This window comes from Nicotiana tabacum, chromosome 17 (genome assembly GCF_000715075.1).
Source record: "Nicotiana tabacum cultivar K326 chromosome 17, ASM71507v2, whole genome shotgun sequence".
NCBI lineage: Eukaryota > Viridiplantae > Streptophyta > Magnoliopsida > Solanales > Solanaceae > Nicotiana > Nicotiana tabacum.
Genome location: NC_134096.1, coordinates 47,233,508 through 47,305,596, shown reverse-complemented (window position 1 = coordinate 47,305,596; position 72,089 = coordinate 47,233,508). Strand labels below are relative to the sequence as shown.

Sequence of the window (72,089 nt, the reverse complement as noted above, 5' to 3'; positions counted from 1 at the left end):
ACAAAGATGAGGCCTTAGCTGGTAAAAGCAAGGATATGATTGTTGAAAGTGATGGTGTTCTTCGAATGGGTGACAGGCTATGTGTCACAGACGTAGATGGGTTGAGGCATGCTATTCTTAAAGAAGCGCACAACTCTAGATACACTATACATCTTGGATCCACAAAAATGTATCGTGACCTAAAGCAATTCTATTGGTGGAAAGGTATGAAGAAAGATGTTGCTAACTTTGTTTCTAGTTGTTTGACTTGTCAACAGGTCAAGGCTGAGCATCAGCGACCCACGAGACTGTTACAATAAATTGAGATTCAGAGTGGAAATGGGAAATAATTACTATGGATTTTGTCACCGGTTTACCACGAACCCTTAGAGGTTATGACTCGGTATGGGTGATTGTAGATCGATTGACAAAATCAGCATACGTTTTGCCAGCGAAGACTACATATAGTAGAGTAAGATAAGCACATATATTTATGAACGAAACTATCCGACTTCATGAAATCCCAATATCCATCATCTCTAATAAAGGATCACAATTTACCTCACACTTTTGGAAATCTCTTTAAGAAGCATTGGGTACACGAGTAGATCTTAGTACTGTATTTTATCCACAGACAGATGAGCAGTCTGAACATACTATACAGATCTTGGAGGATATGTTGAGAGCTTGCATTCTTGAGTTTAGAGGTAGTTGGGACGCTTATCTACCTTTAACTGAATTTGCTTACAACAATAGCTTCCAGTCCAGTATTCAAATGGCACCGTACGAAGCATTGTATGGTAGAAGATGCCGTTCTCCTATCGGATAGTTTAAAGCTGGTGAGACTAACTTATTGGGACCCGACCTAGTACAAAAGGCTATGGACAAGGTCCAGTTGATTAGACAAAGATTGCTTACAGCTCAAAGTAGACAAAAGTCTTATGCTGATAAGAGAAGAAGAGATTTAGTGTTCACAATTAGGGACAAAGTGTTCCTGCGAGTCTCCCCTATGAAAGGTGTGATGCGGTTTAGGAAAAGAAGCAAGTTGAGCCCCAGGTTTATAGGACCGTATGAGATACCAGACCGAGTGGGAGCTGTGGCTTATCATTTGGCACCCACTTCTGAGTTGTCCTTTATTCATCCAGTGTTTCATGTCTCAATGCAAAGGAAATATATATCAGACTCATCTCAGGTGCTAGAAGAACCTGTTATACCGCTTGATGAGAAGTTGTCTTACGAGGAGGAATCGATGGCTATTGTTGATAGGCAAGTAAGAAAGCTACGGTCAAAAGAAATTGAGTTCGTAAAGGTCTTATGGCGCAATCATACAGTTGAAGAAGCTACTTGGGAAATAGAAGATGCTATGCGAGTGAAGTACCCCCATTTGTTTCAGTCTACAGGAACGTACTTGAGTTAAATTCAGGGATCGAATTTCATAAAGTGGGGAGGATTTAATACCCCCAATATTTTAAATGAGGACAAATGTTATATTTAGTAAATAATTTAAGTTTAAAGGAAAAAAGAAAGAAAGAAAAGAACTAACTAATAAAACAAAAAGGGTGGGGGGGGGGGGAAGGTTAGGAATTTAAGACAAAAGGGCCGAAGCACATAACAAAAACATTTGCCCTAACTTTTTTAAAAGGGTTAGGGGAAGGGGACGAAGCAGAAGCTTCAGAAATGGAAAAATACAAAAGCAGAGAAGGAAAGAAAGAGAAATGAAGAAAAGAGAGGAAGAAGAAGAAGGTTTTGGACAAAGGCTTTAAGAAGAACTAGGGGTTGAAGTTGAAAGTATAAAGTTCTCCTTCGGTTCAAGAGGTTAAACTTCTTCTTATTAGTTGAATTATTTCACTACAACTACACGATTTCATGTAGTAAAAAAGAATTCAGCATCAGTTTTTTTTGTTAATAAATAAATAAATAATTACTATGGATAGTAAGGCTATAAAGATTTGGTTTACGTACTGATAGGTCTAATTTTGGAGAAATAAAGTATACTGAATAGTTTGAAATTTATAGATTTTGGACTAGTTCTATGAGTAAATATAAATCCACAAATTAAGACTCAAACATGAACCTCGATGATTGGGTATTCTAAATTAGCTATGAATTAGCCTAAACAAGGAAATTGACATGAGATCGATATTATGTAATTATAGATTGATTGGAGGAATTTGTACGAATTACTCGAGGTAAAGCATTTGGTATTTCGGCACGAGTACTGTGAGTAGTAATCTTACCGCAATTTGTGTGTTCATAACTTGCATGATTTACACATGATTTTTAATATGAATATGTTACCGATTATTTTGAGTTGCATGTGGGACAAGTCTTTTACTCGATATGATACCGAAATAGTTATTTGAAATGATTACATTTGTTTTAAATATTTACGTTGTCACTAGATCTGTTTTACCGTTTCTTGAATTTACTATTATCGAAATGAAATTATATGATTTGATAAGAACTGAAATGCCCTATATTGTTTTAAAATACTTTCTATGAGTATATACGGATTATAGAGACGAGTATAAATGGGAGTAGCCATTGAAGGATCCCATAGCTAACAGCGGATTCGTTAGACCTGGTGCACCTTGTAATTACAGATTACTGTTACAATCCTCTCTAGTGGGAAGGTAGAACTAGCATACCGTTACTGATTTCCCTCGAGTAGGGACTACCGTTATATTTGACTTCTTGCGAAGAAGTCACAGTTATACCGATTACATGATTCGTTCATTGAAACCTCCCGAATGTGAATATTGTTATTTTACAGTGGTTACCGAGCTTATTAGTGAATTGTTAATTGTATTATACTACAAGAAAAACATGATGAGACTGAAAATTATTTATTGTTTCTGAAATATGTTATTTTCTGTTTGATATACTAGCATGTTTTCTGACTTGTCCCCAATAAAAAACGGTTATGGTTAAGTGTTATTACTCACTGAGTTAGCGACTCATTCTCCGCAATTTTTTTTTTTACAGAGACAGCAATTGACGCCGGTGAGGATTTCGTTAATTAGAGCGCACATGTTGATAGTTCTTGGTGAGCCTCACACTTGTTCGCGTGGGCGGAGATTTTATTTATTGTTATGGTCTTTTCTTTGAACTCTTAGAGTTGCTCCATAGTCATTCTTTTAGCGTCATGAGTATCCTTTCGTTATTATAGACTTTTGATGAGTATTGCACTTTCTTATCGAAATTAGAGATAAATTAGTATTTCTGGTTGTTAGTGGGTTGATTAGTAATGGTGGAGACTTATTTTGGTTAATTAATAAGTTGTCGATTGTTTGGTTTGATATTAGGATGGTTGGTTGTTGATTGTGAGACAGAGAAATTTTTGAATAGTCCAAAAACAGGGGAAACTCTGTCCGATTTTCTGTAAAATACCGATGAGGACTACTTGGGAGCATTTGCCTCTAAGCGCATGTCACTATCCTAAATTGGGTCGTGACAAAGTTATATAATATGTTATTCAATTAATAGTCGTAGATTATCCAATATTTTATGAAACCATAAGTAATTATGTAAAACTCCCGCTTGAAGATTCCTTCTTGTAATAGAGAAATCTACTCCAAGACCAAGACAGTTTTTCAAATTACAGAAATCATGCATTTTCTCCAACTTATATTGGTACTTTGCATTTTCGTCTAACTTAATTATTTTGATTCCGTCAAAGTGTCGTTAAATAATGGCCTGGTCACCCCTTTGTTACCACAATATTCTATATTCGCAGATCTTATTTACAAGAGCGAAGGAGAAGTCGTACACCACCTCTTTTTCCTTTTATTAGTCTGATAATTGTTTCCAACTTATGAAATGGCCATCAAATAGTTATTTTAAAAATAAAAAAAATTTATTGTCCCACAATAGTGGGAGTTAATATCCACTGATTTAAAATTTAACTTTACTGTCATGTTAAAGCATTTTAAAATGGTGCAAAGTATTCGCTTCCAAGAACCTGCTTTTCCCTAAGTTCAGAAAAGATTCTTGAAGTGACCTCACAAGCATTTTTGTTTTAAATTCGTCCTAAGAAACAATGAATCTAAGCTCATTTAGTTTAAACTACATATATACGAAATATTAATTATTCTCCAAATTAATTAACTTAAGTGCATCCCGTAAATAGATGGTTTTTCCACTTCCCATATCATTTGACGTTATTTTAAGATTTATTTTGCATACGGATGAAGATCGAATCCATCATCACCAGCCTATGATTTGGTTTAAAAAGGAAAACAATGTTAATGCTACAGAGTGTATGAGAATAACGCGAATTAAATATCGACTTGAAACAGAAACTATGTGTGAATACCCAAAAGATCATCTTATATTTTAGAATTCAAATCTGCACTCTTAAACCTTAAAAATCTCATTTTTACTCTTTTCGATTTGCGTGCGCAGTCCGGGCAGGTTTCCGGAAAGCTTTTATGTTGAAAACTAATGAAAATAAGAATTTTTGCCTTAAAAGTTAATTTTAGTTGTCTTCGGTCAATATTTTTGGTAAACGGGTCCGGATCCGTGCTTTGACGGTCCCGGTAGGTCCGAATTGAATTATGGGACCTAGGCGTATGCCCGGAATCGAATTTGGAGGTCCCTAGCTAGAGTTATGAATTTTTTATGAAAATTAAAAGTTTGGAAATTATTTATTTTTAAGAATTGATTGATATTTGGCATTGTTAGTATCGGGTCTGTATTTTAGTTCCGGAGCCCGGTACAGGTTCATTATGATATTTAAGGCATGTCTGTGAAATTTGGTGAGAAATGGAGTTGATTTGACGTGATTCGGACGTCAAGTTGAGAAATTAGAAGTTTTAAAGTGTTCTTGAGAATTTCATTTGATTTGGTGCTAAATTTAGAGTTCTAGGCGTTATTTTGGCGATTTGATTGCGCGAGCAAGTTCGTATAATATTTTTAGACTTGTGTGCATGTTTGGTTTGGAGCCCCAAGGGCTCGGGTGAGTTTCGGATAGGCCACGAGATGTTTTGGACTTTAGAAATCTGGTTTTTCTACAGAATCTGTGTTCTAGCATGTCCTTCTTCGCGTTGGCGAAGGTATTCTCGCGAACGCGAAGAGTAAACTGGGAAGCTGAGGATTTCTTCTTCGCGAACGCGAAGGCTTGGTCGCAAATGCGAAGCAATGGGGGCGTTACCCTTCGCGAATGCGACAAGCCCATCGCGAACGTGTAGCGTTAGGCACTGGGGAGGGGTAGTCAGCCTTTTCTTCATCGCGAACGCGAGCAATGTCTCGCGAACGCGAAGACCAGGGAAGGGTAGCCTACGCGCACGCGAGCGCTGCCTAGCGAACGCAAAGGCTTAGCAGGCCATACACTTCGCGAATGCGATAGTGCTCTCGCGAACGCGATGAACACTGTCGCCCAGCACTTAACAGAACCCAAAACAGGCTTTTTGTCAAAAAACTTATTTTTCTCAAAAACCAAACGATGAGGGCGATTTTTCAAGAGTCATTCCTTCCCCAAATTGTTGGTAAGTGATTCTAAACCATCTTCTTTCAATTACCCATTACATTTCTTGAATTTTCAACCTAAAATCTAGAGTTTTCATGGTAGAAAATAGGAATTTCGGGAATTTGGGGATTTAGACCTCAATTTGAGATCGGATTCCAAAACTAATTGCATATTCGGGATCGTGGGGCGAATGGGTAAAAGGATTTTGGTCCGAACCTCGGGTTTTGACCAAACGAGCCCAAGGTCGATTTTTTGACTTTTTGGAGGAAAATTTGGGAAATTTAATTTATGCAATATAATTGATTCCTTTAGCAATATTTGATATTATTGAGTCATTTTTGAATAGATACGAGTGATTTGGAGGTGAATTCCAAAAGAAAAGTTGTGATTGAGAATTAAGTGGCATTCAGAGCGAGGTAAGTGTTGTGTCTAACCCTGACTTGAGGAGATTAGAAACCTCAGATTATTTGCTAAGTGAAATTCATGTGAGCGGCATATATGTGAGGTGACGAGTACCTATGCGCCGCCAATTTACTTGTTTTTTCATGTTTCTCTGTTTTTTCTGATATTGTCTCATTCATATGCCAAATTGCTACGTGTTATACTATTGTTGTCTAAATTGACGTTCTTATTATGTTTACGGATTTTTCTGGTGATAACTGAGTTTTTATTTCAAAGTTGAGATTAATATTATGGAATCAAATGTTGAAGTAAGGTTTGTACTTGTTATTCTATCCCCCTGTGTTATTTATGCATTGCATTATGGTAAGGGGGAGTGTTAATGCACGAAGGGTGATGTCGTGCCATATTGTGAGTGTTAATGCACGAAGGGTGATGCCGTTCCATATTATGAGTGTTAATGCACGAAGGGTGATGTCGTGCCATATTGTGAGTGTTAATGCACGAAGGATGATGCCGTGCCGTTTCTATTAATTTTATGGTGAGATTGAGAGTAAAAGCATGAAGGGTGATGCTGTGTATTTTTCCTTACTGTATTCACTATTCCTGTTGATTCATTGTATATTGACTGCTCTGTGGTCATTCTGTTGTAGTTCTTTATCTTGTATTTCCCTCAGTATATTTCCCCTCCCGACATTTCCTGTTTAGTTCTTCATTCCTGTTATTTGCGTATAGACTGTTAAATTGTACAGGTTGATTTGTAGGTGTCTTGCCTTAGCCTCGTCACTACTTTGTCGAGGTTAGGCTCGACGCTTACCAGTACATGGGGTCAGTTGTACTAATGCTGCACTTTGCACTTCCTCTGCAGATTTTGATACCGACTCAGGTTGATCAAGATTTGCTATTGGTCCGCTGTCCGGAGACTCAAGGTAGATCTTTCGGTGTTCACAGACCTTGAAGTCCCGTCTATCTTTTTATGTCCTACTGTTTTCTTTCATTCAGACTGTTATGTTTCTTTCAGACTATACTTGTAGTAAAATTCTAGAATGCTCGTGAATTGTGACTCCAGATACGGGTGGTAGTAATTAGTACAGTTTTATGATATTCCGGAGGGGTTCATTGCTACCCCAGTACTTCAAGATGCTTTGGTCCGTTTGGTGGGCCTTATGGAGAGTGTAGCCCAGACTGGCACATTTCCCATGGCATCAGCAGTCTCTCAGGCTGGAGGAGGAGCCCAGACTCCTACCACTCCCGCTCCGGAGCAGATAGCTCCCCAGTATCAGGCTCCAGCAGCTCAGCCAATCAGGTTAGTTCAGCTGGTTATTGCGGCACAGGTCGGAGATGGGCCAACTATGTCTTTTGAGGCTTTATGGAGATTGGACAGGTTTACCAAGCTTTTTCCTGTTCACTTTAGTGGTGCTCCTTCAGAGGACCCCCAGAAGTATCTTGACAGTTGTCACGAGGTTCTACGAAACATGGGTATAGTGGAGACCAATGGGGTCGATTTTGCTGCATTTCATATGACTGGTTCCGCCAAGAAATGGTGGAGAGATTACTTGTTGACCAGACCAGCTGGGTCGCCTGCTCTTACTTAGGACCAGTTCTCTCAGCTCTTCATAGAGAAGTTTCTGCCTATCACATTGAGAGTGGAGCGTCACCGTCTGTTTGAGCGTCTCCAGCAGGGCAGTATGACTGTTACTCAGTATGAGACCCGTTTTGTGGATTTGGCCCGTCATGCCATTCTTCTGCTTCCTACCAATAGAGAGAGGGTGAGGAGGTTTATTGATGGACTTGCTCAGCCTATCAGATTGCAGATGGCTAAGGAGACTGGGAGTAAGATTTCTTTTCAGGTGGCTGCTAATGTTGCCACATGAGTTGAGATGGTTCTTACTCAGGGAGGTCAGGGGTCTGACAAGAGGCCTCGTCATTCCGGTGAGTTCAGCGGTGCCTCATCTAGAGATAGGAGTACTTTTGGTAGAGGCCATCCTCCCAGGCCGTTTCATTCAGCGCTTCAGGCATCCCACGGTGCCTCAGGTGGTCGTGGCCCTCAGATGCATTATTCCGACCAGCTAGCCTACAGTGCACCACCAGTTCCTATTAGTGCACCTCCACTCCATAGTTATATGGGTGGTCATTCAGGTAGACAGGGTCAGTTTCAGGGTTAGCAGTCACAGCAGCCGAGGTTATGTTATACTTGTGGTGATTCGAGGCACATTGCTAGATTTTGCCCTCAGGCAACGGGAAGCTCACAGCATTAGAGTTCTCGTACCATGGTCCCGATACCAGTTGCTGCACCACCTGCTCCGCCAGCTAGAGGTAGGGGTTCAGGCAGCTAGAGGTAGAGGCCAGACTGTTAGAGGTGGAGGTCAGGCTGTTAGAGGTGGAGACCAGATAGTTAGAGGCCATCCCAGGGATGTAGTTCAGGTTGGTGGGGCCCAGCCCCGGTGTTATGCTTTCCCAGCCAGGCCTGAGGCTGAGTCATCTGATGCTGTTATCACAGGTACTGTTTCAGTTTGCAGTAGAGATGCTTCAGTTCTATTTAATTCGGGATCTACTTACTCCTATGTGTCATCCTATTTTGCTTCCTATTTGGTTGTGCCCCGTGATTCTTTGAGTGCTCCTGTGTATGTGTTCACACCAGTGGGAGATGCTATTATTGTATATCGTGTTTATCATTCGTGTGTGGTCACCATTGGGAGTCTTGAGACTCGTGTAGATCTTCTACTTCTCGGCATGGTTGACTTTGATGTCATACTGGGTAAGGATTGGTTGTAACCTTATCATGCTATATTAGATTGTCGCGCCAAGACGGTGACCTTAGCCTTGCAGGGGTTGTCTCGATTAGAGTGGAGAGGGAATCTTGGCCATTCTGCCAGTAGAGTTATCTCTTATGTGCAGGCTCGGCATATGGTCGAGAAGGTGTGTCTAGCTTATTTGGCTTATGTCCGCGATTCTAGTGCGGAGGTTCCTTCCATAGATTCGGTGTTGGTTGTTCGAGAGTTTCCAGAGGTGTTTCCTGCAAACCTGCCGGGGATGCCACCCGATAGTGATATTGATTTCTGCATTGATTTGGCTCCGGGCACTCAGTCCATTTTCATTCTGCCATACCGTATGGCCTCGCCAGAGTTGAAAGAATGGAAGGAGTAGTTGCAAGATTTGCTTGATAAGGGCTTCATTAGACCTAGTGTCTCACCTGTGTTGTTTGTGAAGAAGAAATATGGATCGATGAGGATGTGTATAGACTATCGGCAGTTGAACAAAGTCATCGTCAAGAACAAGTATCCATTGCCGAGGATTGATGATTTATTTTATCAGCTTCAGGGTGCCAAGGTGTTTTCAAAGATTGATTTGAGATCTAGCTACCATCCGTTGAGGATTAGGGCATCCGATGTTCCTAAGATAGCTTTTCGGAATCGGTATGGGCATTATGAGTTTTTAGTGATGTCATTTGGGCAGACAGATGCCCCAGCAGCATTTATGGATTTGATGAATCGGGTGTTCAAACCTTACTTGGATTCCTTTGTGGTTGTGTTTATTGATGACATCTTGATCTACTCCCATAATCGAGAGGAGCATGAGTAGCACCTTCGGATCGTTCTTCAGACTCTGAGAGACAGCCAATTATATGCTAAGTTCTCAAAATGCAAATTTTGGTTGAGTTCAGCTGCTTTCTTGGGTCACGTTGTATCAACAGAGGGTATTCACGTAGATCCTAAGAAGATTGAGGCAGTCTAAAACTGGCCTAGATCCATATCAGCTATAGAGATCCGTAGTTTCCTGGGTTTGGCAGGCTATTACCATCAATTTATGGAGGGGTTTTCATTCATAGCAGCCCCGTTGACCAGATTGACCCAGAAGGGTTCACCGTTTAGGTGGTCAGACGAGTGTGAAGCGAGCTTTCAGAAGCTTAAGACAGCTTTGACTACGACACCAGTATTGGTGTTACCCACAGGTTCAGGATCTTACACAGTATATTATGACGCATCTCATATTGATCTGGGTGCGGTATTGATGTAGGGTGGCAAGGTTATTGCATATGTTTCACGGCAACCGAAGGTTCACGAGAAGAATTACCATGTTCATGATCTAGAGCTGGCAGCCATTGTTCACGCGCTGAAGATTTGGAGGCACTATCTTTACGGCGTGCCATGTGAGGTATTCACTGATCATCAGAGCTTGCAGTATTTGTTCAAGTAGAAGGAACACAATTTGAGGCAGGGGGGGTGGATGGAGCTATTGAAAGACTATGATATCACCATATTGTATCATCCCGGGAAGGCCAATGTGGTGGCCGATTCTTTGAGTAGAAAGTTAGTCAGTATGGGTAGCCTTGCATATATTCCAGTTGGTGAGAGACCGATTGCATTGGATGTTCAGGCCTTGGCTAACCAGTTCGTGAGGTTAGATCTTTCTGAGCCCAGCCGTGTTTTAGCTTGTACAGTTGCTCGATCTTCTTTATTTGAGCACACAAAAGATCGGCAGGATGACAATCCTCATTTACTTGTCCTTAAAGACACAGTATGGCACGGTGGTGCCAAGTAGGTTACTGTTGGAGATGACGGAGTTTTGAGGATGCAGGGTCGTATTTGTGTGCCTAATGTGGATGGACTTCGTAAGTTGATCCTTGAGGAGTCCCACAGTTCCCGGTATTCTATTCATTCGGGTGCCGCCAAGATGTATCAGGACTTGAGGAAGCATTATTGGTAGAGGCGAATGAAGAAGTACATAATTGCCTAAGTAGCTCGATGCCTAAATTTCCAGCAGGTAAAGTGTGAGCATCAGAGACCTGGTGGTTTACTTCAGAGGTTAGATATTCCTGAGTGGAAGTGGGAGCGTATCACTATGGACTTTGTTGTTGGACTCCCACAAACTCAGAGGAAGTTCGATGCAGCTTGGGTCATTATGGACGGGCTGACTAAGTCAGCGCATTTCATTCCTGTGGCAGTCACCTATTCCTCGGAGCGGTTGGCAGAGATTTATATTCGTGAGATCATTCGTCTTCACGGTGTGCCCATGTCTATCATTTCTGATCGAGGTACGCAGTTTACCTCGCACTTTTGGAGGGCAGTTCAACGTGAGTTGGGTACGCGGGTTAAGTTAAGCACAACATTTCATCCTCAGATGGACGGGCAGTCCGAGCATACTATTCAGATCTTGGAGGATATGCTTCGCGCCTGTGTTATTGACTTTGGAGGTTCTTGGAATCAGTTTTTGCCGTTAGCGGAGTTTGCCTACAATAACAGCTACCAGTCGAGCATTCAGATGTCTCCCTATGAGGCATTATATGGTAGGCGGTGTAGATCGCCAGTTGGGTGGTTCGAGCCGGGGGAGGCTCGGTTATTGGGTACAGATTTAGTTCAGGAGGCCTTGGACAAGGTCAAGATTATACATGATCGACTTCATACAGCTCAGTCCAGGCAAAAGAGTTATGTTGACCGTAAAGTTCGTGATATTGCATTCATGGTTAGAGAAAGAATATTGCTTCGGGTAACGCCCATGAAGGGTGTTATGAGATTTGGGAAGAAGGGAAATTTGAGCCCTAGGTATATTGGGCCATTTGAGATCCTCGAGAGAGTGGGGGAGGTAGCTTATCAACTTGCATTGCCTCCAGGGTTATCCTCAGTTCATCCGGTATTCCATGTGTCTATGCTCCTGAAATATCATGGTGACCCGTCCCACGTGTTAGATTTTAGCTCTATCCGGTTGGACAAGGATTTGACTTATGAGGAGGAGCCGGTGACCATTCTAGACCGACAGATTCGTCAGTTGAGGTCAAAGAGTTACCCTTCAGTTCGAGTGTAGTGGAGAGGTCAGACTATTGAGGTAGCTACGTGGGAGTCCGAGTCCGATATGCGGAGTAGATATCCCTACCTTTTCACCAGCCCAGGTATTTTTCTATGTCCGTTCGAAGACGAACGGTTGCTTTAGAGGTGAAAAATGTGAGGTATTTTTCTATGTCTGTTCGAAGAGGAACGGTTGCTTTAGAGGTGAAAAATGTGATGACCCAAAAGGTCATCTTATGTTTTAGAACTCGAATCTGTGCTCTTAAGCCTTAAAAATCTTATTTTTACCCTCCTCGATTTGCGTGCATAGTCCGGGCAGGTTTTGGAAAAGCTTTTATGTTGAAAACTAATGAAAATAAAAAAAATTGCCTTAAAAGTTGATTTTAGTTGACTTCGGTCAACATGTTTGGTAAACGGCCCCGGATCCGTGCTTTGACGGTCCCGGTAGGTCCGTATCGAATTAGTATCAGGTCCATATTTTTTCTTTCGGAGCCCGGTACAGGTTCATCATGATATTTAAGATATGTTTGTGAAATTTGGTGAGAAATGGAGTTGATTTGACGTGATTCGGATGTCAAGTTGAGAAATTAGAAGTTTTATAGTGTTCTTGAGAATTTCATTTGATTTGGTGCTAAATTTAGAGTTCTAGGTGTTATTTTGGCAATTTGATATAGCGAGCAAGTTCCTATGATGTTTTTAGACTTGTGTGTAGGGTTGGTTTAGAGCCCCGAGGGCTCGGGTGAGTTTCGGATAGGCCACGAGATGTTTTGGACTTTGAAAATATGGTTTTTCTTCAGAATCTGTGTTATGGCATGTCCTTCTTCGCGTTCGCGAAGGTACTCTCGCTTAAGCTAAGAGTAAACTAGGCAGCTGAGTATTTATTCTTCGAGAATGCAAAGGCTTGATCGCGTATGCGAAGCGATGGGGGCGTTACCCTTCGCGAACGCGTAGCGTTAGGCACTGGGGAGGGGGAGTCAGCCTTTTCTTCATCGTGAACGCGAGCAATGTCTCGCGAACGCGAAGATCAGGGAAGGGTAGCCTACGCGAACACGAGCGCTGCCTCATGAACACGAAGGCTTAGCAGGCCATACACTTCGCGAACGCGACAGTGCTCTCGCGAACGCGATGAACACTATCGCCCAGCGCTTAACAAAACCCAAAACGGGATTTTTGCCAAAAAACTCATTTTTTTCAAAACCCAAACGGTGAGGGACGATTTTTCAAGAGTCATTCCTTCCCCAAATTGTTGGTAAGTGATTCTAAATGATCTTCTTTCAATTACCCATTACATTTCTTGAATTTGCAACCTAAAATCTAGAGTTTTCATGGTAGAATTAGGGGTTAGGGTAGAAAATAGAGATTTCGGGGATTTGGGCATTTAGACCTCAATTTGAGGTCGGATTACAAAACTAATTACATATTCGGGCTCGGGGGTGAATGGGTAAAAGGATTTTGGTCCGAACCTCGGGTTTTGACCAAGCAGGCCCGGGGTCGATTTTTTGACTTTTTGGAGACAAATTTGGGAAATTTATTTATGCAATATAATTGATTCTTTTAGCAATATTTGATATTATTGAGTCATTTTTGAGTAGATACGAGTGGTTTGGAGGTGAATTCCAAAGAAAAAGGTGTGATTGAGAATTAAGTGGCATTCGGAGCGAGGTAAGTGGTGTGTCTAACCCTGACTTGAGGAGATTAGGAACCTCAGATTATTTGCTAAGTGAAATTCATGTGAGCGGCATATATGTGAGGTGACGAGTACCTATGCGCCGCCAATTTACCTATTTTTCCATGTTTCTCTATTTTTCTGATATTGTCTCATTCCTATGCCAAATTGCTACGTGTTATACTAGTGTTGTCCAAATTGTCGTTCTTATTATGTTTACGGATTTTTCTAGTGATAACTGAGTTTTTATTTCAAAGTTGAGATTGATATTATCGAATCAAATGTTAAAGTAAGGTTTATACTTGTTATTCTATCTCCCTGTGTTATTTATGCATTGCATTATGGTAAGGGAGAGTGTTAATGCACGAAGGGTGATGCCGTGCCATATTGTGAGAGTTAATGCACGAAGGGTGATACCGTGCCATATTGTGAGTGTTAATACACGAAGGGTGATGTCGTGCCATTTTGTGAGTGTTAATGCACGAAAGGTGATGTCGTGCCATATTGTGAGTGTTAATGCATGAAGGGTGATGTCGTGCCATATTTTGAGTATTAATGCACGAAGGATGATGTCGTGTCGTTTCTATTAATTTTATGGTGAGATTGAGAGTAAAAGCATGAAGGGTGATGCCGTGTATGTTTCCTTACTGTATTCACTATTCTTGTTGATTCATGGTATAATGACTGCTCCGGTGATTATTCTGTTGTAGTTCTTTATCTTGTATTTCCCTCAGTATGTTTCCCCTCCCGACATTTCATGTTTAGTTCTTCATTCCTGTTATTTGCGTATACACTGTTAAATTGTACATGTTGATTTGTAGGTGCCTTGTTGTAGCCTCGTCACTACTTCGTCGAGGTTAGGCTCTACACTTACCAATACATGGGGTCGGTTGTACTGATACTGCACTCTGCACTTCCTATGCAGATTTTGATACCGGCTCAGGTTGATCGAGATTTTCTATTGGTCCGTTGTCCGAAGACTCAAGGTAGATCTGTCGGCGTTCACAGACCTTGAAGTCCGCGTCTATCTTTTTATGTCCTACTGTTTTCTTTCATTCAGACTGTTATATTTCTTTCAGACTATTACTTGTAGTAAAATTCTAGAATGCTCGTTAATTGTGACTCTAGATCCGGGTGGTAGTAATTAATACAGTTTTATGATATTTCGCACTTATTATATTTTATCTTAGTTAATTATTGTTAATTACTGAATGGAAATAAGGAATTGGTTAATGATTCTCTAACGTTGGCTTACCTAGCAAGTAAAATGTTTAGCGCCATCACGGTCCCGTCGGTGGAAAATTTTGGGTCGTGACATTATGATATTTAATTATCCTCATATGCCTAGTATTTTTTGCGCTCTTGATAAGTAATTGAGAAAAATATCCACTAGAACAACCAAATAGTAGTTAGTTTATCAAAAAAGTTTAGGAAACTCTCTCGTATCCATGATAGGAAAAAGTGCATAAATGTCTTCACTTTTTGCGTGATTAAATTGTAATGACCCGACTGGTCGTTTTGAGCTATAGCACGTCATTCAGCGATTTGAGACCCTGATTAGCTTCACGGCAGATATTATGACTTGTGCGTATGGTCGAAATTAAATTTTGGGAAGTTCGAAGTTAGTTTGGGAAGAAAATTCTAAATTCGAAAGTTTTAAGCTGGAAAAATTGACTAAAGTGTGATTGTGAGTAAACGACCTCGGAATCAGGATTTAAAGGTTCCAACATGTTCGTATGATGATTTTGGACTTGGGCATATGTCCGGATCGGGTTTTGGATGGCCTGGGAGCATTTCAGCGCCTATTGTGGAAGGTTGGCATTTTAAAAGAATTTCGTAAATTTGGGTTGAAGTTTATTTCAATGTTATTGATGTCCGTTTGGGATTTCGAGTCTGGGAATAGCTCTGTATGGTGATTCTGGTATTGGGGGCGCATCCGAAAGTGGATTTGGAGGTCCATAGGTCATTTTGGGGTCATTTGGTGGAAGTTAGAAATTTGAAGGTTTTTGAGAAGTTTGACCGGGAGTGGACTTTTTGATATCAGGGTCGGATTCCGATTTCAGAAATTGGAATATGTCTGTAATGTTGAATGTGACATCTGTGCAAAATGTGAGGTCAATCGGACGTTATATGATAGGTTTCGGCATAGAATGTAGAAGTTTGAAGTTCTAAAGTTCATTAAACCTGAATTGGGGTGCGATTCATGATTTCGATGTTGTTTGATGTGATTTGAGGCCTCTAGTATGTCAGTGTTATGTTATAGGACTGGTTTGTGTGATTGGACGGAGTCTCGGGAGGCCTCGGGTGTGTTTCGGGGTAGTTTCGGACCAAATTGCACTTGTTTTGGATTGTTGTTGCTGGTGTCTGTTTTTCTTCTTCTCGAACGCGAAGGAAGTCCCGCGTTCGCGAAGAGGAATTTATGGGTCTGCTGGGTTTGGCCTTCGCGAACGCGAGCCAGTGGACGCGAACACGAGGCAAGAGCTGGGCTTCGCGAACGCGTTCAAAGGGTTACGATCGCGAAGAGAGATTTCTGGATGGGAGCCGGTCTTGGAGCAATTTTGGAGCTCCATCATCATCATCATCTATGTCAAGGTAAGTGATTCCCACCTATTGCAAGTTAAATGTTTGGATTATATATGGATTAAGACATGAAAATTTGTAGAAATTTGGGATTTTGAAGAAAAACCTAGAAATTGGTAATCTTGGAATTTGAACACGAATTTGAGCATGAAATTGAGAATAAATTATATATTTGAGTTCGTCGTGCTATGGGTAAGGTTTATCTTCAAAAATTTTTGAAATTCGGGCAAATGGGCCTGAGGGTGATTTTATCGACTTTTCAAGCGGAATTAGGAATTGTTATAAATTGGATTATAATAAGTATTATATTGTTTATTTATGGATTTGCGCATTTATTGACTAGTTTTGGAGTGTTGGGAATCAGTTTGAGTTATAGGAAGGGCTTGAGAGCCGGTGATGGAACTTCGGAGCGAGGTAAGTCTCTTTTCTAACCCTGTAAGAGGGAATTTACCCCATATGTGGAGTTAATTAATATGTGTTATTATTTATGGGGGATACGTACGCACGAAGTGATGAGAGTCTGTACGTAGCTACTATCCCTGATTATGTTCTTGTAGTTTTAGGTTTACATTATATTTTTTAATTGTATCAAATAGAACTAAGTCAAGGATTTTAAGGATTTAAAAGCTTCAAGTATAATTGTCTTTATTTTGAAAAGAATCAAGAAAGAGTTATGATTTATTGATAATTTATATTTGACCGCGTCGCATGTATGATTCGCGAGCGGGGTATTTCTTCTACTACTCTCATGTGAGCGGGTCGTTCGCCTCGGCAGGTTAATAGATGAATCTATGATTTGCGTCGTTCGACCCTCGGCAGTGCACAGTTTACATTTATATTGGATCGGGCTGAACGTCCTCGGTGGTATTCGTGTGTGATAATAGAACTGGAAGTTCCTTTTATAATTGGTATAAACCATTATTTGAAAGACTATTTGTTTTAAATGAAGGAAATGGTTTGGGTTCTTAAATATGGTGATGAATTGTTCAGTTATTTCTTGTTCTGAGTTTTATTGTTATGCATATCATGCTTAATTAGAATTTCATATTATCATATTGTTGGCCCTTAGTAAGTGTCGAAGTCGACCCCTCGTCACTACTTCTTCGGGGTTAGGCGGGATACTTACTGGGTACGCGTTGATTTACGTACTCATGCTACACTTGGTGCACTTTTTTGTGCAGGTGCATATATGTCTAGTGGCCTCGTGGGCGCAGGGGTGTGATTATTGCGGGGACTTAGGTGAGCTGCATTCCACGTTACAAGTCCGCAGCCAGCAGAGTCTCCTTCAGAGTATTTATATTTTTCTGTCCAACTTGTATTCCGGACAGATGTTGTATTTTATTTTATATTCCTAGTTGATGCCCATGCACTTCTGACACCGGATTTTGGGTGATTATGGGTTGCACTGTATTTGAATTTTTTAAGATATTATTATTTATTTTGTAAACTTCATCTTATACTATTTAATTGAAGGAAATATGATTTCAGAAATATTAAAAATGATAACCAAATTAATTATTTAATTTTGTTTTGCCTGACCGCAGTGTCCGGCGCCATCATGGCCTTTAATGGATTTTGGGTCGTGACAACATGGTATCAGAGCACTAGGTTCACTTAGGTCTCACGAGTCATGAGCGAGTCTAAAAGAGTCTTGCATATTTGTGCGGATACGTATGTACTTATCTTCGAGAGGCTACAGGACTACTAGGAGCATTTCCCTTCTTGACTCCTCATCGTGCGATTCGATTCCTTTGAGGCTTATGCCTTCATTCCCTTCCTATTCAGTCTTATGCGACGTGAAAAGCTTGTTATAAATTAGGAATTGAGGAATTTTAATAGTACTACAGATGTGGTGCAGGATGATTCTCCCTGCGTATTTTATTGGGCTATTGTCGTCGCCTCGCGAAAGGCCATTCTGCCGTTGCAGCTCCGTGTCAGCATTACCTAAGGTTTCGAGATTTGGAATTGATTGTTATGATGATTCGTGCGTTGCTATCACACCGTGTTTGTGTAATAGAAGGATGTGTGTCTATGCGTCGAAGCCGTGAATGACTTGGAAGGGGGTTTACTCAGTGCATGATTCAGAGATCCAGTATTTTATTTCTGGAGAATGAAAGGCAATCGGACTATGAATGTTCAGGTTTGAGTTGACGGAGTAACGAGACTTGGTATTTCTAGCATGGCGGAAATTTTCATCTGTGATGTGGTGTTGTCGCCCTGGATTGAATGTGTTAAGTTCGCCGATGTTATGGTCTTCATCAATTTGCCTTCAGGGCAGAGCTGTGTGAGATGGTGCCGAATAAGCGACTGTCAGAGATCACGGTGTGCAGTGGTTTAGGATCGAATCGGTGTTTTTAATGTTGATGGCTCAAGAAAGATGATCATCGAAAAGGTTTAAAGTTGGTAGCGATCGATTGGTTCAAGTGCTATAGAGATAGATTTTGATTTAAGGCAACAACTGGGCAGCGAAGGATGAGGAAAGACATGTGGGAGGTGTCTTGTTGCGGTTAAGTTTCTAGAAGGCCAAGTGTGAGAAGTAGAAGTCGAGTAGTTGCCTAAAGGAGAGGGTTTGACCAAAGTGGCAGAGTGGCAGAGTATCAAATGGGTTCTGTGGTAGGATAGCTACACGCCTTGGGAAAAGTTTGGAGTGATTTGGGATTCATGGTGGACAGTGACTAGGTCTACGGGCTCAATTTGGAATATTGGCTGCTATATTGAGGAAGATTGGGTGTGACAGGGGGGGTAGCTTAATAGGAAAAAGGATACAACATGACTTTGGATTGGAATGTATTGTCGTACGTTTAGTTGATGCCAATAGGGAGTGAACGGGCTCGTACAGCTGGTGAATGAGCACGGGCTCAGGATGGTTTATTGGTTTCATGGTAATTGTACTCGGTGCAGCATTGTTGGAAGATGTCGGCATGGAATTTCCATCGGTGAGTTATTTCAGGTGAGCAGGTTAACTGTTGCGTGGTGTTGATGAAGCCTCTACGAAGAATTCTACTGGCTATCCGGTGAGCGGTTGAATATGAAAACATGGCTAGTGATTCAGAGTATTCATGAAATTTTTAACAGGAAGATTTTGAGGCAGATTGGCGGGTTGATTGTGCAAGATCATGTCAATGGGTGATAAGGAGTCTTGGTGGATTCCAGAATTATGCAATGGTAGCTTCAAGCTAGGTGGGAGACCTACGATAGGATTGCATGGTTGTCTACTTGTGAGATTTTTGGTTATCGACATATTGGTGGGTTATTACGACTAAGGAAAGAGAACATTAGCAGTAATTTGAGCAAAGGATTGCGGAATATGTGCTATAGTTGGCCTTGTTGACTCATGTTCAGGCTTTGAGAAGATTCAGGATTTATGCTTCGTATAGAGGTGATTTACAAGGAAAGTGATTCACCCGGGTGCTTCTTTGAGAGGGCGTTCATGTGCTAGTGGAGCCTTGGAGTTTGATTATATTCGGGACCAAGTCAGAGTGGGTGACTCTCAACAATGGTCCTAGTAGGTTCAAAATTTAGGGTACAGTGCCTAAGGATTTCTAGTCTGTGGTATGGTTAAGTACCGAGTTTTGGCAGCGGATTATGGAAAAGGGGACCTGGAATGTTCTATGTTATCGTCAGTTTGCGGTGTGGCATTTGAGAAATGGGAGAAAATAACTTCGGGTTAATAGAGGGGTTTTCGGAATGGGTGTACCAGTTGAATACGCGAATATGCGCACGAGGAGAGTACGAGATGGTTCGTGGGTTTTGTGGACAATGTGGTCTCGTGAAATGGGGTCACTCAGGATGAGTGCGGATTGAGTTTGTTATATTGATAAGGTGTTATTGTTATTTCTAAGGAATATCCAAAGTAAATTAGAAGAAGTCGGATTCGGTTAGCAATGGTTGAATTGGCATGATGATGGCAATAATCAGTTCCTTCAGCGTGTTAAGTATACTGTGATTTGTGGCGGTACGTGCGAGGTTTGACGGCCGCCGTATTTGATCTTATTTGGAGGCATGCGATTATTATGGCATGTTATGTGTAGATGGAGCCCGGGAGAATAACGATGGTTTAAGCCACCACTCGAGGTTTGTATTTTCTGCGGTTTTGGGAATTCAGTCACATGGGGCAATGGTTCTCCTGAAATGAGCTAAGTGAGAAGTTTCTATATGATGAAGTGTGTACCCTATTGGTGGTTCGGGAGTTATGATGAAATTCTAGTACTCTCATGTATTGGCATGTTAGGTGCAGCGAGCGGCATGAGAAATTGGAAGCTGAGGATCAAGGTTGCGGTTCGGTGTTGACAAGAATGTCACGAGCTCGGATGATCAGGGAAGAATTCAGATGTGTAGAGTAAGTTGGTATTGTCCTTAGCGTCACCTGAGATCGGTGTCCTGTGTAAGAGGGCTTGTGTACTGATTTGCAGCTTCTTGATTTGCTTTACAGCATTAGTGTGACCGGTGGTATGGATGTGCAGACTTGTTACCTGGTGTGGAGGGTCGTGGGAGTGTATCCCACGAAAGATTGTATAAGTGTGATATGTGGTCACTTGATTGATTGAAGATTCAAAACCAAGTGTGGAGATTTTTTGTACTATCGCTAATGTGAGAATTTATGCCTGAAGGGCGCTCGGTTCGTTTGGTTGTGGACTGTGGAAGTGCGTTCTGGATTTGACGGTTGTTCTTGTGTGTCAGGGGTTATTGTGGATCCTTGAAAGGTTATTAGCCCAGTGCGGTACGACTAGAATCGACTTGAGGTCTGTGGATGGATCTAAATGTGAATGTGGGCTCTATATCAGGCCGGATGTGTTCATTTTAGCATAGCGCTATTTTTGGAGGGGTCTTCGGGCCTTGGATATTTATTTCTGTTATCGGCCTTATCGTGTAGTCCCTATTGTGCCATGTGGGTTGTGAGGCGGTGTGATTATTCGCACTCGTATTGAGATTCCGTATAGTTGTGGTGTTATATGAGCAGGATGGCTCTCGAGATGCAGGTCATTTATCTCACCTTAGTCGTGCTTGAGGTTTGTAACTTATAACGCTACTCGTCTCCCCAGGATCTGTATTATGCACTTGGCGTGCTTATGGTTGATATTCGGGCATTTCGTAAGTATGAACGTTACGGCTCGAGGGATATTTTCCTTAGATTATTATGTGTGGATCGGGTGGCACGTCGCCATAGATATGTTATTTGGATCGGGTGGCACGCCGCCACAGGTATCATGGTTGGATCAGGTTGCACGCCGCAATGGTAGCATGTGTGGATCGGGTTGAACGCCGCAATAGTGTGATGTTGAGCACAGTTCCCTATATCTATTCTTTTGTGCTTTGTCCCACATTTTCTGAGGAAGATTCATGTCACCTTTTCGGTTGTTAAATTAGTTACGTGGGTTGAGAAATTCTTTCCAGAGTTTGTTTCCTTATGTATCACATTCGAGTTTGTAGCTTGTGGGCCACTATGGCATAATATGATATTTTTGGCAGTGTCTGAGATGGCTTATTACTGGAGCATCTTGTACTGGGTGAGACGAGATTATTGGACCTGGGATCAATGCGATTAGATTTATATAAAGCATATTAAAGAGTAAATATTGCTATTCAGTCCAGAATGAGGTAATGGTTCTTGTCGGGAGAAGAGACCCCATACATTGTAATTCGGCAGGTGGCTATGAGTTCCACACAGCTTCTCTCTCATGGCATTTCAAGAATTGGAAAAAGACTTATATGAGTCATGAGGTGTGTTATAAGCATCAGATTCGTGAGATTTCGGCTATTGTTGTCAGAGGATGTTATTATGGTCATGTGAATGATGCGGTTCATGGTATGAATTCAGTGAGAGTATACTCACGTATTGGTACATCGTGTATTGAGTGATACGGTGTTCGGATGATGAGAGCAGGCCTGGCAGAAAATTCTGGATGTTGGAATTTGTCTCTAAGGCTAATTTAACTAAACAAAAGGGTAATCTTCATATTTGCTAGAGCAAATGTACTCAACTGAGTGGTGGTAGCACGGGTAGGTGCACGAGGTTTTAAACAGTGATTTCATACTACTCCAGAGTAGTTCTTAGCACGTTCGCGGACGAACGTATGTTTAAGTGATAGAGAATATAACGACCCGACCGGTCATTTTGAGCTCTAGTGAGTCATTCAGCAGTTTGAGACCCTGACCAGCTTCACGGCAGGTATTATAACTTGTGTGTATGGTCGTAATTGAATTTCGGGAAGTTCGTAGTTAATTTGGGAAGAAAATTCTAAATTCGGAAGCTTTAAGCTGGAAGAATTGACTAATGTGTTATTGTGAGTAAAAGACCTCGGAATCGGGATTTGAAGGTTCCAACATGTTTGTATGATGATTTTGGACTTGGGCGTATGTCCGGATCGGGTTTTGGATGGCCCGGGAGCGTTTCAGTGCCTATTGTGAAAGGTTGGCATTTTGAAAGAATTTCATAAATTTGGGTTGAAGTGTATTTCAATATTATCGATGTCCGTTTGGGATTTCGAGTCTCGGAATAGCTCTGTATGGTGATTTTGGTAATGGGAGCGCGTCCAAAAGTGGATTAGGAGGTCTATAGGTCATTTTGGGGTCATTTGGCGGAAGTTAGAAATTTGAAGGGTTTTGAGAAGTTTGACCGGGAGTGGAATTTTTGATATCGGGGTCGGATTCGAATTTCAGAAGTTGGAATATGTCTGTAATGTCGAATGTGACTTGTGTGCAAAATTTGAGGTCAATCGGACGTGATTTGGGACGTTTCGGCATCGAATGTAGAAGTTTGAAGTTCTAAAGTTCATTAAGCCTGAATTGGGGTGCAATTCATGATTTCGATGTAGTTTGATGTTATTTGAGGCCTCGAGCAGGTCCGTGTTATGTTATGGGACTGGTTTGTATAATTGGACGGGGTCCCGGGGGGGCGCGTTCGAAATTGGAGCTATTTTGAACTATTGTTGCTGGTGTCTGGTTTCCTTCTTCGCGAACGCGAAGAAAGTCCCGTGTTCGCGAAGAGGAATTTATGGGGTTGTTGGGTTTGGCCTTCGCGAACGTGAGCCAGTGGACGCGAACGCGAGGCAAGAGTTGGGCAAGCCTTTGCGAATGCGGCCAAGGCGACGCGAACGCAAGGAGGAAAGGAAGTAGTTGGGCCTAAGGCCATTTGGCCTATGCGAACGCGTAGAGAGGTACACGAACGCATAGAGAGGTACGCGAACGCGAAGGGGCGGGTCAGCTGGCCTTCGCGAATGCGAAGAGAGATTTCTAGGCAGTGAGTTGTTTAAAATGAGATTTTGGCCATTTTCACTTCATGTCCTCCATGGGAGCCGGTCTTGGAGCAATTTTGAATCTCCGTCATCATCATCTATGTCAAGGTAAGTGATTCCCACCTATTGCAAGTGAAATATTTGGATTATATATGGATTTAGACATGAAAATTTGTAGAAATTTGGGATTTTGAAGAAAACACTAGAATTTGGTATTCTTAGAATTTGATCACGAATTTGGGCATGAAATTGAGAATAAATTATATATTTGAGTTCGTCATGCTATATGTAAGGTTTATCTTTGAAAATTTTTGAAATCCAGGCATGTGGGCGTGAGGGTGATTTTATCGACTTTTCAAGCGGAATTAGGAATTGTTATAAATTGGATTATAATAAGTATTATATTGTTTATTTATGGATTTGCACGTTTATTGAATAGTTTTGGAGCGTTGGGCATCGGTTTGAGTTATTGGAAGGGCTTGAGAGCCGGTGATGGAACTTCGGAGCGAGGTAAGTCTCTTTCCTTGTAAGAGGGAATTTACCCTATAGGTGGAGTTAATTAATATGTGTTGTAATTTGTGGGGGCTACGTACGCATGAAGTGACGAGAGTCCGTACATAGTTACTATATCTGTTTATGTCCGGGTAGTTTTAGGTTTACACCATGCTTTGTTTCCGGAGCCCGGTACAGGTTCATTATGATATTTAAAACATGTCTGTGAAATTTGGTGAGAAAAGAAATTGATTTGACGTGATTCGGACGTCCAGTTGAGAAAATAGAAATTTTAAAGTGTTCTTGAGAATTTTATTTGATTTGGTACTAAATTCGTAGTTCTAGGTATTATTTTGGCGATTTCATCGCGTGAGCGAGTTCGTATGATGTTTCTAGACCTGTGCGCATGTTTGGTTTGGAACCCCGAAGGCTCGGGTGAATTCGGATAGGCTACGGAGTGAGATTTAGCTTGGAAAACACTGCTGGGCATCTGATATTATTGCAGGCCTCTGATCTCGCATTTGCGAGATCAGGCATCGCAATTGCGACCTCTGAGAGGTTTGCATTTGCTAGCTTCTCATCGCAAATGCGAAGAGAAGCTGGACCAATAGTTTTTGCATTTGCGAGTTTTTGTTCGCTTTTGCAAAGGGAGTCGGGGGCGAAGGCAGCGGGATTGTGAAGGGCATAGAAATTGCGATGCTCAGGTCGCAATTGCGATGCCTGCAGCTGAGTAAAAGAGGCTTATACGGGATTTTTCATTCATTCTTCATATTTTCAAAACCCTAAACCTTAAGAGGCGATTTTCCAAAAATCATAGGTAAGGGATTCCTAACTCTTTTTTTTTCAATCTTTTACATCTTATAACAAGATTTCAACCTAGAATCTAGAATTTTTATGGTGAAATTAGGATATTTGGGTAGAACTTAGGAATTTTGAAATTTGAGGATTTAGACCCCAATTTGACGTCGGATTCCAAAACTAATTACATGTTCGGGCTCGGGGGTGAATGGATAAAAGAATTTTGGTTCGAACCTCGGGTTTTGACCAAGCGGGCTCGGGGTCAATTATTTGACTTCTTGGAGAAAAATTTGGGAAAATTTAATTGATGTAATATAATTGATTTCTTAAGCAATATTTGATATTATTGAGTCATTTTTTAATAGATAAGAGTGGTTTGGAGGTGAATTCCAAAGAAAAAGCTATGATTGAGAATTAAGCGACCTTCAGAGCGAGGTAAGTGTTATGTCTAACCCTAACTTGAGGAAATTAGGAACCTTAGATTACTTGCTAAGTGAAATTCATGTGAGCGGCGTATATGTGAGGTGACGAGTATTTATGCGCCGCCAATTTACCTGTTTTCCATGTTTCTCAGTTTTTCTTATATTGTCTCATTCCTATGCCTAATTGCGATGTGTTATACTAGTGTTGTTCAATTTATCGTTCTTATCATATTTACGGATTTTCTGGTGATAATTGAGTTTTTATTTCAAAGTTGAGATTGATGTTATGGAACCAAATGTTGAAGTAAGGTTTGTACTTGTCATTCTATCTCTCTGTTGTTATTTATGCATTGCATTATGGTAAGGGAGAGTGTTAATGCACGAAGGGTGATGTCGTTCCATATTGTGAGTGTTAATGCACGAAGAGTGATGTCGTGTCATATTGTGAGTGTTAATACACGAAGGGTGATGTCGTGCCATATTGTGAGTGTTAATTCACGAAGGGTGATGTCGTGCCATATTGTGAGTGTTAATGCACGAAGGGTGATGTCGTGCCATGATATGAGAGTTAATTACACGAAGGGTGATGCCGTGCTGTTTCTATTTATTTTATGGTGAGATTGAGAGTAAAAGCACGAAGGGTGATGTCGTGCATTTTTCTTACTGTATTCACTATTCCTGTTGATTCATGGTATAGTGACTGCTCCGGTGATCATTCTGTTGTAGTTCTTTATCTTGTATTCCCCTCAGTATGTTCCCCTCCCGACATTTCTTGTTTAGTTCTTCATTTCTGTTATTTGTATATACACTGTTAAAATGTACAGGTTGATTTGTAGGTGCATTGCCTTAGCCTCGTCACTATTTCGTCGAGGTTAGGCTTGACACTTACCAGTACATGGGGTCGGTTGTACTGATGCTGCACTTTGCACTTTCAGTGCAGATTTTGATACCGGCTCAGGTTGATCGAGATTTTTGCTATTGTTCCACTGTCCGGAGACTCAAGGTAGATCTGTCGGCGTTCACAGACCTTGAAGTCCCCGTCTATCTTTTCTTTTCTACTGTTTCTTTCATTCAGACAGTTGTATTTCTTCATACTATTACTTGTAGTAAATTCTAGAATGCTCGTGAATTGTGACTCTAGATCCGGGTGGTAGTAATTAATACAGTTTTATGATATTCTGCACTTATTATATTTCATCTTAGTTAATCATTGTTAATTACTAAATGAAAATAAGGAATTGGTTTAATGATTTTCTAATGTTGGTTTTCCTAGCAAGTAAAATATTAGGCGCCATCACGGTCCCGTCGGTGGTAAATTTCGGGTCGTGACACCGTTATTTGAATATATTTATTAATTGTATCAAATGGAACTAAGTCAAGGATTTAAAAGCTTCAAGTTGAATTGTCTTTATTTTGAAAAGAATCAAGAAAGAGTTATGATTTATTGATAATTTATATTTGACCGCGTCGCATGTATGATACGCGAGCGGGGTATTTCTTCTACTACTCTCATGGGAGTGGGTCGTTCGCCTCGGCAGGTTAATAAATGCATCTATGGTTCACGCCGTTCGACCCTCGGCAGTGCACAATTTACATTTATGTTGTATCGGGCCGAACGTCCTCGGTGGTATTCGTGTGTGATAATAGAACTGGAAGTTCCTTTTATAATTGATATAAACCATTATTTGAAAGACTATTTGTTTTAAATGAAGGAAATGATTTGGGTTCTTAAATATGGTGATGAATTGTTCAGTTATTTCTTGTTTTGAGTTTTATTGTTATACATATCATGCTTAATTAGAATTTCATATTATCATATTGTTGGCCCTTAGTAAGTGTCAAAGTCGACCCCTCGTCACTACTTCTTCAGGGTTAGGCGGGATACTTACTAGGTATGCATTGATTTACGTACTCATGCTACACTTGTTGCACGTTTTTGTGCAGGTGCATATATGTCCAGTGGCCTCGTGGGCGCAGAGACGCGATTATTTGGACTTAGGTGAGCTACATTCCACATTTCGAGTCTGCAGTCAGGAGAGTCTCCTTCAGAGTATTTATATTTTCCTGTCCAATTTGTATTCTGGACAGATGTTGTATTTTATTTTATATTTCTAGTTGATGCTCATGCACTTGTGACACGGGGTTTGGGGCGATTATGGATTGCACTGTATTGGAATTTTTCAAGATATTATTATTTATTTTGTAAACTTCATCTTATACTATTTAATTGAAGGAAATATGATTTCAAAAATATTAAAAATAAAAACCAAATTAAATATTTATTTTTGACTTGTTTGACCGCGGTATCCGGCGTTATCACGATCTTTAATGAATTTTGGGCCGTAACATAAATTATCTTAACTACTGAGTATACCTTCTCTGTTGAAAAAGGATCCATTAATTTGCTTTCACGGAGAAATTTTAATTTTATGAGTCACATAACCAAAATTGTATATGTGAGGCTCTTGGCAAGTGGACTCACAGGTCCTACTTACTTACTTTAAAACATAAAAATGAAGACAACTAGTAAGATTTTTTAATATCTTATTCAAACTATCTTAAAATCCACGTTTTTCCCATTCAAAGTGCTTAAATAAAGAACAAAACTAGTCAGTCATATATTTAACTTACTTTCTATCGATTTAGTTGATTGTTTATATTTTATTACCACTTTTACTTTTATTTTATTAGTTATTTTGGTCATTAGTTTGAGAATGTTAACTAGAAAAAATGTTGACTTTTAAGTTGCCTATTTTGATTTCAAGTTTATAAATAAGCAAGTGAAACCTATGAGACCAGTTGTCAGGTAACAGGAGAACCTCACATAAATAGTATTGGCTATATGACTAATAAATTAAGTTTCTTTATAGAATACCCTGAGTTGTGGATGTCTATTAATACTTTTATAGCTTTCTGAAACAAGCAGATTGCAAGTACTTATGTAGACAGCTTGCAAGTTGCTTATATAGGTAGCTTGCAAGCAGCTTCATAAACGCTTACAGCAATTTTCTAAAAAGTCTCGTAATAACTTTATGTCTTCTAAAAATGGGGAGCCAAAATAATTTATATTGTATATATCAATTTTCAAGAGAAATAAAATCTCTCTCCGCTAGAGTCTTTGGCTATATCTCTTCTTTCGCATTTATATTACTTTATAACAAATTTCTTATTTTGTGGGTTCCTGGCCTTGCTGCTTTTATAGACTGCTTTATTTATTTACTGGCCACAAATATTAACTAATTGAAGTTTGACAGCTCCAAAACCATAATATACTTACCGAGGATGTTTATATTTACGGCAAAATTAAGATAATATAACATGACACACACGAGAAGGAGATCAAAGGCGAGTTTTGTAAGTTCAGATCAACTCATTATGTTCGACTTGAATTATGTATATAATATAAGTGTATTGGGTAAAATTAATTAGTAACAGGTTGATGAATGACGAGATGACACGTGGAACTAGAGACATATAAGAGATGAGTCAGCAGAAGGCTGGTACCAGTTACAAGTATGTGACCGATATTGGGTAAGTCTCGAGGATAAGCGAAACCGAGGACAAAGATTTGAAGGTAATACATCAGTTGGAAAAGACAGCATTTAATGAGAAGTGGTTACAAGTAATCCCGTATTAATGGCCGGTTGTTATGTAGCTATCAATAGGGGTTTTATTCTCATACAAGAACAGCTTGATTTGGGGATCTGGTCTCCCTAAATAATATAAATATAAATATGAGAATTTGTATCCATTGTTGGGCATGAAATATTCAGTACACAAAAGCTAAAATCAGCTCTTATTCTATTGTTATCTTTACTTTATTGTTCTTGTTACTGCTATCGGAGAAGCTAAGTTCATAGCCAGGCTTGTATTTCTTTTAAATTATTTTCATAATCTTATTCATGTTCTTATTTATTTCATATTTCTGGATCAAATTAATTTGCGTGTCTATAAATCATGTTACAAATTCAATTATATTATTTTATGGGTAAACAATAAGTGCCAAAGAATTTTAAATGTACATATAATAAGATATGATATTAATTCTGAACATCTCTGACACACATGCCATTCATTTTTAGACCTTTTCAAATACAGGTCTTTTGTAAATAATCAATTCGTCGCATATTCTAATGAATGATGCCGAAAGTAATACACTTTGACCAACCTTTTCTCCTCTATTGATAAGGCTCAGGGTCATTGTAATATACCGAATTGCAAGAAAACCATGATTATCTCATAAACCAATATTCTCATTAAACTACTATGAAGAAACCCTTGAACATGAATCAGTACATCTTTTGCCCGTGAGAGCTATAAAGTTATCCCTAAACAGTAATTGTAGGCATTTACTAAATAAATTAGAGCCATCATAAGCTTCAATAAGTATCACAGTGCTTTCGACACCTTTATTAGTGATATAAATATACTATAATGTTTGATTAAGCAAAGCAAAAGTCTAGCATTAAAATATGGAGAAGGGAATTCATTTTCTGCCACTTTTGTTCTTAAGGTAGTTCATGTTTGGCCTAAATCGTACAGGTTAACTCAACTGAAACATAAATAGTTTTCATATTTCAATACTCTGGCCTGCCCTTTCGAAATGAGAACCTCTTCACGTACCAACCTGGTCCCAACTGCATGACCCTTTTAAAGAAAAAAATTTCATCCTCGAATTCAAACCTTGAAAAAACAAAAAAATGATCAAGTATCAACATGCATTCATCACCAAAAATATACATGGCAAAATAAGAGAAAGAAATGCCCATATACTTATTTAACTCGTCTATAAGTTATGTACATATCATCATTATAGAGTCACATAATGCACCTTTCATGAGCTCATCAAACAAGGAAAATGATTTAGATAGACCAAATAGATAAGTATACTCCATGTACAAACCACATTTAAATCTACCAATATTTATCGCTCAAATTACTTCATGGCAAGAAATGTATGTATCAAACTCAAAATTTCATAAAGACTTAAAAAGTCAACGCTTTAAAACCAACCATAATAATAACCATCTAAACAAATGTTCCAACATGCTTCCCAAAAAGAACAATATTATGATAAACCCAAGTATAACATCCACTAAAGTCCATTCTTTCAAGAATCAATACTCACTTGACAGGAACTATACACGAGGATTTAAAGAAACCAAAGTGTTTAAGGAGTAAATCTCATATGTCCAAATTGATTTTATCAACAAAGTATTCCAATCCATCTTGCAAATCAAAAGTCAATATTCAGTATGGTAGAGAAAATACGAAAGATTGACCAAGCATTCATTTATCCCAAGTATCTCTACAACATGCATCAAATTGAATACACTTATGGTAGTGCCAAGCATATCCAAAATCAAGAAATTAAAGAGCATCTCTCCAAATGAAGTAGCAACTACTTGGCTCAAATAAAGACCATGAAAGTAATAGATCTAAAGATTAACGGCTAACTAATTAATGTTTTCTACCAATCAACCCTTCTGAATTGCACCTATATATACTTCAGTTGGAAATTAATTACACAAGAAGTTAAGAGTACTTTGTATAAGGCAAAAAGTTAAAATTATTAGAATAGCAAACACCTTTCATTCACCAAGTGAGGCTCTTTCCCAGTAAATGCAGATGTCCACAATACGTTTTAGGAGCTAATACAACTACCACTATTAAATGCTTAGCTTATGAAACCTTTATACGTTTAACCTAGCTAGAATATTCAAAAAAACAATTCCTTCATGGTCCACCATATAGCTTTAAATTCTGCAAGCAACCAACTGATTATCAAAAATATTTACCAAGCCACAACACTATACACAGAGGATGTAAAATAAATTATTCCATCAATTTATAATCTAATGCACTATCTGTGAGCATAAGATATCGGAGATACCTATATCGGCCAGAGGCATTGCTCCAACAATATAATGGGCACCGCGTAGGATTCAATCTCTTTCATGTCCTCCTCCCCCTGCATATTATTCTCATTGCCATCCTCAATCCCTTCATTCGACCCTATTCCTTCACCCACAAAAGAAATTCATGTGAAATATTTATAAGTGATTCATAGTCCCATTCTTAAAGCCGTACAATTCTGCATTCAGTTAGATTAATTACTCTATGTGTCTTGGTAATTTATACTTCCTATTCAGCAAAGAAACAAAAACCAAACAATTTATAGACTAATTTGAGAGAATTATAACTTGCAAAAAAATTTGAAGAGACCGACTAAAAATCAAGTTGAGGTCCTTGCTGTACTTTGTCGGATTACCTTCACAAAGAGTAAAGAAACACATAAATTGCTAGAATTAGCACATGTTCTTGCCTATATTTGGTAGTTTTCCGTGGCAGAGCGAAGAGGGAGGGAACATTATCATGGGGAAAACAAATCTAAAGAAGATGATGTTTGAGGAAGTTTTCCGCGACACAAATAGTAGTATGTAGTTTTTTTTATTAAAAAACATTTAATTAGACAAGGATAATTTCGTAATTTGATTTTTAACTTAATATCTTCCTGTTTTTAATTTTAATATATATATATTGTAGATAGATTACTTTATTTACACGCCATCAATTACCTAAATAAGTCATTTTCGTGTTTGTATTCAATGTTGATACTTTCAAAAAACATATTTATCAATAGTTTTCGACCAATCAAGTATGCCTATGATTTCTTCGTTGAATAATGCAAAGTATTAAACTATCCTAATTATACTCAATTTGTGGTTGAGCTTGTATTGCTACTGTGGGCAACATAGAATGCACTTTTTTTTCTTTAGTTGAACGAATGCACTTCAAATAGGAGTAGGCATAATAATTAGAGTTTTAATTAATGTCTTGCAATTATAGAATATTTTTTCATGATTTTGATAATTTTAAATCCCTAAATATTAGGAGCTCAGTAGTTCAAATAAGGAGAGGAGTTAAATTTTTAGTTGATTTTAAAATCTTAAATATTAGGAAAATTATAAATGACTATTTTATCCAATGTAAACTTTATTTTAAAATGGTAAAAAAGGCGAACGATATTTCGTTAAGGGTCTTCGAGCTTTTAATATAACTAGTATCGGGACACGCGTATTGCGCGTATATCCTATATCGATTAGTAAATAATTTAAAATATCACACAAATATTAATATAAAAATAAATATTTGAGTTATAAAATAAAAGTTTAAAAAATATAAAGAAAGAAACCTTGCTCCACAAAAGTGCTTAAATGTTTTATTGCTTGAACTTTCATTAAGGATAAACTTAGATTATTATGCTGATGTTCCATTTAGCTATTTTAGACAGATCTTGATTTTGCATGCAGATAAATCAAAGCAGACTTTCATTTGTTATATATGAGGTGAAACTGCTACTTGGATTGTGCAATTAGTAAAAACAAAAAGAAACAATAATGATACAAATTTTCTATAGTCATGGCAAAATGGTTAAAAATAAACCATAGCTACTCGGCAGCTTGATCATGTGCAAAGTAAAGTTATTTCATATCAAAAGAAAAATCTATCAGATAACTGAGTTACCTAATTTTTAGGTGCAAGATTTCACCTTCAAATGATGTTAGAACTTAGGTCTCGGAATCCATATGTAAATTTCTTGAAATTATAGGTAGAAGCATAATCTCACGTATAAGTTGGACATATTCATCTAAGATAAGAAAATAATTTTTTCATTTAAAAAGGAAAAAAATGTACTATGAGATCAAACCAATAGAGTTATCTCAAGATGACTAAAAAGTAGCAAGTATAGAGTGAGTTCAAACATCTAAAGAAAAAAAAAGGCTCCAACGCAGCTAAAACAAACCATATATTTCTCGATCAAAGCGAATACATGTTGATCCAATAGTCATCATGTTAGCAATAGTTTTAGTAGTAGATCCGCATACCTCATTATTAAGTGAAAATAGGTCTAAAATCTTAATGACCATAATGATTGCTTGTGGCCAAGACAAGTGGTTTTTGTATAAGAAGATAGCAGGTTGTTCCTTTAGCATCTGTCATGGCAAAAGCTGGTAATTACTATTTTGTATTATGTTTTAATTGAAATTATTCAAAGGGGTTATTTACTTTAGATATCTACTTTATTTGTTTTCAAAGGGGTAATTTACTATTTTGTATTATGTTTTAATTGAAATTATTCACTTGTATAGGAACTCTTGTAAAAATTAGATTGAGTTTAAAGGATAAAATAATCGTTCAGTTTTTGATGGGTATTTTGGTAACTCAATTCTCAACGTTGGATTTCACACTTATAATATAGTATGATATGATATAAATATAGATAGATACTTCTTGCTATGTAGGTTAATTGTCTTCTAACTGTTTTACACTGAAATATTCAAAGAAAATTTATAATATTCCAACCAGTAAATTCCCACTATATATTGCTCCACTAAGTAAAGACCTAAAAGGACACAAGCTTCTCTCTTACTCATGAAAATGAAAATGATAGCAAACATTTAGAATTGACCAGAAATCCAAATATGAAGGTTACTTGAATCATCTCTCATCTTGCTTCTACCAACTATAGACTATACAGTACACCATTTAAGCAAATGCAAAACTGTCTCTTCTCTTTCACCATCAAGAAATAATAGAAAGCGAATAATATGCGCACAAAATGACAGCCATGCCATGCCTTTTAGTTTTTACGAAATCATCATCAGTCAACTCCTAATCAGAATCGTTAAGAATTCTTAAAATAATAGGAGTACTGAATAAGAGACGAACAAACAACCCAAAAACTCCTAATCAGTACTAAATCATTACACAGCAGCTTCAAAAAAATAATAACTAAGAATTCTTAAAATAATACTACTAGTAAAATCTCACTCCATAAAAAACAGAAGTAGCAGCAGCTAGCTCCATAAGCCTACTAAGCGAAGGCGCAAATGATAGCAGCAACTGATCCAAAGGCCACATAGGTGTTAAAGTTCAATGAACCAGCACTGGTGCAGGCTCCGCCTCTGGATACAGAATTGAACAAGGAGGGGTAGCAAGAGCTTCAGCTTCTGGAACTGGAGGAGAATGATTCATATTTGTACCCATTTTATCCTATTTTTATAGAGTGATCCATATTTGACCCAGTTTAAAATTTAAATAAATCAATTATCCAACCCGTTTTTAATTGGGAGGGTTGGACGGATACTTGCTTATTTTCCCAGCACTAATCCAGACACACTACATCTCCGTCATCTAGGAGGCATTCATCAGAATCGGAAGTACTCATAATAGTAGATTGCAGTTCTTGGCAAAAGCATTCCAACCGTTCAACAGTAAACCAGTCTTCTGTCATCTATAAAGCAACACCAAATTGCAAAAAGCATCCAGTCACAACAAGGATTACATAATTTCTAGAAATGTAACAAGTATGAAACTTTCACAGTGAGGAACTTACGAAGTAAGGGTAACCCTTCGAAATGCTAAAATTTTCTGGAGCACTCTCTAAGAAGAGGTTTATGTAGTACAAAACAAAATTACCACAGTCTTCATCATTTCTCTGCTGCGGAACCTGAAACCTTTTATATGAGCATGGCATTGCAAAAGCACCGAGATTAAATGACACAAAATATTGTCACCTTTGGAATCATTAGAGGGATTTTCCTGATCTGGTCCTTGGTTTCTGGCCTCTGCTCTACTTTGAATAAGTCTATAACAAATCTGCAACGAAAACACTGCTATATTAATGGATTATCATTTCAAAGTAAGCCCAGACTGGAACGGTAGGCTGAGAGAAAGAAATACTTTCTGATCCCAGGTTCAAGTCTCTCAGGGTTTGCCATCTGCAAAGAATCAAGTAACAACATGCAAGGACTTCTTGCTTTAGATTGTAAACTTTCATCAAGGTGACAAAAGATCAGGAGACTCCAGTGGCCCCTGGCAATGTGGGAACTCAGTCTATAGAGACATATCTAAAATGTAGAATTCTACATAATCATACAGCAAGTACATGAAATACTTACCACAGAACAATGGGAACAAAAACATACTTTTTCGAGAATATGTTCTTTTTCGTAATCCAATTCAACACCTTAGATTTGTAAAAACGTTCTGAGTACAAGGAGAACCACAAGCTGTCAAGGTAAGTAAATGAGTCCTTCCTATCTTCTGGATGCCATTTCCATATGCTCCTACAAACAAACCCCAAAAGTTAAACTCACAACAGAAATTGATAAGTCTTGGGGTTCTTACACTCTGTTTGGTTCCATAAAGCTGAGGAGAGGGTAAAGGAGAGAAAGTTCTTTGGTAATAGTATTCACCATTTACTTCTGGTTGTTTGAAACAGATGGAAAGGAACTAATATACTTCCTCCTTAACGTCCAATCTTGGAGGGGATAAAAAAAGCTGACTTGGAGGGGCGCCGACCTCTCTATATTTACTTCTTTTCATCTTTTACTTCCTTACCAAACATGAGAAATAACCTTTTTAACCTCAATTTTTACTTTTACCCTTCACCAACCTTTCTCACCCCAATCAAACATAGTGTTAAATTAGGATATTTAAGAGAAAAAAAGTCATAAAAACTTACTCCAAGTACCGCTCAAACTTCCATGAGCCTAACCCCTTTTGACTGTTGTTCCTCCTTGATTGACCATGAAAACGAGAAGTATGCTGTGGGATAACCTCAGAATGCCTTGTATCAGCTGTTATCTTACTTTTCTGTCCTTTTCGTGAACGTGCTCGTGGTTTGAACTGCGAACAACAAGAAGCTTGCTCTGGGATAACCTCAGAATGACTTGTATCAGCTGTCACCTTACTTTTTCGTGTTAGTGCACGTGATCGTGGTCTGATCTGTGACGTACTTGGGAGTTCCGTATTAATCCTTTCCTGATAAGTTGCTGGGGTGGCAAATTAAGATATCAGCTTTGCAACTTTGAAATAATTAGCACAACATTGATTTCCATGTTCTAGGAGGGGGGAGCAATGGTGCTCCTTCCCACTTTCTTTTTCTTTGATCAGGTAAAGTTAGACATCATAAAATAAGCATCCAAGGGATGCAACAGTACAAAAAAAAAAGGTTAGCTCCTGTACATTCCTGTAACTCCTATCTAAAAATTCAATACTCCTTCCCACTCTCACAAAACTGAATATGGAAAAACTGGGCAAACATATATGTGACTTTCAAGGTTAGAATGAACTATATCATTGGTCAGTAGCTAAACCATTGCTTTGAGTGCAATTGAAGAGCAACAGCTTGCCATATCCCCCCCCCCCACAACCCCCCCTCCCAATCCCCCTCTCTGTGTAGAATCTGCAAGGTTGACAGAAGGTTTCTTATCTTCTTCATTAAATGGTTTGTTATCTAATACCTTGGTTTCATTATTTTGATATCTTATGATTTTCTTAAGTAATTTATTCTTATGTAAAAGAAAAATGGTTCTGTCAAAATTAGGATAGAACTCAGTGATCTATGACAGTAGCAAGCAAACAGACAATATACGGTATTAATGTGCCAAGAAATCGTACGGGTGAAAAGGTGAAAATTACAAAATTATGAGGACTAGAATGTACCTTACCCAGAAATCACAGAGAATCTTACACCAGAAATCCTAATTTAACACTCTGTTAGATTAACCTTCTTGTCCCAAACTTATATCAAATGCAAGGTCTTATTTAAGTCTTGATCTGACTTTGAAGAAAACTAATCTTCCATCAAATTAAATAGACAACATGAAATGAATAAAGGCGCAGACAAATGTTTATTCCAATGTTAAAGGACTTATGTAATTAGAGATAAAGATGCACAATTCAGCAAGCTGATAAAAAAATATCTAAGGTTGCAAGGTATTAGTAATACCAGAAGTTTGTAGTCTCTCCTTTGATCTTTGCCGTCGAGGGACATTTTTAAGCAATGAGCAGTTTTGATTGAAGCTACTTGTTTATGGGGTGATATAACTGTCCTTTAACTTGATTGCTTTTGACGGACTAAATTGGCAACTTTCCTCCAAATGAAGTTTCATGTATTTAGTGCATTTGCAACAACATAAGGAATGTATTCAGAATTAAGTTATATTTTCTATCAATCAATCAACTAAGCCACTTCAAACTAGTCAGTGTCGATTATACAATGAATCTTTAATATCCATAATGTTCCATTCATTCCAGTACTCAAGAATTTGTCTCAAATTGAGACAAATTAGGAATTTTCAAATACTAAGTTTTTTTTCAAATCTCACCCTTATCCTACACTACACTGACATTCAAATCTTTAATTAAACTAAAAATTCTCCGTAAAGCATGAAACTTAATGTAAGTGTAACAACAACTGAGTCCTATTTTTAATTAAATGGTACTCCTCCCGTCCCAACTTATGTGATACTCTTACTTTTTTAGACTGTCGCAAAAAAGATTATACCTTTCTACATTTGGAAAACGATCTAACTTTGAACTTCTCATTTTACCCTTAATGAGATGACTTATAAACACAAAAAAAAAATATATATATATATATATATATTATAAAAGTACGAATAATTTATGCTAAATGTTGAACGACAAGAGTGGGTTGCTCTATTGATAAGCACCCTCCACTTCCAACCAGGAGGTTGTGAGTTCGAGTCACCCCGAGAGCAAGGTGGAGAGTTCTTGGAGGGAAGGAGCCGAGGGTCTATCAGAAACAACCTCTACCCCAGGGTAGGGGGTAAGGTCTGCGTACACACTACCCTCCCCAGACCCCACTAGTGGGATTATACTGGGTTGTTGTTGTTGTTGAACGACTAAAATATCCTTGAAACTTTAATAGACTTTTATGCCCTTAAAATTTTGAGTTAAAGATGGGTTTAATTGTAATATTCCAAATATTACCCCAAGAATGGAATTCTTTCCGAATTAAAACTCCACATCCGACAGCAAATTCCTACTCTACCAATATCTAGAACTTCTAATACAACTACAAATTGGTAACGTTGGAAATAATTATGAATTGGATAAACTACTAATATATTGATAAACACCGTTATGTGTATAGAATTATACTATACAAATTCTAATTTTATATATATATTATAAAAATACAAATGTTAAGACACAAAATATTGATTGATAAAAATATCAACACCCGCACATATAAACTTTAGAGTTGCATGGTAAGCATGAATAGGTTTAAATATGAGTGTTTGCCTAACAAAATGAATTTTATTCCTTCCAATAAATTATCACTGAGTTTTCACTCTATATCTAAGATAAATTGTTAAAAAGAAACATTTACAAGTCAACAGCAAGGATATGACGTTTGGTTTGGTAGGTATGACGATCTTTTAATATATATACGCCAATTTGCAACTCAGAGACGCTAAATCTCAATTGGTGACTACTCCTAATAAATCAATCACTTTCAAAAATAGATACACTAAGTTACATCTCAAGGTTCTCTATGACGATTGGTTTGAATAGAATGATAAGAATAAGGGTTGAATAATTTCCTAGCGATAACTTTTGTATAATATGATTTCTTCAGTATAATAAAAGAAATGTGTTTTCAATGTGTGGCTAAGAATTTAAAATTTTTAGATATAAAAATGTGTAATAATTGAAACAGAATAACGTCCAACAAAAAAAAGTGCCATGAAAGACAGTGATAACTAAATGACTTTTAAGCTTAGTTTTCTCCATTATCAATATATTTTTATCTTGAGATATATGTTAGACGTCATATACCTAAAGGCTTAACTAAAGTAAATCATAACTTCACATAAATGGTCGATCTTGAGCCTCTCTGTCAACAATTTGGAAATGATCGATCTTGTATATGCTTCTTATTAGACCAATAGGTCTAAAGTCCTTAAGTTCCTTTGCACCATTCTTCTTAGGAATAAGGGCTATGTAAGAAGCATTGAAACTCTTCTCAAAATACTCATTGTTGTGAAAGTCCTGATAGTATGTATGATATCTTCTTTCACAATCTCCCAACAATTATGGAAAAACCCCATAGAGAAACCATCAGGTGCCTTGTCAGCTGCAGAACAAATATATTTTTTTATAAGGATAATAAACACACAAAAACATATTTTTCGAGAATATGTTCTTTTTCTTGATCCAATTCAACACCTTAGATTTGTGAGAACGTTCTGAGTACAAGTAGAACCGCAAATTGTCAAGGTATTGTAAATGAGTTCTTCCTATCTTCTGGATGCCATTTCCATATGCTCCTATAAAAAAACCCAAAAGTTAGGCTCACAAGAGAAATTGATAAGTCTTGGGTTCTTACGCTCTGTTTGGTTCCATAAAGTTGAGGAGAGGGTAAAGGAGAGAAAGTTCATTTAGTAGTATTCAGCATTTCTTCTTTTCCGTCCAATCTTGGAGGGGCTAAAAAAGGTTGACTTGGAGGGGAGCGGACCTCTCTATATTTACTTCTGTTCATATTTTACTTCCTTGCCAAACAAGAGAAATAACCTTTTTAACCTAAATTTTTACTTACCCTTCACCAACCTTTCCTCACCCCAACCAAACGTAGAGTTAGAGTAGAAAAGTACTCTAAGTAACGCTCGAATTTCCATGAGCCTAACCCCTTTAAACTATTGTTCCTCCTTGAACCACGACAGCAAGAAGTAGGCAGTGGGATAACTTCAGAATGCCTCGTATCAGCTGTTATCTTACTTTACGTCTTTGACGTGAACATGGTTGTGTTTTGAACTGCGAACAACAAGAAGCTTGTGTGGCATAACCTCAGAGTGGCTTGTATCAGCTGTCACCTTATTTTTTCATGTTAGTGCACGTGATCGTGGTTTGAACTGTGACATACTTGGGGATTCCATATTAATCCTTTCCTGATCAGTTGCTGTGGTGGAAAATTACGATATCAGCTTTGCACCTTTGAAACTATTAGCACAATGTTGATTTCCGTGCTCTAGGAGGGGGAAGCAACATTGCTCCTTCCCACTCTTTTTCTTTGATCAGGTAAAGTTAGGTTTCATTCAATAAGCATCGCGGGGATACTGAGTACAAAAAAGAGGCTAGCTCCTGTACATTCCATTAACTCCTATCTAAAAACTCATTGCTCCTTCCCGCTCACAAATCTTGATATGGAAAATCTGAGTAAACAGATATATGACCTTCAAGGATAGAATGGACTATAGCATTGGTCAGTAGCTTAATCATTGCTTTGACAGCAATTGAAGAGAAACAGCCTGCCACATCACCCACCCCCCAACAAAAAAAACCAACCCTCTGTATAGAAGCTGCAAGATTGATGGAAAGTTTCTTATCTTCCTTATCAAGTGGTTTGTTATCTGATACATCGGTTTCATTATTTTGATCCATTATGTTTTCTGATTTGTTCTTATCTAAAAGGAAAAAGTAAAAGAAAAAAAAAGTTCTACTAAAATTAGGATAGAACTCAGTGAATCTACGATAGCAGCAGCGCCAATAAATGTGATTCCGATCAAGCCCTAGTTTACCCTATAATCGAGAGAAAAGAAATCTTTTTTTCAAAAAACAACTACAAGGTTGAAATTAAAACCTTCTCACTGGACGATAGAAGAAGAAGATTGAGTAAAGAGGTAACCTGAAGGGTTAAGAAGGGAGCTGTTAATGCTCTTTACCGTCCCTCGACGCTTGCGCTTCGACATTGTTGTTATACTATTATTCGCACTGACTTTCACCAGGCTTTCGATGAAGGAAAGACCAAATACCTTAGGAGTGGCAAATGCACAAATTGTATTCAATTTAGAGGACCATTGGCTTCTGTAGACTGTTTTACCCTCTCTCATTGCTTATTCAGAGCCATTTGGATTAATTGGGCCATGTTTGATGATCCGCCATGTCATCATGCTACATAGAGGTCATTTAGCATATATTAATGTCACGTGGACGCTTATATAGGAGGAAGGCTACCATTTGCGAGAAAATTCTAAATAAGTATGGACATTTTCTTTGGAAGATCCTTGATCCTGGATTTGTTAGGAAAGTACTTGAAATCTTCTAGTAGGCTTGTAAAGAATTTTAGAAAAAGCTCTTATCTTGTAAATATTAAGTATTTGTGTAACAATTAATATTTACACACTAGACCCTATGAGACTAGTATATAAAGGGGCCATTCATTTGTATTTTACCAAGTAAACAATTCAAATTCTCTCTAATACAAAGATTCCTTTAATAATTTTCTTGTGTTCTTTCTAACAATCTCTTAGCTATCTTGACTGTAGTAAGGTTGATTTGGCATAGCAAGAACGTGAGCAAGTTGTGCAAGATCATGAATAAATTGTCAAGTGTCGCACGTGTACTTAGCTAACGACTAAGGACGTAACAATGTGGTATCAGGGCAAAGGTTTCAACTAAGGAAATAACGAACGACGGAGAAATTAACGCTGGCAATACCCAAGCCAGCGTCATCCAAGATGTTGCTGGCAAGAGTGGCCGTAACAAAATGAGGAATGTCACCAATAAGATCCAGGAGGTGCCACCCGAGGTTGTGTCACACGAAGGGCTTACATCCCAAGAACCATTTGCCACTGAGGCGAGCGAGGATGAAGTGGAGGTCTTGCCCGAGGACGTCTCGCTCGGTAAAGAGTGGGTGATGAAGATGAATGCGGGGATGGACGCCGTGGAGATCTTTGGCCAACGTTTGGGGAACGTGGAAGGCACTCTTAGCGTTCTTGAGGGGCACACTCTTGAAGAGATTGAGAGTATCCGAAATGACTTGGAGGGACGTACACAGACCGAGATGGAACTAAGGCAAACCATCGCTGCTCTCATGGAGGCTTTAAGTACTATCGTTGCTATGAAGGCAAAGATAGAGTCACTCGAGGAGCATGTTAGTGTTGGCGTGGCCGAGGTAGCCAACAATATTGTGGTGACAAGGGAGGCCAAGATCGAGGCTCCTAAACCCCCTGTGTTCAAAGGTGTTCGTGATGCACAATAAGTGGAAAACTTCCTTTGGAACTTGGAGAACTACTTCAGGCACGGCAAAGCGAGGGACGACGAGGCCATGATAAACACTGCACTGTTGTACCTCTCAGAGACTGTCATGCTATGGTGGAGAAGGAAGATAGATGACGTGGATAAAGGTCTATGTACTATTAGCACATGGGATCAGTTCAAAGCGGAGTTCAAGCGACATTTCTTTCCAAACAATGTCTTGTACGAGGCAAGGCGCAAGCTTAGGGAATTGAAGCAAACATGGAGCATGCGTAACTATGTCAAAAAGTTCACTACCCTTGTGCTTCAAATCCCCAACCTTACCAATGATGACTTATTGTTCCACTTCATGGACGTGGCGAGAAACTAGTATTAAAAAATGCACGAAGTCCCTTAGCGAAAGACTTTACACTAGATAAAATAGCCATTTAATTATTTTTCTAATATTTAATAATAATAATTTAATTATTTTTTTTACATTCAAGAATAGCCATTTAGTTATTTTTTAATATTTAGGGCTTTAATTTTTTCATTCCTTCCAATTCTAGAATTTCTTCTTTGGGTTTAGGTGAAAATGAGCATTTTGAACTCCTTTCCGATTTAGGAATCTTTATATGGAAAAGACACAAGAGTGGTTTGCTCTAATGGTAAACACATTTCACTTCCAACCAAGAGGTTGTGAGTTCGAGTCATCCCAAGATCAAGGTGGGAGTTCTTGGAGGGAAGGAGCCGAGAGTCTATCGGAAACAGCCTCTCTACCCCAGAGTAAGGGTAAGGTCTGCGTACACACTACTCTCTCCAGACCCCACTAGTGAGATTATACTGGGTTGTTGTTGTTGTTGTTGTTGTTGTTGTATATGGAAAAAACACATTGAATCGAAGAAGTAAATTGTGAGGAATACAAGAAGAGATATTTTATGAAAAATAGAAGGAAGAGATATTTGACCAATTTTCAACAAATTTTTCTATAGAAAATCAACAAAATATTTTTTTTCTTTTTATACCGTTATTAAGATTTATTTATTAGCGCATTGAAATGCTATGCACAACTTACGCGTCCAATAGTAATATATATATATATATCCTTCTCCTTATCTATTTTAGGAACCAAATTTCGGCTCTCTTTTACCGTGTAATAAGTGTCTCTTCTTTTTAAAGTATATTTTCTTTTTTGACTCTTATTATGATTTTGATATAAGAAAATTGAAATGCAAAAGGTATGCATAACTTACGTCTTTAATTGAATGAGTTTATCTTGGTAAAAGTTAAAAAAAAATAGAAGACTATGTATGAAAAATATGTCTGATTCTCTAAGTGTACAATAGTATTTCCATTACCCTTTAATCAAATACACCTTCTCTAATATTTATGTACCAAAATATAAATACATATTCTAATAATATTAAATTATCATCTATTATTATGATTTCTTTAACCCAACATCAAATTTTAGAAATATTTCCAAACTAACATTTAAAAAGCACGTTAAGTACACATAGTTTAACAGTATTTAATAATTTTTTAAAAATTTATACTTATTGAATGGATACACGCGCAAAGTGTGTACCTTAAACTAGTATATCTATATCTATATTATTATAAAAAGACGAATGTTGCACGCTAAATGTTGAATGAGAAAAATATACTTGACATATTGATCGACTCTTTTAACCTTAAAAAATTAAATTAAGCTTCATTGCATCTAGGATAAAATAGTAACAATCGCTAATTGAATTCCTAATATTTATGGTCTTTGAATTAAGGCAAGTATGATTCAATTTGCATGGGATTCTAATACCAATCAAGTGTCCTACCTATTAGCGAAGACACACAAATCTCACGCCATTAAACCACTATATAAAGTGATATGAATTACATTTCTCTTGTAGTTTTACAAGGTGCAAGCTGTAACGATCTCTCCCCCAATTTGTACGAGACCAAAGAGGTAGTTTATGTAGTGTTATAACTAAACTTTATATTTGTTATGTCCTGTTATCTAAAACTTTCTTCCATTGATGATGCTAATTATACTTACTCGTAAGATTGTATTGTATTGTTGTTATTGTTGTTGATACTGCTAATCATAGTCCCTTGTCACTTTATTATTATTTTTATTTAACTAATTTTTGTTACAGTATTTGGGACTTTAAGAACTTCTTCAATTGTTCACGGCCAAAATAACTTTAACAATAAACATGCCGTATAGCAACGGAAAAATCAATCTCTAAATAAATAAACTTCCAAAGTTACAATTCATATGTATAATTACATAACCAACTTTTGTCTTCATAGAAGCAGTAATTTTTAATAAATTCACGCAATCAAACTGTTTTCGCAGAGAGTACTAGAATAAAAATTACTATAATCACAGAATGGAATGAAAGGTCAAAATAGTACATTGACCTCTTTATAATATAGTCTAAACTCTAAAGTAATAGACAGAAAGAAAAACTTAAAATTACTTCGGATGAAAAAACCAAGCTCTACAGGGCAACGATTTTGACGGGACTCTTTTTGTAGAGTCACTATTTTTCGTTCTCTTATTTATATTTAGGAGCAAATATTTGCCTTTCTTTATTTGTTATGTTCTTAGGAATGGAACAAAATTGATTCTTTCTTAAGAAGGTAATTTCCTCTTTTATTTGCATTACGAATAAGAATTCTCGGAATTGAAAATATTTGATTCCTTCGTTAAAAATATATTTTACTTTTTATTTGAGTTAGAAATTTTAGGGATGCTTTTAAAGCCTTTTTATTCAGTTTAGGTTAGGAATTTTAGGAATGTATTTTCTTACTTTAAACACAATTTAATTCCTTCTTGAAAAATGCTACTTTATTAAAAAAAACAATCTTCTGCGAGTTTGCCTTTAAATATCCAAGATTAATTTATCTTTTTATATAATTTTGTGCTACCTAAAATTTAATATTACTTGATCATTGCATGTTTTTAAAGTAAATAAATATATTAAATAAGATATGACCATATTACATATTTCTACACTATCAATAAATATAAATACTATCTAACTTGATTAAATTGATTATATATGCAAGGTTAGACGATGTTTGATTTTTTTCCCCATGTAATGACAGTGATTTTTTGCATTTAAAAGATTTTATTACTTTTTCCATATTAATTGCTTTACAACAAGCCATATATACATCTTTTATAGAAAATAATGCTTGTATTAGGGCAGGTTGTCTACATCATACCAGTTGAGGTGCGATCATTCTCTGGACCTTGCGTGAATGCGGGATACCTTATGCACTGAGCTACCCTTTAATTGATTAAATATTTACGTGCAACACACGTACATAGAGACTAGTTATATTAAAAGTACGAATGCTCTTAACGAAATGTCGTTCGCCTTTTTTACCCTTTAAAAATAAATTTAGCATTGGACATAATATAATAGTAATTTAATTATTTTCCTAATATTTAGGAATTTGAATTCAAGTAAAATATTACATATTAAAACCTTCCTTATTTAACATACTATGTATGGAATATAATATTTAAAACTTTAAAATTAATTAATTTTACCTAATAAAAACCTTTTCAAATGTGAACTATTACATGAAACCTTAAATCATTAACGTGGTGGTAAACAAAAGCACTTTTTTCAGCTGTATTTTGAATTCAAGTTTATGTGACATTCAAATATTCAATCAGATAATAAATAATTGGTTTTATTCGGTTGAATATTTCAATGATTCGTAGGCACAACAGTAGCACTTTGGTCCAAACTAGAATATGTTGAGCTTTGTCGTAAGTTTACTCATTCATATATTATTTATTTTACAAATTAAAATTAGAATCTATAGTTCATTATTCATTTTTTAGTATTCTTATGAAGGATACAAGGAAATCAAGGTTCAATAAATGTGTTTTTTTGCTTTAAATTTATCATTCATATTTTCTTTCAATTGTTTATGTTTATTTTATTAATTAAGTTGACGTGTATACATATGTTTGAGTACTATATATTTCTCTACAATTATGATGTTCGTCTAATTTTTTATAGTATAGGTGTTGTAGGATCAAATTAATATTAAGAAAAAGATTGGATGATGAGAAGAAAGACAACCCAAAAAAAAAAGTAGAGTTAGAATCAAGCAACCAAGAGTTGTGGTTTAATGGATTAATTATTTTACGTATACTGAATAAATGTAGAAAGACTTAATGAAAGTGAATAATCAAAATGATTGAATTATCTCACAATTGTTTGAACGACTTAATGATTGATAATAACAACAACGTTTTGAATTTATTAAATAAATATCATTTTGAGATGGTCATTTTGACAAGAGATATTGAGGCTATGAATCCCTCAACAATGACGATATTCATAATTCAAGAGGTCATATGGATAATACTCGATAGTTATTATGGGTATTTTACCAGTTTTGTCTAATTCATTTTCAACCCCTTCATATTTAATCCGACCTGTCCAATTGCCAGCTCTAGTTTAGATAAATGGAACTACAAACATTGATAAGTTTGCAGGTGGCAGTGGCCATCACTACAAATTTAGCGAGTCCGAGCTAGTAAGTTTTCACTCTTCAGACAAATTTTCTATCCAACGCAAGTAATGACACTAAGCGATCGTCTGATTACAGATTAATAATAAGAGAATTATCAAGGATTATTGCTAGTACATATTCTTATCTCTCACTGTCATATAAAATATTGTGTAAATACATGTCTAAATTATACCACCCGAAGTTAGTATCATAGCGTTCAATTTCCCCCTCTGTAAAACTTATGCAAAATCTAATACCAAGTACGAAGATTAAGTAGTTAGTTATTGCAAAAACCAAATGCTGTATACATAACGAAATTTTATAAGGAAATTAAACTCCACATCAAACATTATACACTTGAAAATTGGAAATCGCAATTAAGATTAACCATAAATCTGTGCTTTATCAAGACAGACCTTTTAACACAGGAAACACAAAATTAAAGCAGTAGGTCATACTGTCACACAACTCCGTAGTACATGCAACTTGAACCATATAACTCAAACGTAACTGTCGATCAATGACTTCCTCATCTCATCAACAATAGCACTAGGTTGAGCCTCTCTCAACTTGAATACGCTTTCAATAACGGACAACTCTGTAGCAGTAGTGTCTGAGCCACAAAAGGCAGTCCAGTCATTGACAGTCAATCCAGCACCTATCACTTCACTACCGCGGTTCACTGTTCCCGCAACAAGAGGAACCTGAAGGAGAGTTGAAAGTTCGTCCAAGTCTTCAATGGACGTATGAGGATGTACCTGCTCCAGCACGACGTTTTAGCAAAATGAGGCAACAAAACAACACATTTCTAGTTTAGCCCCCAGACCTGTAACAAGCAGCAGTCATCACATGGGCAAATACTACCAACACCCGATGTTTACACTAAACCAGATTAATTTATCATGGGTAAGCGACAAACTGAGGTGAGAATGCACATCAATTAAATATGACTTAATGATACAAGTGTATGTTAACACATGTTACTCATTCATTGGTGTATAAGCCGTGTATGTTCAAACGTCACCCATTCCCATTATTTAAGAATGTAAACTTTTTTGACAAGGCTTTAAAGAATGTATACTTACCAAGCCTCCCCTGTTTGAGAAAGAACAAAAGCTGCCAACAAGAATATTCCCTGCTATTGTCTGCCTAAAAACTTCCACACCAAGAACATCAGCAATCATCTCTTCAGTTTCCTGATAAAAATAACATTTGACAATCTTAGGTGACAGTACCCCATTAATCAATAATAATAAGAGTAAATGCAACAACTAAAGCTCTATGACAATAATGTAGTGAGTCTGCGTTGGTTGAGGTAAAACAATAGGATAGAAGAAGGAAAAGTAAAGGATGAGGGTTTAGGGCTAATATGAGGACGATAACACTTGATTAGGAGTAAATAAACAAGTACCTTTTTCCATAAACAAAGTTTAGCACAATATAAATAAGGCCAAGAAACTCTACAGATAGTGTAAACTGTACTGCAGTAATAGGACTATAATATGTAAGAAAATTCTCCTGTTGCACATTCATGAACATTGAAACAACACACTGATGCAGTATTACATGACGAGGATTAACTTGCTTAAACTCAAGAGAGTTGTTCAGTTCTCTACATAAAACAAACTATAGACAAGACGCCAACGAATGGATAACCACGTGCTTCCAAAAGATATAACGTTCACTTATGCCTTGTCATTTATAAACAGGGAGGGGAATAAATATCAGAGATCTATACAACATCATACCAATTTGTAGCGGAAAGTAGCCAACAGATTGATTACCTTGTCAAGGTCTGTATGCGTAAGAGCCACATGATCATTGCATGCTATGCAGTTCCCCAGGGCCGACAATCGCTCGTCAATGCGCTGAACCACAACTCCATCCGGCAGACTGTTCCTCAAGTGCTGAAGTTCTTCCAGCAGAAACATAAACAAAAAGGCAGAACCAAAGTCAAAGATGTGAGCAGAGTCAATTCAACTTTAGTGGGGGAAGCACTGTATATCACAAAACACTTCTGTCCCACTAATGAGCATGGGATAATCGAGTGATAATTAAACGCTGGTCTGTTGAAATTTCTTTTTACGCATTTTTATCTTTACTATTGTCGTTGATCAACTATTATTTAAAGGAATAATAATCACACGATCATCTTCCATCATACATCATTAGAAATGCTCGCACTACCTCCCAAGTAACTAAAACAGAAAGTGTTGCCTTTCCTGGTGAATCTAGCCAACTGTTACGATCCCAAAAACACTTGTTTCGTGCATCCTAGAACCACAGTAGGGGCAACTAGAAAGGGAATCCCAGAATGAGCTAATATGTAATTATTATCTAAGTTACCCCTTAGTGCGGGTATGGGGCACTTCGTCAGCAGTGGTTCGTTTAGCAAGCAGTCTTATTGCTAGAAAGCACACACAGCAAACAGTAGGAGAGTTCGAGTGTGAATAACAGGTCCTAAAAACTACTCCCAGAATGTACATTGATATGGATTCAAATAATGAAGTTAAAAATAACTTATCAAGGCAGTTTTTCTGATAGGCAACTTATCAGGGCAGTATTGTTTGCCCAAAGATAAGTTACAACTTACAACTCAAAGTAATAGCTAAATTGGTATCATTTGCACAAAGATGAGTTAAACACTGTTTAAACTGTTTGTAGTTAATATGATTTTTGCAGTCATCAAGGCCTACAGTGCTGTAGCCAAAACTTACTCTTATTGATCCGCTTAGAAATTGACTATAGCTCTTGTCGAAGGGGAGGAGCTCAAGCCTAGTGCAAGAGTTCAAGGCCTACAGTGCTGTAGCCAAAACTTCCTTAATACTCTTTTCCTTCCTAACCCGCATAATTGGATGTAACATGTGACATAATAAAATTTCTCAAAGGCTCAGTTTGGACAAAGTGATTCAAAACAAATCCATTTGCACAAATCACAATAAGTTGCAACTTTAATAGTTAAGACAGAAGCATATTTACCATATTTAATGGATTCATATTTCCTTCAATTTAGGTGGGTATCTGAAATCCTTTTTTTGATATAAAACTTTTACATATTGCAAGGTTAACATAGGCATCGATGATGATATGAGTTGAGCTTAAAGAAAGAAATGAGGATTCATATCGCCGATCCTAATTCTGTTTAGGACTGAGGCGTTGTTGTAGTTGTTGTTTAACATAGGCATCAAAGTTGTTATTAAATTCTCCAATTTGAAATCAGCTGATCCAAAATGACCCAAGTCCTCATCATAAACCCAAATGCAAGACAAATAAGTCAAGAAAAGTAGGTACATAAGATGAAAAAATATAGGTACTAAATACTAAAACATATGTAGGTGACATATGTGTAAGAGATGATTAAACCACAAGAAGAAGCTCCAGAAGTGGCAATCTAAGACATGCCATCATAACCAACAATGATACAACACACAAAGGCACCCAAAGGTGTTGCCTAATGCCTAGTGGTCAATGAAGTGGATGCGAACCTCTGAGACAAAGGTTCAAATCCCAGATGGGACAAAAACACAAAACACTAGCTGATTTCTTCCCATGTGCCTAAGCCTTGGTGGGTAGACTTACCCGTTACCTGTGCTAGCAGGATATGGCAGGTACCTAGTGGAATAATAATGGAGGTGTGCGTAAGCAAGCCCGGTCACCACCATTCCAAATAAAACATGGATTTCTATATTGGAATACTCGTCCAATTACAAATCTCTAACTCAAAGATTTACAAATGAAAAACTTGCTCAAATATATGGTTAATCACAGTATCGCGAGTAAGGAAGATGTATCTACAGCATGGTTGATTATATAATTACCTTGATCTGTAGTAGTGTGAGGCAAGAGAAGCCCATTTTTGTTTCCTGCACAAGATCAGAAAAGTGAGGAACTTAATTATTCCAATAAAGATCAGTTGGCAACAAGACCTTAAAGTTCCAAGATAGCTAGAGTTGTTGCCACGTACCAGCACAGAGTCTTCCAATTATCCTCGTTCCTCCAATGGAGGTTTTGATCACTGGGATGATGCCTGCTAACTCCGACTCAAACGTGCTGGAAAAAAATACAGATCACATCATTTTCACTGAGTTCAGAACCTGGAAACTAGATTAAAACATTGAGGTACAGCTTTTATTTTTGTGATAAAGACATAGGTCAATTTTTAAAGGTGCTAAATTGGGAAGAAGGAAAAATTCAGGAAGAGGGCACACAAATCCTTTCCCTTTTCCCACTTTCTTCATTGCCATTCTCCACACTCCTCACTTAAGTATATATTCAATCATTCTCTTGTTTCCGCTGTTTTCACTAGGAAATTCTGAAAGAGCAGCTCCAGTATTTTCTTTTTCAAATCTTTTAGTTTCAAACTACATAATTTTCCAATATTAAGCAACAGATGATTCGAAGAGCCAAAAAAAGGAACCTGTAGAAGTTCTCAGAACCCCCAATAGCTACCAAGCAATATGCATTGGTCAGCTTTGAGAAAACTCCAATTTCACATGAATTTTCAAACTGAAGCCCTGCAATCATATTAAAATCATTACAAAAATAACCTAATAAATAAATTATCCAATTGACAATCGACTAATTACTCACTAGTAGCCATTGCTAGCTGGAAAATACAGAATCGCTAGGAGATTAGAAGACCTGTCAATAGCCAAAATGACATACATATGTTAACAAAGAAAAAGAAAGATAGCTACACACAATTCTCCAATAATACATGCTATTCAATTAATCGACTATGCTGTGTTCAGCTTTATGAATCCTCTATAACCATTCCTGTGTATTTTACTAAAGTTAAAAATATTCAATATCAAGTTCTTTGATTGCTAATATGAACTATGCATACTTGATTAGATTAATTTGATCCCAACTTGCAATCTCAAACCAACTCTGGCAAAACCGACGTTTGGATAAATAAGAATCACAAACTCAATAGATATTAACGTGCCAAGACCTAAATAAATATTTCATCTTTGACCTCAATATTTTCTATGTTTTTTATTCATTCGAAAAGTAAGCACTTTTACTAATAACCAGACAACAAAATCATCTAATTAGGAATCAGAAAATCATCATATATTTACGTGCCTGCTAGGATGTAAATAAAAATTCATCTTTGAACTTAATCTTCTTTTCTTTTATTCATTCATTCGAAAAATAATTAATAACCAGTAATACTAATCACCACTCCAGACAACAAAAAATCATCACAATAAAGGAGATACTAGAAGAAAGCAAATTAATATGTTAAATACGTATGTAGTAGGAGCAGACACAAAACCCTAATCATAGTTCTTATACTACAACTAAAAAATCAGGATTAGGTTTTTGCGGCGTGATAAAGAGAGAAAGAAGGGAACTTTACAATTGGATTGCGCCGAACAGAGAGATATTTTGCAGGAGAACTCGGCGGCTGAAGAGAGGTTCGTAGCTGCCTGTGATTTTATTGGCACTGAAGAAATAGACACTTTATTTCAAGGTGGGCCGAAATTAATATCATCTAATAGAGTATTAAAAAGGTTTGGGCCTGGGCCCAAATGAAATAGAATGGAAAAACAAGAAAGATTTATCCTAAATAGCAACACAACCAGTTGCTTAAACTAAAAATAGCCGGAGTGTATATATATATATATATATATATTAGGAAAAATAAATAACGAATCTTACCTGCTATTTGTATGAAGATTCCAAAAAACAAACCAGTGACCCCAGCCTGATGGTATTTACCCGATGTCTGGTCTCTATATATGTGAAAATAATGTAATATTACTTGAAGCCCAAGTAATTCTTAGATTTCTTAATCAACTGAAATTTGCTTATCAAGAAAAGTGAGGCTAATTTTGTCAACCGCATGAGAGAACTTGCCGAGAAAGAGAAGCAGTGCAGCCTAAAAAGGTCTGATTAGTAAACTTCAATTTCAAAGTGAATATTGCACAACTAAAAAAACAAAAATATAGAGGATTGACTTAATAAAAAATCGCTAAAAGGGGATGCTTTAACAAAATGAACCAGTTTTGAACATAACCCCTCCTATTTTTCATATCCAAAGTTACTTTTTGGTAGTCGTACAGACTCATACTAAATTAATACTCTAATTAAATTGCACGTGGAGTTAATGCTCAAGTTTATGTCATAGAGCTTAAATTGCAGTAAAAAACTGTTTGTCACTAGCTATTTTTATATGTGACAACTGATCGTTTATATTGGACTTACAACATGCTTTTAGTTTAAATAATCAAAGTGAAAATCTCATCACAGGTCTTTTCCTCTTCTTGTTTACTAGTAGTCGTACCCACGCTATGCATGGTCGATATTAAAAAATATTAATAAAAATAAATTATAACCGGGCTTGTTTAAACATATTAGATCATATTGCTATAATAAATTTTAATTTTCATTTTATTTGTCAATACGATATAACCAATAATAAATCTCTATTAAATTAAAGAAAACTTATATAATCATCGAATAACTTTTTTATTATGTATTTTTTTTAATTATATTATCCAATCTTTAGTATTATTATTACATTATTAATAAAAAAAATTATTAGCATATTACTTTATTTAATATTTTTGTTTGCTACTCTCATTCTAATATAATAGAAGATATATATTTATTACTCTTGAAATATTTTTTTATTTTAAATTATTCTATTATTCTCAATAATATTGTCTGAATTTTAATGAATAAATATATTTTTTATTATAAAAAAGAAAAGAAAATGATTTTAAAAAATAAAGAAATTAACTAACATAAACCAACCTTCACCCACATTTGAGTAGTTAATTTTAGGTAGGTCAATTGCTTTGTGTCCCATTTTTTTCTTTTTTCTTTTAAAAATAAAAAGTGTACTTATCTGTTAAAATCCTAGTTCCACGTGAAAACTACCCACAAAGTTGCACTGAATTAATATGCTCGAGTTACTAGTAAGATGAAGGGAGGACCAAACAAAAATAAAATGAACGTACTTTTAATATGAAATATTTTCTAAGTTACTAAATATGTATCCAATTACCAAAAATTTAGTAGATATAATCAGTTTTTAATATTAATTGCATTAAAATTTTATTAAAAAGATAGCCAAAAGCTGCAAAAAATAAGTTAGTCCATATTTATCAATTACCAAAATTTTAGGAGATAAAATCAGTTACCACAATCTTAGGAGATATAATTTAATTTTTAATTTTATGGCATTAAAAATCAATTAAAAAGATAGCCAAAATCTATGGGGAAAAAAAGCTATCACATATGTATCAGTTGCCAAAATTAAAGGAGATATAATTAATTTTCACCTTTTTGCATTAAAATGTAGGAGATTATTTTTTTCCAAATAACTTTCTAATTCCTAGTTCTGTGGAGCAATCTCTTGAGCCGAATGGCTTATTATTAGGCTATCTCTTCGCTTAATGTGAATGCTTTTGCTTCTTTTTGACTATATTGATAAAATAACTGCCCAAAACATGTGGGAGTCCATTCATGTTAACTGAATTGGAGTAAAAAAAATAAATATTAAAATATATTAATTAAATTAAATTGTGATCGCGCTTGTTTGAACATATTAGATCGTATTGTTTTAATAAATTTTAATTGTCATCTTATTTGTCAATATGACATACCTAATAGTAAAATCTCTATTAAATTAAAGGAGACTTATATAGTCAACGAATAACTTTTTTATTCAGTATTTTTCTTTATTATATTATGCAATGTTTAGTGTTATTATATTGTTGATAGAAATTTTGATTAGCATATTACTACTGTTATAATAGAATATATATATATATATATATTCTCACAAGTGGGGTATGTGGAAGGTATTATATACACAAACTTTACTCCTACCTTATACAGATAGATAGACTGATTTCGATAGACACTCAACTTAGGTAAGCACAATATTAGCAGTAAAAATATAATAATAAAATGAACAAGCCATGGAAAGGAAACATAAGAAATATCTAGATATCAACAAATCGAAACAAAAGCAATATTAGGTAATAATATGAAACTAATATCGAGATATCAACAAATCGAAACAAAAGCAATATTAGGTAATAATATGAAACTAAGGATAAGCCATAATTAGAGTAATACTAAAGATAACGGTATGTAAGGAATATCCGCTATATAACCTACACTCAAATCTTCGACCTCCACAATCTCCTATTAATGGCCATGTCCTCACTAAGCTTAAGACACGCCATATCATGTTTAATTACATTTCTCTAATACTTCTTAGGCTTTCCTCTACCTCTCCTTATACCCCCATGCGTAATCTCTTTACCGGGGCATCTCCTATGGCCATACCATCTCAGCCTCACTTCCCACAACTTATCCTCCACGGGGGCTACCCCCAACTTGTCCGAAATATCTCCATTTCTGATCCTATCTCTCGTAGTATGTCCACACATCTACCTCAACATCTTCATTCCTATTACTTTCAACTTCTGAACATGAGATTTCTTAACTGACCAACACCCCGCCTCATACAACATAGTCTAACCTCCATTGTGTATATCTTACCTTTAAGTCTTGGTGGCACCTTTTTCTTACATCAATATGATAAAAAATTTATATGTTAAAATATTGGTCAAAGTTCATGCAATTTTACTTTCGAGAAGCGAAATGTAGTATCTTTGTAATAAAATTATTATATCACCGAATGACTGTACCAGCACTCCATTTTGGACTAATGCAAAGTTTAAATGTTAATTTATATTATCATTTCGAACAAAAAAGATCTGTCTTGTATGGAAATTCCACTTCCTCCAGCAAATTACCTGCTTCAGTTGGAGCCTTGCCCAGATGATCCTCCCCAGTTAGTTCCTAGTGTGGTCCATCCATTTATCAACAGCGGTCTTAGTACCTTTCTTTCTTTATATGTAGAAAAAACAAGTCTACGTAGACAATGGAATTAAGATCGCATTCTTGTTTTAGTTTGTGTTAAGATGATACACACATTCAGAGTTGGGATCCACCTTGACAGTGTAGTTCACACAGGGACAAAAGTTGGTAGGGTTTAGTGTTTGAGATTCTACTGATTCGTTCTCTGAATTGATCTTCACACAAAAATATATACAATCCATTTAATTTGTAGCAATATATTAGTCATGTCGTTGAAGTTTTGGGTTAATTCTTCAATTATTTTTGCACCACTGAAGTTGTAGTAGAAGACATCTACATTAATAACTGTCCACCTCAAATCTAACTACCCACAGCTTTAAACACACGCCTTAGGCTCTAAAGCTTGTTATTTTATATACCCACTAGTTCTCTTAATATATGATTTGTCGAGAGAGTGTTACATATCGAATCAATAGTAATGTATTAGGAGTATTTTTTAATCCATCACATTGTATCTTAATTATCGTTGTTGCCTGTTGCTGGCACCAGCCTTAATAGGAGCTTTGACAAATTCCGTAGGTTCTGCCGTTCTAGCTAGCTGATGTAGTGATGTTTTTTTTCCTCATTATATTGGACGATCATTTCTGCTGCTGCCCACGAATTTATACAAGGATCTGCCTCTCTTCTCGCATCTCACTGTATTTTTTGGTATAGGGGTTTTGCCCCATTGCTGTAATATTTGTTGCTTTGCTTTACGTCTCTCTTAAAAAGTTCCACTGATATTGTAATTCAGTCATGGTAAAAAGCTGTAATTATTGGATTAGTTTAATCTCTCTTTCTCTAAAAGCATCATTGTAAGGTCTAACCAATATAATGACATTTACCGAACAGAGTAATGGCAATTGATTAGTCTGAGCTCTGAGATTCCCAACTGGATAATGACAATTGATAGATAAACAATACTATAATTTTATAATAATACAATAATGATGATCATAATGAATCAGAGGTAAACTCATAATCATTAACATTGAGGCAAGTGGACAACGGATATTTCTCCCTCTTCATTTCCCAGTGAGATCGATTTTTACCACTGATTTTAGAACATAAACGTAAAATTACAGATAGTCGGTAGATACAACAAAGAGGATCGGATCCCTAACTTGTTTGGGACTGTTGATGTTGCAGATACAACAACGAGGATGAAAGATTTACAGGAAATGAAACTAAAGGGAAAAAGAAACATGTGGTAATTAAAGATTAGAGCCATATCTGGAACAACCCAAAAAACTGATGATTTTGTTGGCAATCGAGGATTTCAAGAAGAATGGCAGCTCTCTTCCAGCCCAATCACAGCTCAATTTTCCCTGTATGACGGATAACAAAGCATGTGAGGGGTTCCCTTACAACCCAACATTTTATTATTGTAATTAACGCAGCAACATGTCTCGTGCACTATGTACATTTATTAGCTGAGGAAATCAAAGGACAAGAATTGAGAATAATTAATGGACAGAAAATGTGTATCTATGTAAGACATAGGAACTATCCACGGAAACTGCTGGATCAGTGCCACGAAAACTGTGATCTAAGAATCACCAGCTGGTTACTGAATTCTTTTTTTTATTTATAACGGTGGTGTCCGGATCAACTGACGTGCACCTCGACTAATTCATCGAGTACCAGCTACCTCTCACCAATAAAGGTATCGGATAACTCTATCCACCAAGGCTTAGACAGTTGGGAAGAAATAACCTAGTGCATTAGTCTTCATTGAGATTTAAACCTGAGACCTCATGGTTATCCACCTACTTTATTGACCACTAGGCTACACCCTTAGGTGCAAGCTGGTTACTGAATACTTCCTCTTGCCCATATTATCTGTCTCATAAAACTTTTGCACACCCCTTAAGAAAAACATTTAAAATAGCTTCTACCATAAATTTTTTATCTAAATTATCTTTTATCTCTCCTTAAACGTAACTAACACTACACTAACCGGAACAATAAGGGTAGATTTGAAAAAAAGAATGTAATAAATGAATTCTTGTTTTTATAAAACATCAAATATTTTAAGACAAGTGTTTGCTAAAACAACAAATATTTGGAAGCAGAGGTAGCATCAAATAGAGAGTTGCAAGGAGGAGAAATAACATACCAGATAAATCCAGGGTCAAAAGTTTTTTAGCCAAGCAGCAGTACATCATGCTTGGACATAGTCCATACCGTTGCGCTTACGTTTGTTGGACCTTGAAAAGAAGCATATCTGAGCCCACGATTTCTTCTGCTTAACTGGCTGTGGTTTCACATCCCTCTTGTCAACAATATCAGCCATATACTGCACAACAGCCTGAGGAGCAAAACAAAATTACCGAGCCATCTATCAAAACTAATTGAAATAATTAGTTCCAAAAAGAACACTAATTAAAATCCAGAGAGCATAATAATAGTATAAAATAAAATTTAAACACCTGTGCTCCCATCTCAACAATGTTTCCTGGTGGCACTTCCAAAGGATTTCCTTCTGTTTTTAGGATGCGTAAATGAGAAAGCATCCTGAACGAATCTGGAAGAATTCGTATCTGGTTGTTACTCATATCCAACTCCTCGAGCATCTCAAGGTTTCCTATGGACCTAGGGAGTGATTGCATGTCTGCAAAATTGTTGCTAATGTTCAGCTTTACCAGTGTGGTGGCAAAGCACAAGCTCTCAGGCACTGACTCAAGTTCATTGAAACTAACATTGAGCTCTTTCAAACTTGTTAAGGATGCCATAGTAGTAGGCAACTGCCTGATGTTATTGTATCGCACGGACAGAATCTCCAAAGAACCCATTCGTCCCACAGCTTCAGGAAGGGCTTTAAGTCGGTTATAGTCAGCTCGAAGCTCCTTGAGCGAAGTACATTGACCAATAGAGTGAGGAAGCTCCTCAAGATCATTAGTCTCGACGATCAATTTTCTGAGACTGACAAGAGATCCCACTGTCTCTGGCAGCACCGACAGCATGTTAGAGCTCAGATCAAGTTCCTGAAGGTGAGCTAACTTCACAAAAGTTGACGGCAATGACTTCAGGTTGTTTCCATTTAGGTCAAGAAAGACCAAGTTAAGCAGATCTCCTATCAAATCGGGCAGCTCAACAATTCTATTTCCATGGAAATCTAGTTTTTGCAACGATGAAAGACCTCCTATCGTAGTTGGGAGAACAGCAATTCGATTCTCAGAGAAATCCAAAGCCACCAAATTTGATAGCTTCCCTAGAGAATCTGGAACCCATTCTACTTGGTCCGATAATTTTCTTCGAAGAATAAGCTCCTTAGTTCCTTTTTTGGCAGATACTTCTATCAAACTAGCAAGCTTTATCAAGCTCATTTTTTCACCATCTTGACCTACAGACAAAGTGCTCCTCGATCAAACTAAGAATTTCGAATCAACAGAACCAAAACAACTACAGACATAATTTTTACATTCTAGGCAACAAAATTCTTCATCAATTAACCTAAGATTTCATGCACAGTCCTAACAGGGGCGGATGCATATTGAAGTTATGGATTCACGCAAACCCAATAGTTTTGCCTAAGATTGTGTTAAAAATCCACTAAATAAGTACAAAAAGTAGATTCTGAACCCAGTAAATCAAAAAGGTTGTGGTAAAATTTCAAACTCGAACCGTAAAGTTGAGTCCCAACACACATACACATACTGACACACACACAAAAAAAAATGATAGGAGCCTTAAAGGCAAAATATGGTGCAGGAAATAGATTAAACTCACCAGTACTGGGCTTCAAACTGGAATCAACAATCTGGGGCGCTGAAGAAGCGTTCCCAGATTGAACCCCAAAGCTAATTCCATCCAACTGAAATGTGGTTTTCACCTTCTTCAAGTAACTATCATCTTTCGTAACCAATTCAGACACTTTAGCAGGCTCTTTCTCGCTATAAAAGCTCGACGAAGACGTCGTAGTAGTGGTCGTTGCAGTCGCCGGAGAACTGAAGCTGCTGCCAGAGAAGGACGACGAATTCGCCAAAGACAAACCACTCGAATTCCTCGAAGAAGCTGAAGATGTATTATTAGCTTGAGAATTCGATGACAAACATTTCGAAGCTCTCTGTATCAATTCGTCGAACAGGTAGTGTGCATTCTCGAGATCTAAAAGTTTTACTGCTTCTCTCTTCTGTTCTCTACTCTGAAAATCAACTAAATTCCTCTGCATCTCTTGCAGTATTTTGAACAGTTCTTCTGGAACATCTTTTCGTTTGTTTTGTTTAGCAATAATTTCCATCCTCGTTTGTTCCTCTTTCTCCACGTTTTTTATTAACGCTTTTGCTGCTTCTACTTCATCAATCCCTGGCCTTATTGGTAGAGATTTGTTAATTTTCATGAGCTCTTCCACTACCTCGTCAATCGACATTGTTAAGGATCCCATTTCTACACAGAATGTAAAAAAGCAGCTACACACAGAAACGCCTACAGTTACCAAAAGTAAACAGAACAAAGACAATTTTGCTTTCTCAAATCAACTACAGATCAAGTAACGTAAAAAGAAATTGAGAAAGCCATTATTGAGTTTTCCTTCTAATGAAGTTTCTAGAAGCGCCAATCAGTGTTGACAAGAATACTACAAACATTAATCACATACAAAATTAGGAAACAAAAGCTTATTTTTCGTGTTTTATATATACAGTTAAAAGAATCGACTGTTTAGAAACACGCAAAGAACACGCATCGAAAAAGGCAAACCCCACTTGGGAACAGAGCTCACTCACACTATTCAATGGTTTTTTTTTTAACAATGTGTATGAATTATGAAGAGGAAATGGAGTGAAGAAGAAGAGTTTTGTGAGAGAAAAAAAAATGGACAGTTTGGTTTGATGGAAAATCCAAGTATATATCAGGTTTGAGGGATGCATATTTATTTATAGTTTTATACAGATAAACAATAATATCACTGCCGATGGTTTTGTTGATGCATTATTAGCTTATAGCACTGAAGAATGAATTTATGATATATAATTAAGATTTAATAGTTTGATTGAAAAACAAGAATATACCACTGCCGTTGGCTGTTGCCTGTTGCTAATGGTTTTTAATGAGTAATTAACACTCCCTCCGTCCCAATTACAATTCATGTGATTTTGTTTAACTATCAGCAGACGTTCAGAAAAAAAGAATATTATGATGTTTATGTGTTATATTATTTGCGTGACTATAAATATTCTAATTAAGTATAAAATTAACAGTTTAAAGTTAATGTTTACCCGAAAAACGGATAGAGTTAAATTTGTACGTAGTTCTAAGGGTACGTGGTTTAAATTGACACAAATCGTAAAAGTAAGTAGAAATATCGAATATTGACGGTAAAAAATGAAATACAAACCAAGTTGAATGGAGAATGATTTACGAATAAGCTAGATGAATCAATGTATAAAATTCAAAAGGATAATTTTTTAAAATGAGAGTGTCTCTATAGTATCTGAGTTATATTGTATGAATGCCTTGATGATCCATCCTTACAGAAATAATAGTCATCCTTCTTATAGTGGAGTGATTCTACTTTAGATATAATTAAAAATATATAGTGGGGAACCCATGATAGATTAGTTTTTCCCTGATTCACGCCAAGATTCTCTCCCTTAGTGCGACTGTAACGGCTCTTGTCATTTGGCTCGATTTTGATCGGCCTCGATATTGACTTGAGCTCGATATTGACTCGGGGCCCAGTATTGACTTGGGCTCGATATTGGTCGGTCTCTGACTCTTAAACTCGATAACTCCGCTTCACATCATAGCTCGATATTGGCTCGAGCTCGACAATGGCTCCGAGCTCGGAATTCGATTGGTTCCTAAAATATGAGCTCGGTGACCTGGCTTCAGATCTCATCATGATATTACGAAGACGCTCCTCGGTCCACTATGTTCCAATCTTGACTAATCATACGAAGGTCGAAACCGGTTTGACTGTATACAGATAGTCCCCTAGTTTCTCGGGAAGGATGTGGCGAGAAACGACATGATTTTTCAACGGCTTGACTAGATATACACTGACGTTTGCATCGAATTCGACCATGACGTACATGATAGATGTCCCGTCGGTTCAGTTACCAAAGCATTAAATGCGTGTCAGACGACGGTCGGCCACTGCTGATATTGAACCGTCATTGCTCAATCTATAAATAGCTCCTCTCTTCACTATTTTTCACTTTCAGATCTTCAAATCTTCTAAGTTTCTTTTCGCATCTTCTGAGTTTTTCGTCTGTAAATTTGTGATTTTCACTGCAAATTCCTTTTCTAAACACCAAATACTTCCGATCTTCGTCCACAGAATTATAGATGGCAAAAATGTCTAAAACCATTCCGCAAAAAGAGGATGCTTCTTCATCTCGACCCGCCGGTGGCGAAGATGTGGAGGAACCTCGCTCTGAGGAATTCGTTCCGGTGGGGTGTTCAACTGTAGGTGATTTTAAAATTGAAAAGCCTTCTCCAGTATCGGACCGATGTGAGCCGATGTCGAGGTACCAGTGTTCGATTACCGAGAAAGTTCTCGAGAAAGTCATACAAGAATGCAATTGGGATAATAAGCTCGTAGTAATCCCATCGCCTGACGAATCCATTACTACTCACGTGGAAGGGTTCTTAAGTATTTACACTTATCCTTTCACGTTGGGTCCTTTAGATCCCGTCATCGTCGCCTTTTGCAAAAGGTACGATATGACCCTTGGCCAGATCCATCCTTCCTTTGGAGGATAGTGATTTTTCTCCGATTTTTCTCGAGCAAGATCGAGGGGCATATCTTCACCATCGATCACCTTATGCGCCTTTATAGTCCCCGACTTTACCAAGGAGGGTTAATCAAGCTTGCTCGCCGAGCATCCAAAGCGCCGTTCTCGAGTATTGATGAGACTCGCGATCGAGGTTGGATGGGCCGTTTTGTCCGAATCAAAACCTCGGACCTGATCCCTGCCGATGACTTGTTGTTTCCTGAGAAATGGAACACGAACTGTGAGTAAACGTTTCCCTTTGTTCATTTTAATTTTGTGACTACCTTTCATTTTGTTGATCCATTTTTCTTTTCTTGTCACAGTCGTAGCTCGGATGCCGGAATCGATTCCGGATCTTAAACAATGGGTTGAAGGTCTGGTGCTGCAAAGACCGTACTCCGAGCGTGCTTGGGTCGAATTATCAAAGGGTCGATGGGAGGCCCATAGTCATGGTAAGTCTCTTTCTCGATTCGTCTATTATTTGTTCTTCTTTATTTGCTTATTCCTTTTTTTAGGACTTGGGAAGGATGTAGCCATGAGGACCCCATCTGGTGATGAAGAGGTTCCTGCCCTGAAGCAGGTTAAAGAAAGGAAGAGAAAAGATGTACCGAGCTCCCCGAGCTTGGAAAAGAAAACACCGGCTAAGAGATCTCGCAAGCCAAAAGGGGGCTCCGGTGTCATGCCTTCGGAAGTAATCTGCCGATTAAGGTATGAGCCCAAAGGAGGAGAAGGGGATTTAGCATGTGTACGGGCTAATGTTGTGATTCAACATTCTTCCGAATTGGCGGAAGCAAATCAGGGAATCCTGGCCGTAATCCCAGAACAAGAAAAAACCGAGATTATTCCTTCTCTAGCTAAGATGATTGAAGGGGAGACCAAGGGTAGGACTTCTCGGGCAGTAGAAGATATTTCGAGGGATGAGCTCGGGATAGTTGATATTAGTGGATCCCCTCAAATTTTGGATGCCATGATCCGAGAGGCCAACATGTTGGAAGGTCGGTCCTACGAGGGCATTCAAAAGTCAACCGATATCCACGATTTTCTGGATGGGCTTGGGTCAGCTGCCTCGGAGGAGGTTACTGGTTTTGGTGGAATGTCGATACCAAAGAAATCATCATGGTCGGGTCCTGCCGAGCCTTCATCGGTTCACAAACTGGTGGACCGATTCCCAGCCCCGAGTGTCGATCCCGACCGTAGGAGGAAGATAGTGCTCTCCGTGCCTGAGGATACCCGAATTATTTCTCCCCCCGTGGGGATTGCCAGTTACCTTCGGTCTTTGGTGACCGAAGAGGATCAATTAGTGATGAATGCGGTGGGGCCCGCCTGTCTTTTCAACGAGGCCCAACATGTTTTGAATCGGGTAACTCTGATGGAATCTTTATTGTTTCTTTTATACTTAGAATTGTAGGTAATTCTAACATTTTTCCTTCTGTTTGTAGGCTTCGGTGTTGCATCACGAGGCCTTCCTCCGAATTCGAGATGAGCACGATGCTGAGATTCGGAGCCTCACTGAGAAGAGTGACTCTTACAAGCTCCTTAGTGAAAAACTTCGAGCAGATTTGACAGCAGCTCGGGAAGAGCATGAGGAGATGGCTGAGTAGGTATTCCAAATTTTTCATGATAGTAAAGATGAAAAAGAGATAACCACTAACGATCTGATTCTGCAGGTTCGGCAGAGGATCGAGCAGATCAGACGGCTTAACTCACATGTAGATGGGCTACTGGCCGAGACAGAATAATTTAAAAAGAGTATGGATATCCTTGCCTCGAAAAAGGAAGTCGTTCAAGCTCAGTTGGAGTTGTCTGATGCCCAACTTCGATCTACAAAAGAAAATGCCTCGGGGCTGATTGAGAAGATGAAAGAGCTTCAGCATCGGTTGGATTTGGCCATTGCTAATAAAGCAAGCTTGGCTAATGAACTTGAAGTGGCCAAATCTGAGGTGATCGAGGCCAATAAAAGAGCTGATGCTAAAGTTGTAACGACCCAACCAGTAGTTTTGACTTTTAGAACCCCGTTCCCCTAAATAAAACTTCTCGTAGGTGCTTGTAATGATTTATGACTTGCGGGGATGGTTGGTTCGGGATTTGGAAGTGTTTGGGGTGAAACTGGAACACTTGGTTCCTTAAGTTGGCCTTAAAGTGCTAAGTTTGTCTTCGGTCAACATTTTGAGAAAACGACCCCGGAATAGAATTTTGATGATTCCAACAGCTCCGTATGGTGATTTTGGACTTAGTAGCGTGTTCGGAATTTTATTTGGAAGTTCGTAGTTAAATTAGGCATGAAATGGCTAAAAACAGGAATTTAAGTTTGGAAGTTTGACCGATGAGTTGACTTTTTGATACCGGAGTCGGAATCCAGTTCCGAAAATTTTAATAGCTCCGTTATATAATTTATGACTTGTGTGTAAAATTTGAGGTCAATCGGAGTTGATTTGATAGGTTCCGACATTGAATGTAGAAGTTGAAAACTCTTAGTTTCGTTAAGCTTGAATTGGGATATGATTCATGATTTTAGCGTCTTTGGTGACCGAAGAGGATCAATTAGTGATGAATGCGGTGGGGCCCGCCTGTCTTTTCAACGAGGCCCAACATGTTTTGAATCGGGTAACTCTGATGGAATCTTTATTGTTTCTTTTATACTTAGAATTGTAGGTAATTCTAACATTTTTCCTTCTGTTTGTAGGCTTCGGTGTTGCATCACGAGGCCTTCCTCCGAATTCGAGATGAGCACGATGCTGAGATTCGGAGCCTCACTGAGAAGAGTGACTCTTACAAGCTCCTTAGTGAAAAACTTCGAGCAGATTTGACAGCAGCTCGGGAAGAGCATGAGGAGATGGCTGAGTAGGTATTCCAAATTTTTCATGATAGTAAAGATGAAAAAGAGATAACCACTAACGATCTGATTCTGCAGGTTCGGCAGAGGATCGAGCAGATCAGACGGCTTAACTCACATGTAGATGGGCTACTGGCCGAGACAGAATAATTTAAAAAGAGTATGGATATCCTTGCCTCGAAAAAGGAAGTCGTTCAAGCTCAGTTGGAGTTGTCTGATGCCCAACTTCGATCTACAAAAGAAAATGCCTCGGGGCTGATTGAGAAGATGAAAGAGCTTCAGCATCGGTTGGATTTGGCCATTGCTAATAAAGCAAGCTTGGCTAATGAACTTGAAGTGGCCAAATCTGAGGTGATCGAGGCCAATAAAAGAGCTGATGCTAAAGTTGTAACGACCCAACCAGTAGTTTTGACTTTTAGAACCCCGTTCCCCTAAATAAAACTTCTCGTAGGTGCTTGTAATGATTTATGACTTGCGGGGATGGTTGGTTCGGGATTTGGAAGTGTTTGGGGTGAAACTGGAACACTTGGTTCCTTAAGTTGGCCTTAAAGTGCTAAGTTTGTCTTCGGTCAACATTTTGAGAAAACGACCCCGGAATAGAATTTTGATGATTCCAACAGCTCCGTATGGTGATTTTGGACTTAGTAGCGTGTTCGGAATTTTATTTGGAAGTTCGTAGTTAAATTAGGCATGAAATGGCTAAAAACAGGAATTTAAGTTTGGAAGTTTGACCGATGAGTTGACTTTTTGATACCGGAGTCGGAATCCAGTTCCGAAAATTTAATAGCTCCGTTATATAATTTATGACTTGTGTGTAAAATTTGAGGTCAATCGGAGTTGATTTGATAGGTTCCGACATTGAATGTAGAAGTTGAAAACTCTTAGTTTCGTTAAGCTTGAATTGGGATATGATTCATGATTTTAGCGTCTTTGGTGACCGAAGAGGATCAATTAGTGATGAATGCGGTGGGGCCCGCCTGTCTTTTCAACGAGGCCCAACATGTTTTGAATCGGGTAACTCTGATGGAATCTTTATTGTTTCTTTTATACTTAGAATTGTAGGTAATTCTAACATTTTTCCTTCTGTTTGTAGGCTTCGGTGTTGCATCACGAGGCCTTCCTCCGAATTCGAGATGAGCACGATGCTGAGATTCGGAGCCTCACTGAGAAGAGTGACTCTTACAAGCTCCTTAGTGAAAAACTTCGAGCAGATTTGACAGCAGCTCGGGAAGAGCATGAGGAGATGGCTGAGTAGGTATTCCAAATTTTTCATGATAGTAAAGATGAAAAAGAGATAACCACTAACGATCTGATTCTGCAGGTTCGGCAGAGGATCGAGCAGATCAGACGGCTTAACTCACATGTAGATGGGCTACTGGCCGAGACAGAATAATTTAAAAAGAGTATGGATATCCTTGCCTCGAAAAAGGAAGTCGTTCAAGCTCAGTTGGAGTTGTCTGATGCCCAACTTCGATCTACAAAAGAAAATGCCTCGGGGCTGATTGAGAAGATGAAAGAGCTTCAGCATCGGTTGGATTTGGCCATTGCTAATAAAGCAAGCTTGGCTAATGAACTTGAAGTGGCCAAATCTGAGGTGATCGAGGCCAATAAAAGAGCTGATGCTAAAGTTGTAACGACCCAACCAGTAGTTTTGACTTTTAGAACCCCGTTCCCCTAAATAAAACTTCTCGTAGGTGCTTGTAATGATTTATGACTTGCGGGGATGGTTGGTTCGGGATTTGGAAGTGTTTGGGGTGAAACTGGAACACTTGGTTCCTTAAGTTGGCCTTAAAGTGCTAAGTTTGTCTTCGGTCAACATTTTGAGAAAACGACCCCGGAATAGAATTTTGATGATTCCAACAGCTCCGTATGGTGATTTTGGACTTAGTAGCGTGTTCGGAATTTTATTTGGAAGTTCGTAGTTAAATTAGGCATGAAATGGCTAAAAACAGGAATTTAAGTTTGGAAGTTTGACCGATGAGTTGACTTTTTGATACCGGAGTCGGAATCCAGTTCCGAAAATTTTAATAGCTCCGTTATATAATTTATGACTTGTGTGTAAAATTTGAGGTCAATCGGAGTTGATTTGATAGGTTCCGACATTGAATGTAGAAGTTGAAAACTCTTAGTTTCGTTAAGCTTGAATTGGGATATGATTCATGATTTTAGCGTCTTTGGTGACCGAAGAGGATCAATTAGTGATGAATGCGGTGGGGCCCGCCTGTCTTTTCAACGAGGCCCAACATGTTTTGAATCGGGTAACTCTGATGGAATCTTTATTGTTTCTTTTATACTTAGAATTGTAGGTAATTCTAACATTTTTCCTTCTGTTTGTAGGCTTCGGTGTTGCATCACGAGGCCTTCCTCCGAATTCGAGATGAGCACGATGCTGAGATTCGGAGCCTCACTGAGAAGAGTGACTCTTACAAGCTCCTTAGTGAAAAACTTCGAGCAGATTTGACAGCAGCTCGGGAAGAGCATGAGGAGATGGCTGAGTAGGTATTCCAAATTTTTCATGATAGTAAAGATGAAAAAGAGATAACCACTAACGATCTGATTCTGCAGGTTCGGCAGAGGATCGAGCAGATCAGACGGCTTAACTCACATGTAGATGGGCTACTGGCCGAGACAGAATAATTTAAAAAGAGTATGGATATCCTTGCCTCGAAAAAGGAAGTCGTTCAAGCTCAGTTGGAGTTGTCTGATGCCCAACTTCGATCTACAAAAGAAAATGCCTCGGGGCTGATTGAGAAGATGAAAGAGCTTCAGCATCGGTTGGATTTGGCCATTGCTAATAAAGCAAGCTTGGCTAATGAACTTGAAGTGGCCAAATCTGAGGTGATCGAGGCCAATAAAAGAGCTGATGCTAAAGTTGTAACGACCCAACCAGTAGTTTTGACTTTTAGAACCCCGTTCCCCTAAATAAAACTTCTCGTAGGTGCTTGTAATGATTTATGACTTGCGGGGATGGTTGGTTCGGGATTTGGAAGTGTTTGGGGTGAAACTGGAACACTTGGTTCCTTAAGTTGGCCTTAAAGTGCTAAGTTTGTCTTCGGTCAACATTTTGAGAAAACGACCCCGGAATAGAATTTTGATGATTCCAACAGCTCCGTATGGTGATTTTGGACTTAGTAGCGTGTTCGGAATTTTATTTGGAAGTTCGTAGTTAAATTAGGCATGAAATGGCTAAAAACAGGAATTTAAGTTTGGAAGTTTGACCGATGAGTTGACTTTTTGATACCGGAGTCGGAATCCAGTTCCGAAAATTTTAATAGCTCCGTTATATAATTTATGACTTGTGTGTAAAATTTGAGGTCAATCGGAGTTGATTTGATAGGTTCCGACATTGAATGTAGAAGTTGAAAACTCTTAGTTTCGTTAAGCTTGAATTGGGATATGATTCATGATTTTAGCGTCTTTGGTGACCGAAGAGGATCAATTAGTGATGAATGCGGTGGGGCCCGCCTGTCTTTTCAACGAGGCCCAACATGTTTTGAATCGGGTAACTCTGATGGAATCTTTATTGTTTCTTTTATACTTAGAATTGTAGGTAATTCTAACATTTTTCCTTCTGTTTGTAGGCTTCGGTGTTGCATCACGAGGCCTTCCTCCGAATTCGAGATGAGCACGATGCTGAGATTCGGAGCCTCACTGAGAAGAGTGACTCTTACAAGCTCCTTAGTGAAAAACTTCGAGCAGATTTGACAGCAGCTCGGGAAGAGCATGAGGAGATGGCTGAGTAGGTATTCCAAATTTTTCATGATAGTAAAGATGAAAAAGAGATAACCACTAACGATCTGATTCTGCAGGTTCGGCAGAGGATCGAGCAGATCAGACGGCTTAACTCACATGTAGATGGGCTACTGGCCGAGACAGAATAATTTAAAAAGAGTATGGATATCCTTGCCTCGAAAAAGGAAGTCGTTCAAGCTCAGTTGGAGTTGTCTGATGCCCAACTTCGATCTACAAAAGAAAATGCCTCGGGGCTGATTGAGAAGATGAAAGAGCTTCAGCATCGGTTGGATTTGGCCATTGCTAATAAAGCAAGCTTGGCTAATGAACTTGAAGTGGCCAAATCTGAGGTGATCGAGGCCAATAAAAGAGCTGATGCTAAAGTTGTAACGACCCAACCAGTAGTTTTGACTTTTAGAACCCCGTTCCCCTAAATAAAACTTCTCGTAGGTGCTTGTAATGATTTATGACTTGCGGGGATGGTTGGTTCGGGATTTGGAAGTGTTTGGGGTGAAACTGGAACACTTGGTTCCTTAAGTTGGCCTTAAAGTGCTAAGTTTGTCTTCGGTCAACATTTTGAGAAAACGACCCCGGAATAGAATTTTGATGATTCCAACAGCTCCGTATGGTGATTTTGGACTTAGTAGCGTGTTCGGAATTTTATTTGGAAGTTCGTAGTTAAATTAGGCATGAAATGGCTAAAAACAGGAATTTAAGTTTGGAAGTTTGACCGATGAGTTGACTTTTTGATACCGGAGTCGGAATCCAGTTCTGAAAATTTTAATAGCTCCGTTATATAATTTATGACTTGTGTGTAAAATTTGAGGTCAATCGGAGTTGATTTGATAGGTTCCGACATTGAATGTAGAAGTTGAAAACTCTTAGTTTCGTTAAGCTTGAATTGGGATATGATTCATGATTTTAGCGTTGTTTGATGTGATTTAGAGGTTAGACTAAGTTCGTATGATGTTTTAGGACTTGTTGGTATATTTGGTTGAGGTCCCGAGGGCCTCGGTTGAGTTTCGGATGGTTAACATATCAAAAATTTGAGTTAAAAAGCTGCTGCAATTTTTCCTCTTATGTTGGACATTCTGGGTTGTGATCGAGCCCAGATATCGAGCCAGGTATCGAGTCCAGATATCGAGCCCTGAGTTGAAGCCAGGGACGCGGCTCAGTATCGAAGCCTTGATCGAAGGCAAGGCTCGAGGGCATGATCGAAGGTAAGGCTCGAGGACTAGGATCGAGACCCAACCTCGATGCCCTAATCGAAAGCCCAACCTCGATGCCCTGATCGAAGGCACAACCTCGATGCCCTGATCGAAGGCACAACCTCGATGCCCTGATCGAAGGCACATGTTCGATGCCCTGATCGAGGCCATGACCGAGGTCCAGGCTCGAGCCTGTGATCGAAGCCGCGATCGAGGCCCAGTTCGAGGACCAGTTCCGAAGGCTGCTGGGTAGTTTATAAAAAGAGGGTATTCGTCCCATTTGCCATTTTTGATGTACTTGAGCTTGAGGAGAGACGACTTTTGGCAGATTTTCAAGGGAAAAACATTGGGGTAAGTGATTCTAACTTGGATTTGTTCTACATATACAAGTGTATCATTGTTTTTCACAATTTAATTAGTGTTTTGAGATTGAAATTTGGAAAAGTTTAGAAATCTCATAGAAACGAAATTTTGAGATTTCGGTATCGATTCGGAGTCGGATTTGAGTGAAACTGGTATGGTTGGACTCGTAATTGAATGGGTTATCGGATTCCATAACTTTCATCGGATTCCGAGATGTGGGCCCCGCGGGCGACGTTTTAATTAATTTCGGGATTTTTATCAAAAATGTAGTATTTCCTTATCGAATCCATTTCCTATAATTTTTAGTGATTGTATCGAATTATTTTGGCTAGATTCGAGCCAGACAGAGTTGGATAATCGTGAAAAAGGCAAAATTGTAGATTAAATTGGAGCAAGACGAGGTAAGTCTCTTGTCTAATCTTGTGATGGGAAAATTACCTCATAGGTGATTAAAATTAAATAATTGTTGCTAATTGTGGGGGGCTACGTACGCACGAGGTGACGAGAGTCCGTGCGTAGCTACTATTAATGCTAAAGTCCGGGTAGTTTAGGACTCAAAGCATGCCTTACTTGTGTAAATTGTATTCTTTGATTTATTTATATTAATTGATATCTATATGAATATATTGTGAATTGTTAGATGAAGATATTAAAGGATGGAAATTTCATAGGCTTGATTGTTTGATTAAATCAATTAATTGTTAAAAAAAATTGTTCTCCTCCCAAATTCATCTTATAATAATTATACTCTCTTTTCGGAGGCACATAAGAAAATGTCCTCCTTTCTTGTGGAGCGGGCCGACCGCCTCAGCAGGATAGATGTATCTATGGATCGCGCTGCACGTTCCTCGGCAGTGTACACGACACTCTGGATCGGGCCGTACGTCCTCGGCACAAATCGTGCTTAATAATAATAATTACACGATTCTTTAATAATTTATTTGAGCTTGTGAAGCTAATTAATAAATTGAAAAATCTTTAAAATTTAATGAATTATTATTCTTGCTTGTTAAGGAATTATTTGTTACTCCTGTAAATGAGGTTTAATTGATAAATTAAAAATTATTTGAATTGAAGGAATTTAATTAATATATTGAGACTTATTATAATTGAAGGAATTTGATTATTTCTGCTGATTAAATAAATTATTGTAAATTCTGTAAATTATGCTGATTTAAATATCCTAGTTTTATTTCAGTTATTATTATTGACCCATAAAGAGTGTCAAAGTTGGCCATCTTGTCTCTACCACTTCGAGATTAGGCTTGATACTTACTGGATACACGCTATTTTCATACTCATATTGCACTTGCTGCACATTTTATTGTGCAGGTACATATATGTATTACGGCCTTGTGGGCGCAGAGGTGTGGTTAATAATTGTGAGGACATAGGTGAGCTGCATTCTATATTACGATCCGCAGCTAACAGAATCTCCGTCAGAGTTATTATACTTTCCTGTCTAATTAGTATTATGGACAGATGCTGTATTTTATTTTAATTCCCTAGTAAATGCTCATGCTCTTGTGACACCGGTTTTTGGGAATGGTTGTGAATTATTTAGAAATTTAGTTTTTAAAAATATTTATCATTTACTCCATGAGTTTTATCTTTACTATTTCATTGAAGAAATTTTTATTTCAAAAACACTAAAATGGGTAATTAAGTTAATTGATTATGGTTGGCTTGCCTAACAGTGGTGTCCGGCGCCATCACGATCTTTTTTGGATTTTGGGTCGTGACAACATGGTATCAGAGCGCTAGGTTCACTTAGGTCTCACGAGTCATGAGCAAGTCTAGTAGAGTCTTGCGGATCGGTACAGAGACGTCTGTGCTTATCTTCGAGAGGCTCCAGGGCTGTTAGGAATACTTCCCTTTTTGATTCCTCATCGTGCGATTCGATTTCTTTGAGGCTTATGCCTATATTTCCTTCATATTCAATCTTATGCGACGTGAAGCGCTTGTTATACATTGAGGATTGAGGAAAAATTTAATGGTACTATAGATGTAGTACAAGATACTTCTCCCTTGTGTAATTAATTGGGCTATTATCATCGCCTTGCGAAAGGCCGCTCTATCATTTCAAATTAATTATCAGTACTACCTAAGGTTTTGAGATTTGGCATTGATTGTTATGACGATTCGT

The 72,089-nt window shown here is 37.7% G+C and overlaps 4 protein-coding genes across 5 annotated transcripts; 1 reads left to right on the top strand and 3 right to left on the bottom strand.

The window, feature by feature from the left end:
- Positions 1 to 859: 859 nt before the first annotated feature.
- Positions 860 to 1,396, top strand: LOC142171829 (uncharacterized). The gene has a single exon (XM_075235534.1). It carries the CDS (start codon positions 860 to 862, stop codon positions 1,394 to 1,396), a length of 537 nt encoding a protein of 178 aa, XP_075091635.1.
- Positions 1,397 to 33,378: 31,982 nt separating this feature from the next.
- LOC107790110 (uncharacterized) lies at positions 33,379 to 40,487 on the bottom strand. Its single transcript, XM_016612013.2, has 7 exons — positions 40,327 to 40,487; positions 35,353 to 35,662; positions 34,787 to 34,954; positions 34,569 to 34,700; positions 34,403 to 34,484; positions 34,222 to 34,335; positions 33,379 to 34,119 (listed from the first exon to the last, which is right to left on the bottom strand). The coding sequence occupies exons 1-7, from the start codon at positions 40,388 to 40,390 to the stop codon at positions 33,991 to 33,993; spliced, it is 999 nt and encodes a 332-aa protein (XP_016467499.2). The 5' UTR covers positions 40,391 to 40,487; the 3' UTR covers positions 33,379 to 33,990.
- A 6,013-nt stretch (positions 40,488 to 46,500) lies between these two features.
- On the bottom strand, positions 46,501 to 51,911 carry LOC107790111 (eukaryotic translation initiation factor 6-2). 2 transcript variants are annotated; one of them, XM_016612014.2, is made up of 9 exons: positions 51,870 to 51,911; positions 51,568 to 51,654; positions 50,793 to 50,843; positions 50,620 to 50,716; positions 50,167 to 50,252; positions 50,021 to 50,065; positions 47,987 to 48,117; positions 47,288 to 47,398; positions 46,501 to 46,960 (listed from the first exon to the last, which is right to left on the bottom strand). In XM_016612014.2, the coding sequence occupies exons 3-9, from the start codon at positions 50,800 to 50,802 to the stop codon at positions 46,703 to 46,705; spliced, it is 738 nt and encodes a 245-aa protein (XP_016467500.1). In that variant the 5' UTR covers positions 50,803 to 50,843; positions 51,568 to 51,654; positions 51,870 to 51,911; the 3' UTR covers positions 46,501 to 46,702. The 2 variants fall into 2 exon arrangements, with proteins under 2 accessions (XP_016467500.1, XP_075090350.1); XM_075234249.1 differs by lacking the exon at positions 51,870 to 51,911 and having other exon boundaries at positions 51,568 to 51,669.
- Positions 51,912 to 55,994: 4,083 nt separating this feature from the next.
- Positions 55,995 to 60,019, bottom strand: LOC107816461 (plant intracellular Ras-group-related LRR protein 4). The gene is made up of 4 exons (XM_016642183.2): positions 58,821 to 60,019; positions 57,521 to 58,434; positions 57,208 to 57,399; positions 55,995 to 56,416 (listed from the first exon to the last, which is right to left on the bottom strand). Exons 1-3 carry the CDS (start codon positions 59,473 to 59,475, stop codon positions 57,253 to 57,255), a joined length of 1,716 nt encoding a protein of 571 aa, XP_016497669.2. The 5' UTR covers positions 59,476 to 60,019; the 3' UTR covers positions 55,995 to 56,416; positions 57,208 to 57,252.
- Between the last annotated feature and the right edge of the window lie 12,070 nt (positions 60,020 to 72,089).

What these genes read in the sequence shown, in the direction of transcription:
- LOC142171829 (XM_075235534.1), top strand. Translation starts at nt 860, where the DNA reads ATGGACAAGGTCCAGTTGATTAGACAAAGATTGCTTACAGCTCAAAGT.
- LOC107790110 (XM_016612013.2), bottom strand. Translation starts at nt 40,390, where the DNA reads ATGTCGAAGCGCAAGCGTCGAGGGACGGTAAAGAGCATTAACAGCTCC. An exon ending in TTTGTTCCCATTGTTCTGTG is followed by an intron (nt 34,701 to 34,786) that starts GTAAGTATTTCA and finishes CCACATTGCCAG; the next exon opens with GGGCCACTGGAGTCTCCTGA. An exon ending in CGAAGGGTTACCCTTACTTC is followed by an intron (nt 34,120 to 34,221) that starts GTAAGTTCCTCA and finishes GTTGCTTTATAG; the next exon opens with ATGACAGAAGACTGGTTTAC.
- LOC107790111 (XM_016612014.2), bottom strand. An exon ending in GGTTCTGAGAACTTCTACAG is followed by an intron (nt 50,253 to 50,619) that starts GTTCCTTTTTTT and finishes ATTTTTTTCCAG; the next exon opens with CACGTTTGAGTCGGAGTTAG. An exon ending in CGCATACAGACCTTGACAAG is followed by an intron (nt 47,399 to 47,986) that starts GTAATCAATCTG and finishes TATTTTTATCAG; the next exon opens with GAAACTGAAGAGATGATTGC.
- LOC107816461 (XM_016642183.2), bottom strand. Translation starts at nt 59,475, where the DNA reads ATGGGATCCTTAACAATGTCGATTGACGAGGTAGTGGAAGAGCTCATG. An exon ending in CAGTTTGAAGCCCAGTACTG is followed by an intron (nt 58,435 to 58,820) that starts GTGAGTTTAATC and finishes CTTTGTCTGTAG; the next exon opens with GTCAAGATGGTGAAAAAATG. An exon ending in TTGTTGAGATGGGAGCACAG is followed by an intron (nt 57,400 to 57,520) that starts GTGTTTAAATTT and finishes TTTGCTCCTCAG; the next exon opens with GCTGTTGTGCAGTATATGGC.